The sequence below is a fragment of the Grammomys surdaster genome, unplaced genomic scaffold (assembly GCF_004785775.1).
Source record: "Grammomys surdaster isolate TR1022 unplaced genomic scaffold, NIH_TR_1.0 255, whole genome shotgun sequence".
Classification (NCBI taxonomy): domain Eukaryota; kingdom Metazoa; phylum Chordata; class Mammalia; order Rodentia; family Muridae; genus Grammomys; species Grammomys surdaster.
In genome coordinates, this window is record NW_021604696.1 from 8,824,137 (window position 1) to 8,892,026 (window position 67,890).

Consider the following 67,890-nt stretch of genomic DNA (forward strand, 5'->3'; position numbering starts at 1 on the left):
GGGAAGTACTTGGGTTATCTCACTGACGGTAAAACAGAAACCTACTGCTGCCATCTGGAGAAGAACAGTATGTTCAACACCAAGATTGAGTGAGAATTTCCAAAGAAGAAGAAGGATGAGGAGGAGGAGGAGAAGGAGGAGGAGGAGGAGGAAGGGGAGGAAGAGGAAGAAGAGGAGGAAGAGGAGGAAGAGGAGGAAGAAGAGGAGGAAGAAGAGGAGGAAGAAGAAGAGGAAGAGGAGGAAAAGGAAGAGGAGGAGGAGAAATGGTTGGCTTAGAAAAGTGTGTGTGCAAAAGAAAAAAAAGAGAAAAAAAGAAAAGTGTGTGTGTGTGTGCATGTAAGTTAATATATCAGGCAATATATTAATTATATAATGCATCATGAATATAATGCATGTTGCATGTATTTTATATAAGAAATAGTATACAATATACACTGTGGGCTATATTTCTTCAATGTCATTTTTCTTATTTATTTGTTCTGTGATGATCATCTGCTGGCATTTGGAGATGTCCTAAGAGCTCCTGGTAGTACAAGGTCCATCCCCACTTCCTGTACAGCAGTGATTCTCAACCTTCCACACACTGTGACCCTTTTATATGGTTCCTCGTGCTGTGGTGACCTCCCCAACCAAAAAAGTATTTTTGTTGCTACTTCATAACTGTAATTTTGCTACTGTTATGAATTGTAGTGTAATATTTTTGTAGATAGAGGTGATAGAGGTTGACCAAAAGGGTTGCAACCCACAGATTGAGAACAGATATTGAGCCGTGGTTTATCCTGGAAGAAGATTCCACTCAGAACGTGTTTTAGAACGTTTCACTTGTAAATGCTGGGCAACAAGGCTCCACCAAACATGTCTGAGATGGGCACAGGCTTAGTCATCCACCTGTACCTGGGTACCCAAAGTCATGTGTGTGCACCTAACTGGACTCCTTCAATTCAGGGAAGGCTGGACCAAGGTTCAGTCTTGTTTCAGAGGCTTCCTCATGAGGTACTGTTGTATAGTGGTTTCCTCAGAATTGAAATATTTCCTTCAGGAGGGAACAGGGAGGTTCCAGAGGCAAAGGGTAACAGGTCTGGGGAAACAAAACTTGGAAGTCTCAGGAGGCCACACCTGGGCTGTATAAAAAGACATAAACAAGTGGTGGCGAGATTCTGACCATGAGTTGAAGGGCAGAGCGTTTCTCTGACTGTCTAGCTGTCTGAGTGGTGCAGAGCTCCAGGCTTCCAGTTCTCATGAATGGCCACCATGTTGGGATCACTTCTCAGTCAGCTCAGCTCCTTGTAGTCAGCCCTCCCCCACACTCCTGATAATGACCTCAGTTAAAAAAAAAAAAGAAAAAGAAAAAAAGAAAAAAAACCCATTGGCTCACCAAGTTGGACACTGATGCTATTACTCCTTTGGTCTCTTGTGGGCTCCCTTTCTGGGCGAAGAGATGTGTGTGTGCCCCAGGAAGAGATGGGCAGGCTGCAGGTGTCCAGATGAAAAAGTGACAACCTATCAAAGGCAGCGTGTGCTACAAAATAAAGCTAGCGCTGTGCTCATCACCACCGAGGACGTGCTGTGAGAAAGGAAGAATAAGAAGATTGCCAAAAGTTCAGAGTAGATGACCTTGAAGGGACATGGTTTGCTGTGATAGAGCTGCCAACCTCATTAGTTCTGCCTAAGACCAGCTGGGTGCCCCATACTGTGTCATCAAGGGTGGCCATGTAGGGAGGTTCCACATCAGAGGCTTGGGACTCGGATCTCAGATATTTGCAAACACCACAAATTCCCACCAACTCTTCCTCAGTGAACTGATGGGAAAATTAAATGTCATCCCGGGTGGAAGGTGCCCGGGACAACTGTCCAAGGTCAGAGTCTGCCCTTCCTAGGACATGTGTACTGGCCAGACTTGTTCTTTCCATCTGAGCCAGCACCACTCCTTTCAATTTGCATCTTGGCGCTGCTGCCTTAGGCTCCACGACAGAAGGCTCCGATGGTGGTTGTGATCTGGCAGAGCCCACAGGAGGTAGCAGTCAACACCCACAACCAATCTTCTTAACCTTGGGCAAGTCCAGCTGTGCTGTGGGTAGAGGTTGCTCTAAGAGGTCTGCTCCAAGAAGCCCCAGGACTAGAAATGCCTAGTTTCTCCAGGAAGATAGTCTTAGACCAAGACCTCAAAGTAACAGAGGGCTGGAAGCTGGGGTGGGACGAGGGCTGCCCAACCACAGGCGTCTGGAGTCTAGAGACTGGTGACAGGCTCCTGCCGTAGAAACATAGATGCTGTGGTTTCCTGGGCTCAAAGAGGCACCTATATCGCACTCAAATTCACAGCAACCCCAGAAGGAATGGGTCATTTCTTCTCTCAAGTGACAGAGAGGCAAAGAATACACCCCAACATGGCTTCCAAGTGTGGCCACTAAGCCCGGCTTCAACTCACCTCCAGAGACTATAAATCTCAGACTTGAGGGAGGGTGCTTGGTCAGTAGACAAGAGAATCCAGATATCTTAAGAGGTCTATATCTGCTTAGCCTAGAAGAACTAAAGGACCCCTTCCTTTAAAGCATTGTACTACACTAAGACCTGGGAGCTGGCGTGATGTTAACCCAGGGCAAGGTTGCCTGAGGTAGGGTAAAAGGCCAGGCTCCTCTATCCCCAGCGTATGAGTGTAGATAAGGCTGTCTAACTCTCCCACACTCCTCACTGTCCTTCTTCCTCTGTGAAGTATAACAATAACTATGGAAATCTCACAGGTTTCAGAACAGGCCACACACGCCAGCTGCTGTGGCTTGTCCTGGCTGTCACCATTATTACTGCCCCTCTGATAATGGCTTAATCAATGGCGGCCATGGTCATCCGATATCCACTCCCATCTTCTTTATCTGGATCTGTCTTGGCATCTACATCAGGCCTATGGCTCTCATTCTTCTGTTTTTAGCAGTTCCTAAGAAAGCCTGCACTTTGAAGGTGGAAGGCAGAGAAGAGCCACATTCATTTCCTGTGGACCAATGGGAATTATGCCTGGGTAACCCATTGCTATCCCATGGCTAGGTACTGGTGGAGAGCAGAGAGGATGGGAGAGGGGGTTGGGCAAGGCAGCGCTGGGGATACTAAAGATCAGAGGGCCTCTGTAAGGAGGGTGACCCTGGCAGGACCCTGGTGGACTCCCTTCCTTGTGTCTCAGCCTCTGAAACACATTGTGTCAGCACTAGCTGGCTGGTCTCTATCCCTGACCTCGTGATTAAGTTGTGAGAGGGGCCCAGGGTTCGTACAAGTGAATTCCCAAATGATGCCATGCTGCCAGTGTGGGGAACAGGCTTTGAAAGACAATGCTTTAGTGCCAAACCCAATAATTCATCAAACAAAATCACTGGCAGCTAAAAAACGAAGCCAATGACCATGAGAGGTAGGGTGGGAGTGGCTCTGGTGGACACCCCCAAGTCACAATTCCAAACCAAATGGAAACTCTCCTTTGGCTTTAGACCAAGCACCAAAGAACAATAGTTCCAGACTTCATGGGATTGTATCCTCAAAGAATAGATTAGAACCATAGAGCATTTAAGACCATGCTTCAGTGAGCCCCTGGGGCTCCCAGATTGTGAAGATGTTGGCCTTTCTGACTCTCACTGGGCTTTAGTTACTCAGAAGCTCCACTCCTGTGCCCACAGCTCACCTAAGTATCGTATGCATCAACTCCAAACCCAGGTGTCCATTACAATCTCTAATACATAAATAAGACAAGCAAGGACCTGGGATTCCGGGCAGCTCATCCAAGCTTGCTCAGTTTGAAGGATGGTTCTTTGACACCATCCCCAGCAGACTGAGCCAGAAACTGATTCACCGCCCAGGACTCCCTACTCCCTGGCTTTGACCTTGATTTATTGGATAGACATTTCCTTCCAGAGAGAGGCTCAGTAGCTTTCCAGGAGCTGTGAGCCAATGTGGAAGGTACAAGAATTTTAGTCATTAGAACAGATGGCAATAACCAGAGTAACATTTCAGAGGCTGCCTCCTGGTTCAAAGGCCACCATGTTGAGACCCTCCCCTTCCAACAGCAGAGGTGGACTTGTCCACAGAAGCTCAGCTTTGCAGGAAAGGGAAGGTCTCATCTCTTCCATAGCCAGTTAGTTGGTTCCCAATCTGAACCAGTCCAGACAGGCATCTTAACTGAAGTTCCTTCTTTCCTGAGAGTACAGTGACCCCATGTGGCTGTGGCCAGGCACAGCAACTTACAGGGTGTGACAGCTATTTCTTCCCCACCTAGCTGTGTTGAGCCTGTAGTACAGTATCTCTCTGGCATGCAAGTGTGACCCCACAGTGAGGTCTGAGCACATCCCTTCAGGCCCCGCTGGAGCGGGTATGAACGCCATGTTCGGAGTGGGTGACCTTCAAGTTTTTTTCTGTTCTGTAGGCTCTCACCCTCACCTCTTCACACCCCCTCCCTGCATCTTAGAGACAGATGAGATGGAGGGAACTGTTATGTGACCTGTAGATTCAGGAGGTGGAGATGGAAGACCTTTACGCAGAATTGGAGGGTCTACATGGATTATTTAAAGCTATACCACCCCCCATTTATACATACAAGTGGGCCAGAAGCACTAAGGAAGCCTCTCCCAATGCCACCCAGATGATGTGCACGGTAACAGGGAGGAATTGCATGTGGCTGCTACGGACACTGCTGAGCTTGGCACAGCTTAGAAAGAGTCTTTTTTTCTCTCCCCCTACACATAAGTCCCCTGAACATAGGTAGGTGATTGAGTGGGATCCGTTCACACCTTCTGTTTTCTGTCCCTTACTTCCCTTTCTCTGGCTATAAACAAAACCTGCCCCAGACAAGGGGCGGTGAACTCTGAACCACTTCTTGTGTCTGTTGGACTCAGTTCTGAAATGGCAAATACCATCAGCCAAGTTCCGGCCAGACGAGACTGCTGTGATGTGTCCTGTGAGAGTCTTATGTGTGGGTTCTTAACGGTACGTTAAAACTGGCCTCTAGCATTTCTGAAATGTTCCTTTTGAAGAGGATGGTGCAGTCACCGCCTTACATGAGAGTGGCAGGACATAAAAGAGCGAGGGCTATTTTCCCACCCAAACCTTTCTTTTCTTTGCTCAACTGCTGCTCTTCTCATCTCAAGGAGAAGCTCTCCTGTGGCAGATTTGTGACTATGAATGTGGACAGTGTTGATTGATACCGAGCAGTCTGCCATCTTCTTTCCTGTTTGTGGGTACATCTGTGTCCAATTTTTTTAAAAAAAAATCACTTGAGGCGATTGAATATGTATATTATATATACATATATGATAGAATTGGTGAATTGATAGAAGATATGATTTAAGGTGTGTATATCATTGGCTTCCCAAGAGGACTCAGCCAAGAGCTCTTAAAACTTGAACTCTCCTCAACCCCCAGCCTTAACTGACTGACAAAGAGATTATAGGACAGAGAATTCACAGCTAGACCTCGACATACCATTCATTGAAAAGTAACCAGAGATTATGGCATGTCTCAATGTAGTAAACTTATGTCGTAATGTAGGAAGACGGATGTCTTTATGGCCAGATCTCTCAATCGGCCTCTTCCATCAGCAGGGTAATTCTGCCCAGGTCTTCCAAGGTCTTGGGAAGGTCTGGGAGAGCACCAGAGCCTTTTGTTGTGGAATCTTAGCTCAAACTTGTCATCTACGTTGATAGATACAAATCTTGCCTGCAGCTAGTACCCTGGTTTCTGTCCTTGCAGTACCTGGGAACTTCCAGTAGATGGCACAAGCCACACCTCTCTACTCATCCCAGCTCTCCACTAGAACTTAATTGAAAAGATGTTCACTTCCTCCTTCCCATCTCCCTTCTCCTCACCCGTCTCCCATCTTTCTCTTTGACCAAAAAGAGAAAAACAAACTAACTAACTAACTAAAACTAACTAACTAACTAACATTCAGATTTTCTGTTGGCCTTGCTGTGAGGATGAACTCAAAGGAAGCCACATGCAAAGTGAAGAGGAAATGCTACTTTTTTTTTTTTTTTTTTTTTTTTTTTTTTTTTTGGTTTTTCGAGACAGGGTTTCTCTGTGTAGCCCTGGCTGTCCTGGAACTCACTCTGTAGACCAGGCTGGCCTCGAACTCAGAAATCCGCCTGCCTCTGCCTCCCAAGTGCTGGGATTAAAGGCGTGCGCCACCACCGCCAGGCAAAATGCTACCTTTAAAGATCATAGGACAGGCGAGAAATGGCACAGTGAGCCCTCTGGGTGGCCACTGGCTCTTGTCAGCCACACCTGGCAGCTGCCTTCACTTTTCAAAATTCACCTTGTACCAGGGACACCTAGATGCTGAGTCTCCTTTGTTTGTGACTATAGCAGACGACCTCCAATCCCTAATTCCACTTGGGAAACAGCAGTCAAAACCAACCGGACTGTTTCCCTTAGACACCCCTCAGACAGTCTAGAAAAGAAGCTGTTTGGCCTTTTTCTCCTTGAGGTTCCTGTATGAATCTCCAGCAGAGCTTTGTATGTAAAAAATGGGAAACCATGGGGACTCCAGACTTTGACAAACAGTAGAGGGAGGATATATTGGTTTGCTTTTCTGTTGCTGTATTTAAATACTGACCAAAACTCACCTGGGGAGGAAAGGGCTAATTTTAGCTTACAAGTTCATCCTCAAAGAAACCCTAGGCAGGAGTGCAAAGGCAGGAATCTGGAGACAGGAACTGCAGAGACAATCCAGGAACACTGGTCACTGGCTTGCCTCCCCCGACTTGCTCAATTACCTTTCTTTTACACCCCAGACCCACCTGCCTAGAGGTTACACTGCCCACAGTGGATGGGGCTCTCTTCCACCAATTAGCAGTTAAGGACACATCCCACAGACATGCCCACAAGCAAATCTGATTGACGTAATTCCTTGATTGAGATTCCTTCTTCCCAGGAGTGTCGAGTTGACATCTCAAGCTAATGGCAGCAGGGAGGTCAAGGTTCCCAGGGATAGCCTTGGCTACACAGATCAGCGGCTCTCAAAGTTCCCTTATGGTATTGGCTGGCTAGACCTTGGGGGACTCTGGGCGTGCACAAGTGCTGTAATGCTGTGATGCTTAGCTATCAAGTCAGAGAAGAGTGCCTGAGGTTTGCACATGGTTTGAGGGCAGTCTCCTGCCCCAGGGTCAATGCTCTGAAAGTTTGGCCCTTAGTGCACCGATATGAGAGAACATGGGACTTTTTGGAGGTGTGATTAGATTGTTGGGCACAGAATGGGTTAATGCTGGCCTTGTAGAGTTGGTTGTCAAGAGTGGGTTGTTACGAGAGAGTAAGCCTGGCCTTCCCTTGGTCTCTAGCATCTCCTCTTGCTGTATGGCCTGTTCTACCCACATGTAAGTGATTCCCTTTCCGTTTCTCTGCCACGACATCACTCTCGCCAAAGGCAGAGCCAATGGAGCTGTACAACTTTGGTCTTGCAGCTTCCAAATCTGAGAAGTAAATAAACTTCTTTTCTTTGTAAGAAGAGATTTGAGTATCTTCGTTATGGCAATAGAAAATACACTACGGTTATTTCTAGAACTCAACTTTTCCATCCTTCTTCCTTCCTTACTCTCTCCTTCATTCCTGTGTCTTGTTCCATCCAGTTCTGGAGACACAGATGCCTCGGGCCAGTCCCTGTACTGACTGTATCCCAGGTTGGTGAGAATTACTTCATGATGACCTGTCCTACAGGGCCATCAACACCTGTGCAATTTGAACATGGGTTTGATGGTACCCCCGTGTCTGGGCAAGGACTCGGGCCACAGAAGAAGACCTGATCTTTGAGGTCTAAGATGCTAGCTGTGGCTAGGAACACACCATGGTTATTTATTGCCCAGACTACCAAGCGTCTCAGGATCCCTTGAAATACTATGTCCTTCCCTCTTCCTGGGGATGAAGCGGTGTGACATGTTGTACCTCTTCTTTCCTGACTGAACTGTGATAGTCCCTAACTCCTCTCCCCCAAATGATGCAATAATATACATGGTGCTAGGCAGGCAGAGCCCTACCTCTGGACCTGATGGCAGGAAGGAGCTCTATGGCACAGATTAAAATAGGTCCCATCTACAACCTCCTCAAACCCTGCCATGATCTGGAAACCAAGCATTCAAAACAGGAGCCCATGGAGACAGTTCATATTCAAACCATGAATGAGGGAGGGGTGTGGTCAGTGGTCCTGGAAGCTTCTAGAGAAACAGCTCTCCGTTTCCCCCATCACCGCTGTAACAAATGAGCATCAACAATGAGCCTGAGAAGAACACACAGAAGGTCAGAAGGCTAATAGGCATCTAACTGGGCTAAAGCCAAGGTGTCATACTGGCTGAGTTTCTTCTGAAGGGCATGGATCCATTTTCTTACCATTTCACCTCCAGGGAGCATATACCTCCACGTGCACAGTCCCTTCCTCCATCTCTGAAGCCAGCAACCACACCACACAGGCCATTTCTGCCCTCTCATTTCTCCTCTACTAGTCTCTGACACTAATATAACGTATCCAGGTTCATCCCATCATTGGGATCCTTAAAGACTAGTGTCTTTCATAAGGCATAGAAGACTGCTTAGGGTTCTATAGGAAAATACCATAAATTGGGTGGCTTAAACAAGAGACGCTCCTTTTTAACAGTTCTGGGACAAGCTGGAAGTGCACAGCCATGGCTGGCTGTTCCTGAGGTTCCTCCTTGGCTGGCAGATGGCTGCTTACATGGCCTTTCCTCTGACTGTGTATCCCTGGTGGCTCTCTTCTTGTAAGGACCCAAGTGGTTGGGGATTAGAGCCTTAACCCCACTTAACCTCAATTATCTCAGGCACATTTAAAGTCCCCTCTCTCTACAGTTATACTCTACATCACTGGGAGGTAGGCTGTCGACATGTCGATCTGGGGGACCCTATTCAGTCATAAGAGGTTCGTGCACATAGATCCTAGGACCTGGGCAGTTTGTGAGAGGGCATGACTTCACCTACTTGTTCAATAGGCTCATCTAATTGCTGACCAAGCTCAGATCGCCTTATCTCAAGTCACAAGAAAGACAAAAGCAAGGGGAGGCTTCTCTGTCAGTCTCAGCCAGTCCCCTGGGTGCAGAGGCCATAACGTTGACTAAGGGAAGTCCATACAGCATTTGGTTGTGTCCCTGGTTGGTCTTTAGTTGCCAATACCCTTCTATTTCTGATGCTGCCAGTAGACATTCCTTCGATGATACTAGCTTTTGTTCTCTCTGCACATCCCACAGCTGGGAAAGATGTTACAGCTGGAACACACCAGACGGACTCTGGTGGACAGAGTGGTTATTAAAGCAAGCCCCTGGAACTGACATTGATGGAAGGGAAAGGGAGGCGGTGTGAGTCAACAGAGCAGTCAAGTCACAATGGCAGACCATCAATAAGCTCAGTCGCCAGAATGATCCCTCCGTGATGGCCCGTGTCAGGCAGAGCCCAGCCTTTATGGACTCATATAGATTAGGCACAGATGTGAGCTGTTCAGAAAGCAAAATGACCACAGGCGAGGCAGCTCTCTGCTCCTCAGCCAGCTCTAAAAGGAGCAGAGAGCAGGCAGCAGGGAGCCAGGAAGGTGTGTCTCTGTGTTAGCTAATCCACCCTAAGGCCCCCTGGTTTGCTTCCAAGGGTGAATTCTGGAAGCATCTCTTGCAAGATCCGTGTTGACTTATCTTCTCAGGGAAAACGTAAGGAGGATGGGGAGGGGGTCCATGGCTCAGCGGCATGATAGTTACCCAGTCATGCGGGAGTTTCTGTATCTGATTTCTGGGATCTTAGAAAAAGAAAATGGTAGAAAGGAAGCTGGATGCCAACATCTTTGGCTGTGTTGCTGTGTAGAGCGAGGGCTATCACTTGTGTCTCACAGTTTGCATCTATATTGGCCAGTCTTCTCATCCACAACTATGCCTCAGATATTCCCAGTGGTTCTACTGAGAGGTGTGATCCCTCATCCTCCAGCTAGGGTAGCTACATTTAGCCATGACCATCCACACCAAACAAGAGATCTCTCAGGGGTCACCTCTGTTCCATACCTCTTCTCTTCCCCGTTGTGCTTCGTGAAGGCAGCTGGCACCCCTTTCTCTTACTGGCTAGACACCACCTCTCACACCAGGAGGACAACTGTTCCTGGTCATCCTTAAGTGCCCATGTTAAAACGGCAATGTGTGATTCAACTAGTCTCTTATCATGCTTTTGGACAGAAGTCTCCCTTGAGAGCCAAGTGCTTTGATCTTGAAAGCATGCTCTGAGGGTGATGGGAAGGATAAATGTTCCAAGAGGTTCCTGGGAGTTTGAGGCACCGCTCCTTGGTTCTCCTGTATGGGGACAGAGTTCTGTGTAAAGCTGACCAACTCTAAGTGTCTCCTGATTGGAGAGTAGCTTTCTGTCCTTGCATCTCTGAGTTGGCCCTGTGCCCTTAACAGGCCACATTGACTGTGAGCCAGGATGGTTCATGAGATGTTGTCCCCTGGTTACAGACAGTTCTCATACCTTTATTCTGTAACGACGATTTCCGGGCCTTTGACAATGACTCAGATACCCAATGCTAAATACACAAACACACTGGGAGCATCCTAGTGACATTTCTGAAGAGCTCTGTGGTCAGAACAGCCAAGGGTATCTACTTCTATTAGAATGAGTTATTGATCTTTCTAGGGTGAAAGGGATCCAGTGCTGTCAGTTTCTTCCAAGCTCAGACTTGTCTCTGTTATGACAGACTGGAGATTTGTAGAGCAGTGCATGTCAGCTTTGGCAAATGAGTGTCTGTGTCATCGGACTCATTCACAGCCTCCACCTCTCCCACTATTGGGCTGGCACTGGGACAATGGCATAGCTGGCTGAGTCATCCTGTCTATTAGGTCATGAGGCACATCTTCTGTGGCAGACGGCTTCTAGGAAACCTAGCATGAAATATGACAGCCATTATTCTCTGTCTACTGCCTTCAGATATCCTGACATGCTTCTCCATCAGATCAAACCTTCGAAGCCTTGACTTTCCAAGCTCCTAACACCAGACAAGCGGTTTGGTGTTGCCTGTGGATCCATCTGCATTCTGATTTGGCTTGCTTTCCTTCCTCTACAAAGTGGACAAGCAGGTGCACTGCTCTCAATTCTGCTGACTATGATGTTTGCCCTGCACAATTTTTTCAAGATGCTACTTAATCAAGGCTGTATGGTACTGCCATCATTTAGACCACATACCCACACCTACTGAATAAGAACTAAGCTTGGTCATTTTCCTCTTGTTGTCTGGTCTTATGTAATCCCTAGTATAGCATGGGTGTGAAGTTGTACTGGCCCAAGAAGGTCTGCATCACCTGTTCCTGTGGAGGCTGGGCTAGCTGGTCCTGTCTGTATACAACTGTGGACGTTCCTCCTTCATCTTCAGATGGATTCTTGCTATCCCATGCTATGTATGACTTGGTGGGTCTGTCAGGACCTGGCTCATCCTGAAAGGCTGTGGCTCCATGAATAGTTCATGCAGTGACGGTGTGATATTTGGTGTGAATTCCATACAGCATCTTAGTCCATGGTACCAGCTTTCTAGGTACCACCTTTGCCTTAAGAAGGCATGTGTGTTGGAGGGTCCAGACCACCACAGATAGTAAAGTCTCTGTCCTGGCTACTGGGAGTTCTTGTTTGCAAATGGCTTTAGCTGTCATGGACCCTTTATAGGGTGACCTCACCTAAGGTACTGCATTTCTTAGAAAGCTCGAATTTGGTGATTGATCTCAGTGACAGCATAAAGATCTAACCACTTCAGATGCATATAGGATGCTGTGGAGGGCCCAGTTAGTGCCAAGCCATGTGAGCTCATGATGTCTTCACGGAAGTCCATTGAGAACACAGCCAGCAGAAGGCTGTATGCTAATGAACAGGAGATTGAGGTCTTCACCTAAGAGCCAACAATCATGAGGGGCAGCTAGAAGATGCAAGAGAACGTCTCCCTGAGGTTCACAGGAAGCCTGGCTGTGCCATCCCCTGGACCTTCAACTTCCAACTTCTAGGATTGTGGAGTGATATTTTTTAGTGTTTTCAGCCTGAAGTCTGTGGCGATTCATTAGAACCATACATGCACACACACAAAGCTAATTTAACATCTTTCTTACACGTTGACTTGACACATAACTAGTCATTTACCTTGTTATCTGGGAGCGTTTATTTATTTGAAAACATTTACAACACTGTACGTTTTATATAATCCAAATATCACATATTAGATACACAATTTCAATGAGCAGAAATGGACAGGGAAAGAATACAATGAAGTAAACATTTGCAACATTTAAAAACCAGTCTCCTGTAAGAAACAACAAATGCCAAATGTTGCTACTTGCATCTTTGCGGACATCTTAAGTAGGAAAGGGAATCGAAGCTGGGTGATATTCCATATCACTACTGGCCTCTAAAGAGGCAAGAAACATAATGTTATTTGATAGAGACTTAACTTGTTCAAACCTGTTCTAAATAAAGAAAAAATATTCACAATGCTCAACTGGTAACAATCATTTCACAGGTACTAAATCAGTTGCTAACATCAAGTAGTAAGTATCCTAAGTGAATAAGGCAGGAATATGCAGCTTTGCAACCTACCTATTAGCCACTTTTCCCAAAGCTCAGTGGACAATAGTGTGTCCTGGTATAAGCCATACAGAAGGAGAGCTGGTCAAGGAAAAAGCTTTACAGGGTGGAAGCTCTATTGCTATAACAGTGTTGTCCGCAATGGAGATCCCAGCAGAAGCAGACGAAAGCAAAGACTCAAGATACCGACCTGCAATGTGAATTCTGACACTCTCTAACCTGACAACACCTGAGTGTGGATGACAGAAATGAAAAAGATTCCAAGAATATCATTTCGCCAAAATCATTTCGTCCAAGGGGAGGGCCACAAGGACTGGGGAAATCACCAAATGCCTTTTAAACTTTTCCCTTGAACTGGCTAATCCATTACACAGCTTGTAGACAAAGGAGGAGTGAGCCGGTTTCAGACCACAGACTCACTCAAGCACAGGGAGCATTCTGAAGTGAATCAAGGCTATTTCTTGCGGAGACTGAAAGGGTATCAATCAAGCTCTTTACTTGTAAATGACCTTGGTCCTGAATCAGTAGCCGAGTTAGAAACAGAAGGCTGGGCTTGGTGGTAGTTCCTCCAGAGGACTCAAGCTGACATTTTCTCAGCTACAGTGACAGAGTCAGTCCTAAGCCAGACCATGCTGGCCTCAAACTCACGGAGACCCGACTGCCTCTGCCTTCCAAGTGCTGGGATTAAAGACAAGTGCCACTGCCCAGCTTTCCTGTTCTTATTTAAACCAAAGGTGACAAGTAAACCACAGGTGAAGGTGCAGAGACTGAGGGATTCTCTGCCTCTGCATGGGTGTCTGCCTTTGCTGCAGGTTCTCTGCCTCTGCATGGGTGTCTGCCTTTGCTGCAGGCACACGAAGACACCTTCCCCCTTTATGTCACCTGGCCCATCATCCTCTTTTCTTTGCACCAGAATGTTTTCTCCCTACATGCAGCCCACATGAAAAAATGATCAACATTAATCTCTCTGAGATTTTCAAGCACAAGCTTCAGTACTTGAGTAAACAGGAGGAAAATATATGAGGCTGCGTCTCAGTTTCCTATTACCTTGATCAAACACCACGACCAAAAGCAAGGTGGGGCGGAAAGGCTTTATTTGGCCTACACTGTTTATCATCAAAGGAAGTCAGGACAGGAACTCAAGCAGAGCAGGAAGCTGGAAGCAGGAGCTGTTATAGACGCTAGGGCAGGGTGCTGCTACTTTCTTATAGAACCCAGGACCACCAGCCCAGGAATGGCCCCACCCACAATGGGCTGGGCCCTCCCACATCAATCACTAATTAAGGCTGCACCTCCTAAAGGCTCCATAATATCCAAATAGCCAAATAGTGGCACAAAGTACAGACTAAGTGTTCAAATACTAGAATCTGGGGTGGGGGAGGGGGAATGTGTTTCTCATTTAAACATCCACAAAGAGAAAAATCATTGCCCTTTGCCTTTACTTGGAAAAGCCACCAGCAGACCTGGACCAAGGTACAGAGGTCTGTTCCAGCTGTGTCTTGTCTTCTCAGGCTCTGCCATGTGGTCAGGCTGCTCTGTGATTCCAGTGTGCAGCTGCTCTGTTGCTATGCTCTGCCCCTGAAGAAGAGTCTGAAAATGACTCAGTTTACCACTGAGTGATTTAAAGAACACCAATAGGTTCTGATGGAAAAGCATCAGTGTTGGAAAAAAACAAAACAAAACAACCACCAACGAGGGGCAGTGTGATGGTGGAAGGAATTCCTGTCTTACCCGAGAGAATTAAAAACTATTTGAGTTTTCTCTGGCCTATAACAAAAGGTAAGTGTCCTTTTGGATTTCATGGGCTATGAGAGGTTCAAGTCCTTTAACATCCCTGCTCTTGCAGGAACTCACTATGAACCTTGGCCTTGACAGCAGGGTTGAGCAGCTTTGGGCCAGATGAAGCTGACCTTGTAACCAACCCCAGCTATTCTACTTCCAAATTACACTGGGCATAACCATCAGGAAACAGGAGACTTTAGGCAGTAAGTGAGTAGAGAGCAGAGGACCACTGTGCACTGTGCACTTGCCCTTGATAGGTAGTTAAGGGATGTCCTCATTAGAGCAGCCACAGAGGTTACTACCAAACTGGTATGGGCCTCTTCTGCATCAGATTTAGGAAATGGGCTTTCCTTGTATGCTCTACAGTCTGTGGAAAACCTGTCTACTGCATTCCAGGCAAACACAGCATCTTTGGAAATCCTTTGTCTCCTTTTAAACTACCAAAATGTACTAAATCCTGCTACTCATAATCACTGTTGGGAAAGGTCGGGGTGTGACCACTTGGGGTCTGCTGACCTGGTCTGCTGACTTACAGAGTTTCTTTCTTCCTGGAGTATGTACCTCTTGTTCAGAAGGAGCTGCTGCAACCTAGTGGGAGGCACGGAGAGAGGAACTCTAAATCCGTAGTTGGCTCAGGCCAAAGAGCTTGCTCCAGTTTGCTACAGGGATGACAATGAACCGGGAGGCTTTTTACACAGCTCCTCAGCTAGCACAGGAGCGTTGGAAGTGTCTGTAACTCTGGAAACAGGGTTCCACACATCTAGTATGATCCCCATCAAGAAAGGGCTTGGTGGGTAGTCAGGTCTCTTCTGCTGCCTGATGCTATTACAATCTATCTTTGTTAAAACTGAAGCCTGTACAACAGAACTTGAGAATCACTTCCACACCTAGCCTGACTGGACTGCTTCTCACAGACCCTATAGCAATGAGCCTTTTGTTTGTCCGGAACAGTAAACTTCTCTCTCAAAGACATTCATTGTTCACTGTAGTTTATAAATTGACACACAGGTCAGTTCAGACAGAATGACCCCACCTTGGTTGGAGGCAATGGTGGCACTTTGACTTTTGTGCTACTGAAATTGTCCAATAACCAGACTCCCCTAAAAGCACAAGTGAGTTCTGGTCTGCTACTGTACAGTGCAATGTATAACAGAGCATGTGACAATCATGCCACATTCTCTTTGGCACTGAATCCCCAAAACTTCTGTTGTTCTCCTTTGCATCAATGTCATGGGGACTTTCACATAAGAACATTGAAGATGAGAGGAATAAAGAGGTGCCCAGATCCAGGAAGAACAGCATAATAGTTCTGAACTCGGTAAGTTATAAGAGCTAACACGTCAGCAGGTAGAAGCAAAACCTTCCCAACACTAACTCAGCACAGACACTTAACTCCTGGAAGAGTCCTGAGAAGCTACGGTCACACTGGATAGACACTCCCAAACAGAAACTGTGACAATACCAATTCCTACTTTTTTTTCCCCAAAAAGAAAAAATAAATCAAAACTCGTTCATTGTCATGAGCAAATCCTAGTAAAGGATTTCTGCCCCAAGAGTTATAGTTTTAAGTGGTCAGACAATGTCATAAATGCCAAATAGAGCTGAACTCTTAATGTGTGGAATGGCTTGCTCAAAAGAGCTCTTAGCCCCTCTTAAGGGTGACATCTAAGATTCACAGTAAATGAGATGGGTGTTTTATTCTAAGTCCCATGGCGAAGCTGAGTTTCAGTTACTGAAAAGAACAATAAAATCAACATCACTGTGATCATACGGCTTTCTCATAAAATGCCTGATGGGTTGATAAGTCATCAAGATTTTGTACCATACAATATACATTTAAATTAAACCCACACACCTTGAATGGAGAAAGCAGAGCATACTGCTGAGATTTGCTCAGCAGGGTCTTGTCAGTCTGGATGCTCATCTCACACACTAAGCAGCGGGCTGTCTGCACCAGCTGCTCAGGTGGCGGGAATGTCTGGGTTATTCCCAGTGATATACATTCCCAACATGCACTGGAGGTCGGGAGTTACACCTATCACTATCTGATAGTAAATTCCCAGGTGAATGAAGATAGATAGAACTTTGTTTAGAATGTGTTTGGCTGTATGTCTGACATCCCAATGGACACGCAGCTCTAACTCATTTCTGACTACCCTTCTGGAGTGTCTATGAATATATACTCTCAAAATACTGGCAATCCTCAGACTTTTCTATACGTAAGATACATCTTCTTGTAGTTTTACATTCATTTAATTACAACATGCAATTTACAACACCTGGGGTTACAGCAGGACACGAAACACAACCAGGGCTCTGCCCGGCAATTACTACGTCTCAGTAAGGACTGGATATCGATTCAGTTCATTAATTTTGCAAACAAGTTCACAACAACATACAGAACCCAAGTCGAGTTTTGGCTTGCTTACATCCTAATAGGTCTGTTCCCACTCACTGTCTAGCCACTGGCACGCACATTTTCCACCTATCATGTCAAGACACTGGCTAGGAGGGTAATCGCCTTTGACACTGGAGTCACATGCCATGTGACCATGCTGTGTAGTGTGTATGTCCCATGCTGGTAGTGGTGAGCGGTAGTCTTGAAGCATCTGCTTTGAAGAGATTCTCAAGGACTTCTCACCTGTACCTTCCACTTGAACTTCAGGCGAATCTTGCACAGTGTCCAAGTCCAACAGGTAGAGTTCTTATGTGTGAGAAAATCAGTATTTGGCAAATGTCCCACTTACCACCACAATGACAAGATTTTACAAAGCACGCCAAAGAGGACGAGTATTTGTCAGTGTCTGGAACTCAAAAACACAGGGGCTTCTGGCAACCTTAATCTAGAGGAAAATCAATTATCTCTCTGTGTGTTGTTAGCCATCTCTTGGCGACTATTCAGCTTACGTGTGATGATGACTAATATACGTCGAATGGCAAGAAGACGCTCTTTCAAAGAGGCCATGCCAAGAATGGCCAGCTGAGCTTTTCGTTCCAAGGGCAACACGGCCAGAATCCACCAAGACCAGGCAGGGCCACTAGAATTGCTCTGTGAAAGACACAAGGGGAGAAATAAATTAATATCTATAACACAGGCCATTCTCTAATTCAGTCTTTTGCTTAACCAACAAATACGGGCAAGAATCCCACCTTCTGTTGTAGGGCTAGGTCATGATTCATTATGCCCTCAAAATGCAGAGTTCTTGTTGAATGAGAGTCACACATTTTAAGGTGCAAGGCAAGGACACAAAGGAAGAACTTGTCAAGAGAATCTCTTTCCTCAGGGTAACTCCATGAATTAGCTGCCTCTGCTCTCCCAAGCCTCCAGGTAACCATGTATATATCCACCAGAAAGAAAGATGATACATTTTACTGCCAGGTAACAATGTATGCTATTGCATTTTAAGCTCTAAGTGAGTTAGCTAAAGTGTAATGTTATCAAGGTCAAAAATGAGTTTGAGTGCCACAAGGAAGTTGATCCTACAGCCAATGTGGCAAAGTGTGTATAACACACATATGCACACAGTACAGTATATGATAACTATTGTGAATTCACACATGTACAGACAATGTATGTAAGTATTGTTTGGGTGCAATGTGGATACATGTTTGCCTTTATTTCACATAATCAAACAAGCATTCTGGATTGAGCTGTAAGCAAACAGTGATTCTCAACCTGTTTCTGTTCTTCCTCATTCTGGAACGAAGATAACTAAGCCTGCCTGCTTACAAAGTTTGGATTCTCCTCTAGTCCTTTTAATGACGTGCCAACCAGGAGCTAGGAAGAATGGATTTTGTGGCTTTTACAAGTTGTATAATTTCTCTGGAGGTCAGAAACAACTCATTAGCCAAAGCTCAAAGGGGCATCTCAAGTCACTGCCAAGAAGATCCTGGGGTGTCCTTCAGAGGTTACCTGTAACCCAGACACTGAAGAAATATGACAGAACTGAAACTCCTCTTCCCTTATCCCACAGGATAGGGAGAACAGCATGCTTAGTTGTACCTCACTAATTAGAATCCTTCTAATTGGCAGAATAACAGTCTCCAAGGATCTCAGGGTCTAATTCCTTAGTCCTGTGACTATGCTGCTGTATGTAGTAATGGAGGACTTTGAAGATGAGAACATGTTATTACAACAGGGAGATTATCCTAGTGGACCAATGTAGCCACATGGTCCTGGGGCTGTGGCCAGAGGGAGATGTGTGACACAGAAGAAAGGCTAGAACTGGAACACTGTGGGATAAACAATGCCTCTGAGCATCCTCAGAGGTGGACAATGCCAGGAGCTGAGTCTCTCCTATAACCAGCAGAGGGCGATGTCATTGCTATGTCACTTGAGACACCTGCCTGCCAGGCTTCTAACAGTACCACTGTAAGATAATATACCAGTATTGCCAAAGCCACCATGTTAGTGGCAATGTGTTGCAGCAGTGACAGGAAGCAGTTCACCCTCCAATTAGAGATTAATTTAATTGATTTGTCTTATTATCATCCTTTTGAATCTGAGGGACAGCACAGTGGCAAAAGGGAGTGGTAAAGAGGGAGAGGACTTGGGCATGATTTTAGAGTCTAAAGCAGGGCTCCTAAACAGCTTACATTCATGATATTTTTAAACTAAGAATTTTACAACTCTGAGCACAGAGGTACCTTGCATCTACCTATACAGATTAAACATTTACTGATAATAAGTCATGAGTACATGGATTCTTAAACCAGTCATATATATATATATATATATATATATATATATATATATATATATATTTGTATCATTTACTAAAGATTAAAGTAAATATGACACTAGATAGATGTGATTGTTTATTTTTTACATAAGAGAATAAATCTTGAGTATATGACACTGCAGGACACAGAACATCTTCAATGTTTTTCAGAACCAAATGATATTCTGAATTTATATAACTATCAATGTCGAGAATGCCACTTTCATATAAATATAGGGCGTTGAGGGCCATTTCAGAAAATGCTGGAAATCCTGTCCTGATCCAAAGCCAACATTTATTTACTGATTGTTTTTAAAGTAAAATGCAAGGTAGCAACTGTCCTGGCTAGCTCCAGCTGTCACAATGACAGAGCCTACTCTCATCTGTAGAAGTCTTAGTTGAGGGATTACCTGATTCAGATTGGCCATGTCTACAAATGACTGCCTTGATTGTTAACTGATGCAATTGGACCCAGCCCACTGCAGGGAGCAGGATCCCTGTTTTGATCTTTATACATGGCTAGAAAACATCTATTTATTGTGCTGCATAAGACACAGGCTGCCGTCCTAGGTCTCCTTTGAGCAGGGATTACATGAATCAGCTCATCCTCGTGATGGAGTACAGCACTGCTGAATTTTCTGACACGTGACTGCAGGAAGTAGCCGCACCATGAGAGAAGGAAGACAAGCCTACCTGTGGCTCTGGTTCCCTTTCTGGCATTGACCCAAAATGGCTTAGAATTTGTTTCTTCATGTGATCCTGGAGTGAGGCAAACCAGGAAACAGACTGCTGGTAAACAGACTCGTGGAGGGCGGTAAGTTCTTCAAACTCTGCACCTTCCACCTGGCCAGAGAAAAGAGATGGACATTTTAGTAAATCATCCGCATGTTGGTGACCTCTGACAGCTAAGTGGACTTGTGACACTTATTCCTTCACTAATCCACTACTGTTGCACAAAATGACACGATTCATATAGAAAGTGTGTGCTTTTTAATATACCTGAGATCTACTGATAGCATTCTGATTTTTCTCTTAAGACTAACATAAGCACATATCCAATGTTACAATTTTCAACTGGTGAAAAATGTGTATTTGATATATCATAAATGATTTAGTCATATACATAAGATGTATTTTAATATCCTGACATTTTATTTTTAAAATGTCAGTAATATAAATATGTATGCAAAGGAACCAGCAAGATGGCTCAGTAAAAATGTGAAACAGTAAGACTGATGACCTCAGAACACACATGGTGAAAGGAAAGCCCAGACTCTTGCAAGTTGTGCTTTGACCTCCACATGCATACTGTGGTGTGTGGTATGTGGTATGTGTGTGCACATCCACACATGAAATAACAAATAAATAAATATAGACAAGAAGTATTTTGTCAGGTATCGTTTTCTCCGGATAGTTTCCCAGGAGCAGAACAAGAAGCCAGACTCTGGCATTTTACTAACTGTTTTCCTATCACCATATCACACTCCAGAAGACTTGCTAGAGCAAAACTGCAGCCCCCCACATCAGCTATCACCCTGCCACGCTGCTATGTGCACGCCTGGCTTCTGGTTCTCCTCACTGTCCACCTAATCATTTAGCTCTCCCTCGGTCTGCTTAGGACAGCCTGGAAGAGCAGGAGGAACACGAGACTGGAGGTTGGTCCTGTCTTGGCTTCTTCATTGCTGGCTCTCATGTGTGCATGTCAGCCAGGATCACAGTCATGTAAAGGGGAATAAACCATCCAGGTCTTTTCTGGGTAGAACATTCTAGTAGCTACAAAACCCACAGGAATTGTAACAAACTGAAAGAACTGTCATTGGTGTGCCTTATGCAGAGCAATATTCATATGCAATAGGAATTTCTTTTAAAAATTACTTCACGAGCAGCTTTTAAAGCCTGTTTTGAAGTAAATCCATACACCATTAAAAATAAGGCATCATCCATAATAATATGAATAATACTTTATTGGATCTGTCTGTAAAATGAGTACAAGAACTTCCACATCTTTGCAGCCAGGCCCATGGTCCAGAAGCCCTGGAGTTGGGGTCCCTGAGGTCCCCTTGGTATTTAAGGCTCTCAGGGCCACAGGCACCAGAAGCAGCAGCTGGAGTGCCAGAGCCTCCATTCTGGGTGTGATTCCACTTAAATGAACACATGTCCACATCTCCAGTGTGGCATCCAGTGTGATGCGAGAGGGTACATACTTTTACATCTATATTTCAGATGTCTACCAAAAATATAAAAGAGGGATACAATAATTCAATGAATTTTCTCCTACTAATTATTTTTAACTACATAAGTTATATACAAAAAGTCCCCCACACAGATCTTGTCAGACTCAAAGAATTCTGTCCACTGTACAAGGCAGGGTAACCATTATGCCATCACATTAAACCAGATAGAGAAGACTCCTTAAACACTGTAGTGTTTGAATATGCTTAGCCCAGGGAGTGCCACTGTTAGGAGGTGTGGCCTTGTTGGAAGAAGTATGTCATTGTGGGTATGGGCTTTAAGACCCTCCTCCTAGCTGCCTGGGAGCTAGTCTTCTCCTATCTGCCTGCGGATGAAGATGTAGAACTCTCAGCTCCTCCTACACCATACTTACCTGGATGCTGCCATGCTCCCACCTTGATGATAATGGATTGAACCTCTGAACCTATAAGCCAGCCCCAATTAAATGTCCTTATAAGAGATGCCTTGGTCATGGTGTCTGTTCACAGCAGTAAAACCCTCACTAAGACACTGTCCCAGTCAGATACAAAGCCCATGATATATAGTCTATCACCATGCTTTTTCCTGTTTCTGGAAGTATAGAAGAGATGACACTTGGCCTGCTGTCTGTGTACAGTAAACATTCAGTCTGCCTGCTCATGTGCCTAACTCTCTCTCAGCATGTCTGTGAGATTCACAATGTTAGAACACCAGTTCGTTATGTTTTGTTGTAAGTCTCCACTGTATGAGGAGCTGGTCTAGCTTATCCATCTACCTGAGGGATGTCTAGACCATTTCCGCTTTCGGGTACTGCTGAGGCAGTGTGTACATCTCTGTACATCTTTATGAAGATCTGTTCAAAATACCTTATTTGTCAAAAGATGTGTGCCGACGATTCTATTATATAAAAATAATTCTCAAGAGGTAGGAGGTTTTTATACTAGCTTTGGGAGGCACTTTTAAGCACTACTATTTTATGATATGCCTCACTCTGAGCCACACAGAGAATCACTGCTTCGAACTCAAATGCTGGCCATGTTTTTAAGTATTTTTCCCAATTCTTTATTTTATGTGTATGGGTGTTTTGTTTACAGGCATGTGTGTTCACTACATGCATGTAGTGCATTTCTGGGGAGTCCAGAAGAGGTATCTGATTTCTTCGAACCTGAGATACAGGACAATATGAGCAACCATGTGGAAGAGAAACCAGTGCTCTTAACCACAGAACCATCTCTCTAGCAACTTCCACCATGTTTTTATAAATAACTTTGTATTGAAAACCAGTCTAGCAGACCCATTTCTGTATCGTCTACTGCTGCCCTTTAATCTTAAGAACAGAGACTAGTAGTTATAGGAGAAATCATGTGACCTTCAGGGTCTAAAGCACCATCATTCCTTGGTATCTATGGAGATGATCCCATAGATAGCCAACTGCATATACAATGATTTACTATTTGCATATAGTGAACACATACCCATGCCTCTTATACCTCGAATAATCTATAGATTACTTGACCTAATAGAAAGTTGCTACGATCTACTGTTTTGCTTTAGAGATACTATCAAGATAAGTTGCCCAAGCCGGCCTCAAATGTGGGCTCAATCATCCCTTCTTCTGCAATCTAGAGAACCCAGGGCTACAGATGTATGCTACTCACAGCTAAGCCATGTTGTTTAGGGAAGAGTGAAAACGCAAACATGCCTACACGTTTTCTCTAGAGGCATAATTTATTTTGCAGTGCTTTTAGTGCACCATCAATTGACTCTATGGATGAAGAAACCAGAGACAGAATGCCAGCTGGGAAGTATCCAGCCTTTATAGACCAGTCCTCAGGTCAGAGAACAAGCCTATGTTCCCTAAAGGAAGTAAAAGAGCATTGTATTTTAGGAGACTTCTCTCCTGACTCTAACTCAGGTAAGAATGCACAGAGTAACAGGTCATGCGCTGGGTAAGGAGGATACAGCCCTGTGAGCAGAAGCCCAGTGATGGGTTCCACAATGGAGAGGAATGCGGGGTGAGAGATGCTGACCATCCTCACCTTCTCGTCCTCCAGGTACTCAATGTCCGCTGTGTTGTAACCGTCTCGGTGGCGGTGGCTTAGGACTCTGAAGCGGCTAATCCCAACTGCATCCACGACAGAGCTTCCGTCAGGGAAAGTCCTGACATCCTTTATCTCCAACATGCAGCCATACTCTGAAATCCTGAAAGAGAGTTTGGGAAGAGACAATGGTTTTTAAAATTTAGATGCCTCCGTTTTCCCCTAAAGTCTGTCTTTTAAGAAGAGTGTAAAGTCGGTGTGAACAAACGGAGTTCTCTGCACCAGAGCAGCAAGATTATTCTCCCAAGAGATAACATGTCCTTCTGTTGAGTACGCTGAAGATGGTGGCTTGGTGGGCTAGAATTCCAGATGAACCAGAGAAATGAGATGAGACCTAATCTTAAATGTGGTACTGCACCAGCTTGGCCAGGCCCTGTTAGCAGAGTATCTGAGTGGCATCTGTAAGCACAGGACTGTTTCCTGCCTCCAGAGGATCCCCCACATTCACCTGCATTGTCTCATGCCAAGTCCTGAGACAGGCAGTTTATAGTGGCTGCCTGGGTCTCTCTGCCTCCCCTTTCTACCCCACCATCCCACACATGATCCCACCAGAGGCCACAGATAGGTCCCAGGTGGCCATTTTCAGTGAGCACACCCTGCCACTGACCTAACATCTTCTGCTCTTCTCATATGCTGGGCTAGGCAGGATGACATCCTTAGCTGCATCTATGCTCACTGTGACGCCTTCTCTGGAACGCTTATCCATGCTTGTTACTAAAACGCCTATCAGTGTGTCAGTGATAGTACACATACCATCCTGATGTACGTTGCACAGCATGTCATGGTGGTACACACAGCAGTATAGTGTATGAACTTGTTCAAGCTCACAGAACATGGAGGCTTAAGATTACAGTAAGATTTAAAAGCAAGATTTGAACCCTAAGATGCCTGCTTCCTACATTCTTAGCATGAGCAACTATACTATGTATCTCCAAACTAAAGATGAATCTGGATTCTCAAGTCACAAAGCAATTTTATGGTTTTTTGTTTTGTTTTGTTTCATTTTTTGAGACAGGGTTTCTCTGTGTAGCTCTGGCTGTCCTAGAACTCACTCTGTAGAGACCAGGCTAGCCTCGAACTCAGAAATCTGCCTGCCTCTGCCTCCCAAGTGCTGGGATTAAAGGCATGTGCCACCACTGCCCGGCCACAAAACAATTTTAAATCTAATAAAACCGTTCTCTTTCTGGTTACCCCATAGAACTACCTCACTCCTACCTGCAGTGGACCTGGAAGCACCCTGAAGAGGTCTTGTGTTTTCCTAGCTATCCACAAACAACCTCCGAATGTCAGTTCTCCCTGTCTGCCTCAGCTGCAGAGCCCATCCCATCCAGGAGCATCCTATCCTGTCTGCGGGCAAGAACCCATGAGTGGCACAAACTTCTCTTGCCTGCAGCTCCTAGCATATGTGGTTCCACACTGATCCACAAAGGGCCATCAATGTGCCTTTAAAAACTAGCAGAATTCAAACACACTCTTATCTCCCTGGCTCCCTTCTCACCCTTTCCTAGAGGGGCCTGAGTGCCCTCGGCTCTCTGACTGTGTTTGAGGACCACAGCTCATCATGAATCCGGGGGTTTCTTCTTGCTCCCAGTGTTCACTCTCTCAATGAATCTGATAGAGCTTTTGTCACCCTGCTTTTACTGACTTCTGATGAGAGGAATGGTAACACATGCTGATTTACTAATCCCTTGCACGCTACTGTGCACACTCAGTATCTTATATAAACAAAATCTTCGCCTGCTCCTAATTCTGAAAATAATCTCTTACACTTTCTCTTAATTTTTAAAAAACATTTTCTGATGTTTTTGGTTTCATAACAATAATCTATTTAAAACATACATACTAAAAAGTAGGAAAGAGACATTGGTTGTCCTGTGTAGACTACTCCTGACTCCTAATAAGCTCTGTTACAGATAGTCTCTCTCTTCCATGCAATTATACATACATTTGGAGTTCATATTGGAGCAGATAAATTCTGACCTCCATGTTCTTTCACAAGTCTGCTGACTATTGCTTATGATTCTGATATTGTAGGAGGGTCCTTCCTTCTGGTCATTTGATTTATTCAAAACTGTCTGGTCCTTTTCCCTGCCACACTGATCCTGAAATGGGCAAACAAACTCCTCTTGGGATGTCACCACGATGAATTAGTTGGATTGAAATGACCTTTCTGTGGGACCATGTCTTAATCTCCATTAACATGACCTTTCAGACACAGCTTCATGGATGCCAATCAGTAGTCTTAGGATTTTCTTCATACATGTATATTCTCTTAAAAATTATTTGTCTCTGGGTATTCATGGTAGAAATTATTGAGTAGACTTTATAATATATTCTCTTCTTCTTCCTGGGCACATGAACAGGCTACACTTCCCAGCTTCCCTTGCAGCAGGTGTCAGCATAAAGGAGGTAGCTTTTTTCCCCTCCAGAGTCCTCTAGAAGCATATGCACTGCCAGCTGGCCCTTGCATATATTAACCCATCATGGCCTTGCCTATGTAGCATTGATAAGGCCTCTTTTAGGACAGGAAGGGATTCAAGTCTCCAAGGCAGGCCCCAGCCACCTGCTGCCTGGAAGCATCCTCTCCAGGCAACTGAAGTGGAGCAACAAGAGGTGACATCACATGGCACAGTTTGCATAAGATTGACAATGCTACCGCTGTGGAGATTGAGCAAAGTTTCACTGATGGTGTAAGCGGTTTTTCTTCTAGACCAGAGCTCTGTGCATAGATGGGCATGCAGAGAACTGCAAGCAGAGGGTGGTGGGGGTGGTGACACAGAGGGGCACTCATGAATGTGATAAATGGGTGAATGGAAAGGCAGAGATGAAACTAGAAAAGTCGGGGTGGCATTTTGGCTAGCCTTGAAATTATACTGTGTGAAAGTAATTGGTGGAAAGAAAGCGGGGGGGGGGGGCGGTTTCCAAGCACAGTTGTTCTTCAAGAAAAAGAGAACTTTATTAGGACCCTTGAGAAGCTGTTCCTTACCCTGCATTCTCGGCAGATAAACACATGCCAAATCGCTTGGTGCCAGTCTCCATGCATCTCCTTATCATGAGCCGGTAGCGGGGCTCGAACACATGGAGAGGGCAGGGAACCGTAGGGAAGGCCATAGCACACACAAAGATGGGCACGTCTCTGGTCAGACTGCAGAGTGAGAGAAAATGTTGACTTAGAAGTGTAAGCTGTTCGGAGCAGAAGTGAGAAGTTGCTACAACACCCAAAGCTGCCAACCAAACAAAATGTGAGCCTGACTCAGGGCTGAGCGAGCAAGGACTGCCAAGGAGCCTGGCATGAGCAAGGTCTCCACTCAGCCAGGTTTTAGCCAAGTCTGCCATATTTAATTTGATGAGAGATAGCATCCTGAGTTATGTTACTGTACTTGTAAAGGTTATAGCTGAATCACCCTTAAAAATACTTCACAAAGAAAAAACCACATGGTAGACAAAGGCAAGAATGAAGGATCGGCCAGGTTTGTACGGAAACACCAAACTTTAACTGGGTGGAGAGAGGAAATCATGAGTCAGAATCCTGCTTGCTATCCAGACTTTTGTCTTTCCATTCAGCAAGTTATTTAGATACAGAAAACAGATTTATAACTTTCCAAAAATATATTTTGAATATTTCTTATAATTACTTATAATTAAATTTCCACAGATATTTTGCAACTAAAATTTTTTTCATTCAAAGACCAAGAATTCTGTTATGAAAAAAATAAAAACAAAATCTAAGGCTTGGCTCATATCAACAAAGATTTCCCTGAATATTCTGCACCAAGGGCCAAGTTCATGTGATGTAGCACTTACTTGGACAGTTCTGACATCTCTTCATCATAGACCCTCTTTCTGTCAGATAACTCATCAGATAAGTATCGGAATATCAGTTCTTCAGTCAGAACAGTTACATTAAAATTTCTGGTTGCCAACAACTATAACAGAAAAGATATGTTAAATGATGGTAAATGTTAGTTCTTCCTGAAAGACAAAGCTTAGCCCTGTGTGTGGCCTGCAGGATTTATGCTGTACATGAGAGAAAGGGTGTCTGGCATTTTCTGTTTGGGTCACTAGGGCTCTTGGCAATCCAATAAAAACTGGAGTCTGGACGTCTTTGTCCTTAAGGGGCTTATAGTTAGCAGACCTCCAGGATGTTTCTTTTTTCTCTTTGAAAAACTTTACTATACCTAGTAGTAATGGTGAATGCCAGAATCTGGGAGGCAGACGCAGGTGGATTTCTGAGTGTGAGGTCAGCCTGGTCTACAGAGTGAATCCTATGACAGTCAGGACTACATAGAGAAACCTGTTTCAACAACAACAATGATGACAACGACAACAACAACAACAACCAACAAGAAAAGAAAGGAAAAGATAAGAAGAGAAAAGAAAGTCTTGATAGATATTTTGGTTAGCACACAGAGCCATGGGTATTATTGTGATATTTTCATCCACATTCACCATGCATGTGCCAGGCTTTCTTCTTCACAGATACCACATAAGATAAAAGAAAAAGTAGTAAAATGCCTGTGTTATGAATGGTCTTGGGGCAAGCCTTTTGTTTCATAGGCAGGCATAAGGGAGCCATCTCTAGGCCCCCAGACCCTGGGAACAGGAATGTATAAGGGAGCAGGACAGATGTGCCTCTCAGCAAGGGATGATAATAGCTTGGGGAAGACCATAGAGACACTTCCTAATGAACCACTGCACATGCTCAGAACTTGTCTACGGTCATCGCACGTGTGCATAACACAATACTGATAACCATCCTGTGACCTCTGGAAAGTTCAGAAAGGGGCAATGTGTATGTGATTTAAGAATGAATGTGTCTTGCAACTTAGTAACACAAGCAATACACTACCATGCAACTTAATAACACAAGCATGTATGCTGCAACTTAGTAACATAAGCATGTATGCTGCAACTTAGTAACACAGCATGTATGATACAACTTAGTAACACAAGCATGTGTGCTACAACTTAGTAACACAAGCAAGTATACTACCATGCAACTTAATAACATAAGCATGTGTGCTGCAACTTAGTAACACAAGCATGTATGATACAACTTAGTAGCACAAGCATGTGTGCTACAACTTAGTAACACAAGCATGTATGTGCTACAACTTAGTAACACAAGCATGCATGATACAACTTAGTAACACAAGTATGTATGATACAACTTAGTAACACAAGCATGTATGCTACAACTTAGTAACACAAGCATGTGTGCTACAACTTAGTAACACAAGCATGTATGTTACAACTTAGTAACACAAGCATGTGTGCTGTAACTCAGTAACACAAGCATGTACTCATTATAAACAGGTCTCCATGGTGATGACTTATTTGAACATGTTTTAGCAATGAATTAAAAAGTTACAATTATTTTAAGCTTTCCCTCATTTTAACACCCTCTCTTGCCATGTCAGATTTTTTTTAAAAGTTAATTTAGGCTTAGGAGTATCTTGGTGTGTGTGTTTAGTGTGTGCAAGAGGGAGAGAAAGGAAAGGAGAAAACCACATTACTCCAGAGATTGTAGGTTGCATATTTCTGGAATATAATTAAAACAAAGATTATCAGTCTCAACTTGAGGATATGAGGGAAGTCCTTACCCCTCCAAGAGGCTAAAGAATTTGTCTCGTGGAAAGTGACTGAGAACAAAGGAACCAGGACACAGCACAGAGCACACAGCTCTGCAATGCTATCCACTATCCATTTCCTCTATCTTATCTGCATAATCAATGCAAATGTTTACATTTGAGATAAAGAGCAACAAATAGCTTCCCTATATACCCTACATTTTACTGGATTTGGTTTCAAACCAAAGACAGTAGCAACTAACTGGAAAGGGCATAAAGGAGACTTGGTAGTAGTAAGGAACACAACCTAGACATAAACTAAATGTCCTGTAATGTATCAAACCATCTGAAGTGAATGTATACTCCACATATATATTCTCCTGTTTTGAATCTAACTCAATGATTTATACCCAGAAATTGCTTTAATACTTAGCTACTTCTGCATCTAATGCTTCTTTATGTGTTTTGATTTATGAAAGAAGTGGGAAATGGCCCATCTTCGATCAAATAAATCTGATTTTAGTAGTAGGTGGTGGAAGGAAAGCATGACATCCCTGACAAAGCACAAGAAGAGGCTTCATATTGTGAACCACTCACCTCTGAAAGCTTGTCTTTGCACAGTGGGCAGTGAGGGGCATGGTCCAGGCAGCGCTCAAGGCATTTGAGACAAAATGTATGTCCGCAGGGTGTAGTGACAGGTTCAAAGAGCAGCCTGGAAAGAAGAACATGAGGTTTCAGAAAGATATGTCCAGAAGAGACTTTCAAGAAAGCTACTCATTTCAAAAGGATGCCTTATGTAGTTTCCATACAAGCCCAGGAGTCATTCATATCCACTTCTTCTTAACATCCTCATTGGATTTTTAGAAAATAAATCAATAATTGCTGATACATATTGTGCTAATATTATGTTAAATGTGACACAACTAGATTCATTTGAGAGAAGGAAACACCAAATGAGAAGATGCCCCCATTAAGATTGTAGGCAAGGCTGGAGAGTATTTTCTTAATTAGTGATTTATGTGGCAGGGGCCAGCCCATTGTGGGTGGTACCACCCTTGGGTTCTATAAAAAGCAAACTGAGTAAGCCATGGAGAGCAAGCTAGTAAGCAGCACCCCTCCATGGCCTCTGCATCAGCTCCTACCTCCAGGTTCCTTCCCTTTGTGAGTTCCTGATGCAACTTCCTCCAGTGACAGACTATGATCTGGTAGTGTATGCTGAATAAACCCTTTCTTCCCCAACTTGATTTCTGTCATCATGTTTTATCACAGCATAGTAACTCAAATTAAGAAACACACACACACACACACACACACAAACACACACACATTTTAGGAAATGTGTGTGTGTTTGTGTGTGTGTGTTCACCAGTGGTACCTTTCACATAGTCATAGAATTCAGAATGCCTTACTATTTTTAAGGAGCTACACATGTTCTATACCAGCCTACCTCATGCACAGCGCACACTCAAAGTCAGTTGCATCAATTGTGAACTCTGGCTCTTCTTCTAGAGAGTTCGAATTCCTCTGAGGTGAGGAATCTGCATCTGAAAAAGTTTCAAACATTATAACTAACATCTGAACTTCTGAGAGACACCATACAATGAATTTATTTCTTCAGGATAAAATATGTCAACAACAGTGTTAGCACACACACACATACACACATATATATGTATACACATACATATATATATACATATATGTGTGTGTGTATGCATGTACTATGTATGTATGTATGTTTGTTTGTATATTGTCCAGCAAATATAAAAAAAGAATTGATCAATCTGGTACATATTCAGGACAATTGAAATTTCATCTAAGTGCTCATCAATATAAAGTCCTTGCACAATTAGCTCTAGAAAATGAGCTGGTATACTCATTTCCTTATAAATTTTACTTGTGTGAAGATGCTTTTAAAATCTAATACTCTATCCCTTTGTTTTCAGAACACAGTGGCAAGAAGCGGCTTGCTAACCTTTCTTGGGAATCTTCTCAGGGGTATTCACACCAAGCTCGTCGTCTTCTGCATCACTGGGAAGCTGCCTCTTCAAGGTGCTGCTTGGTGCCACTGGGATGATGCCTTCCAGTGCCTTTTTATCCTCTTCACAGTGGAGGCCCAGAATAAAATATAAAACCGAAGAATTGGCATCTGCGGGTATATCCAACTTCTCAGATGGTGTCTGTTTAAGTATAAAAAGAGAGCCCTCAATATTCAAGAACCACGCATGGGACACAAGGAAACAAAATCAAATCAAATCAAATCAAATCAAATCAATCCAAACCAAACCAAACCAAACCAAACCAAACCAAACCAAACCAAACCAAACCAAACCAAACCACATACTAGCCTTCTTAGAAATCTTAGGAAAGACACTGTAGAGATGGCTCAGCAGCAGGTAAAGTGCTTACTGGGCACCCAGTGTTTACCTCTAGTCTCTACAATGCACAAAATAGATCTCTGAGGAAGAAAAGGGGGCCTGAGCTCTTCACATGATTGGCTTTTTCCATTGGCTAATCAGAAATGCTTTACACCTTTCATGGTAAAGCACAGGATAACTTCTTTCTGAGAGGAGCAATCTTCACACCTGTAGCATATGCATCAATGTATAAATTATATATCATACATTCAGACCAATCTCTGCTTTCTTTGCTCTGAGATGAAATAATATCAGGTCTCCTGATGTTCTGGAGATGTTGCAAAAAGTGTGGAGACGTTTGGAAGGGCTCCAGAATTTCTATCACTGTCCCATTAGTCCCAATGACTTCACTTAAAAGTTTTAACTAGTTACATGTAGCTCACGTGATGTCATGATGCACAAGGAACCACCAACATAGTAGGTAACCCAGAAGCAGATACACACACTCCACACCTTAGGACTGTCTGCATTAGCTTGACCGCCTGCTTCTTCCAGAGGATACTGGGAATTCATCTGGCCATCACAAAGGGCCTTTGGTCCGGTTTCGGTGGAAGATGTTGAGGTTTGATCCTCATTTTCTGAAGCTGAGAAGAACACCTCACATATTACCTATAAAAATTTCAAAAATAGAAAATACATGGTGAAATACCCTGGAGGAAAAAGTGTCTAACATATTTTAATGGTTCAGAGTCAACAGAAGCCAAACAGACATGGCCCTTCCCCACAAACTGAAAAAGAATAATTGCCATGTTCAACCTGCCAATCTTTTAAAATCTAAACATTTTGAAACCATAGACAGTGTATTACTAATTATGTGTTCCAATCCCTTTCCACCTGTCCTATCAATGATAAAATACGGGCATTATGTCTGTCTTCTGTCTGGTTCCTATGAGCTACATCAAACCCTAAAGTGTCACAGTTGAAGGCTACAGAGTCTACAGGGATCTCAGATTAAATCCAAGATGTCATCGCCCAGAGGACTGAGAATTTTCTAGAGAGCTGCTCTGTTTATGGGCCAGGGAGCATCTGGTAACAGGCCAGAATTCTGGCTCAAGATTTACACACCATAACTGGGGAAGTGATGCCAGTTAGGCATTCTGGCTGCCAAGACTTGGAGACCCAGTGGAACCCAAGGGATTAATGTAAAAATGAAGAGAAGAGCTTGACACTGGCAAAAACATAGACAAGCTTTGTTTTTTAAACTTCTCTCTCTCTCTCTCTCTCTCTCCCCCCTTTATGCTGCATTTTGAGCATAGTGGTAAATAGTCTTTGTAATTGCAGGAAATGCAGCCTCATCGAGGATGTCAGAGTCACCATGTGGCTCTGCTATGGCTTCATCAGAGCTGTGGGGGGCAGGACTGCATTTCAGGCATATCAGTGGACTAATGTTAATTCTGTCATAATACATGTCCATCAGCCAGAGGATGCTGGCAGGGAGAAACATCACATCTTTTTTGGGGGGTGGGGAATCAATATAAACATTTATTTATTTATTTATTTATTTAGGATTATACATTCTTTTTTTTTCCCAATTTGCTTTTATACCATTTTAGTTATATGCAAGTATTTAGGTCAGTTCTAGGAACTAGCAATACAATAGATGCAAATAGTCAAGGAACAAGCAAGACAGTAAACACAAATAGTCAAAGAACAAGCAAGGCAATAAATAAAGTCCCATGATCACTCCTGTGATCACTGTTTCTAAGGGCTTATCAGGATGACCAAAATATCTGAGCCTACTTCCCTGTCCTAGCCCAAAGTCATTTTCATGTCTGAAGCCTACTTCCTTGCTCTAGCCTAAAATTTATAATCCTATCTGAAATTACTTCTTTGTTCTAGCCTAATATTTAGATTCCTGCCTAAAATTATTTCTTTGTTCTAGCCTAACGTCAGATTCCTGCCAAGAAGCCCCAAAAGCTCTCCACATCTCCCCCTTTTTTATTTCAAAAACAAGACTGAGCCTGTCCTATGTCATTCTGACAAGAGTGCCTTCCTTACTCGTCATGGAATATGCATTATCAAGAGCAATGTACTTCTGTCTTCAGTTGGTAAGGCTCTGTGCAGAATCTTACCCATCCTTGACTTGCCAGCCTGTTAAGTTAATAACTCTCTCTGGGGGCAGGCATTTTCAGTTTCAAGACATGTACTTTGGCTGCCGACATGTTGATGCTGTTAAAGACAAGCTTTAACACGATGGGCAGGAATAAAAGTATTCCCAGGACAAAAAGGGCTAGCATGATCAAGCTATATATGCCATTCTTGAAGCTTGACCTAAATGGAAATACTGACCTCAGGCTATGGATAATTTTATCGGCATTATCTGCAGCATCAAAGCTCAGCAGAGGAGCATTCTTTAAATTCATAAGCTCACTATGCAAAGTTAAAACAACCAGAGAGGTGTTAGAATTATGCCAAATACCCTGTGAGTGTCTTTAAACTTTTTTCCTAATTATAATGACTATTATTGTAAATTTTAGAAGTAATACAAATCCATTGGTATTTGGCATGATACTTGAGATAGCTCCTTACTCTTAAACTCTGAACCTTCTTCTAATAATTTGAATAGGATAAAGAGCATCAATCTGTTATTCTAAACACCTACCTAATCCTCTTGTATACTCAACACATTAGTAACATTATTTTGCTAAATGATTAACAAAAGTAGCTGTCTTACCATCTTGTGTCAAAGCAATTGGAGAAGCAGTGATGCTAGCAATTAATGTAATTAAAGCTGTTATACCAGCAATAATCAAGCCCACTACCCTCTAGCTTCTGCTTAAAGCCTGACTCACTTCTTGCAGTACTTGCAAGCTTTTTTCAGAATACCAAGGTCCTGTAATACTCAGAGCAATAAAACAAAAGCTGGTTGATAGACCCCCATAACAGACATGCCAGTTTTCAACACACTAACAGAATTAGAAAGTATACAATCAATATACCAGGCAGGCAAGAATCTACAAAACCCTGGGACCTGAGCACCCATGTTTCATTTGAGCTTGCTCTGACTTTTACAACAGTGAGGTGAGGGTCAGCTGAGAGGAGACACACATTCAGAGGAGGAGCTCTGTGGGTATGGCCAGTATGATGGAGGAACTCAGCCATGACTCGATATTACTAACACAAGTTGCCCCAGAGGCCAGAAACCTGACTGCAGGGCCGAGCAGTAGGCAGCAGATGAGTAGTGAGCAGCAGATGCCAACCAACAGCACAAGAAGGAAAGGTGTCTTCTCAGGAAGTTCTGCTTTAGACAAATCATGCCTATTTGTTTCATCTAACTACATTTCTAACAGGATTAGATGGTGTGATCTTATGGGTAAGATGCAAGCAAATTTCCCAACGTGAACATGGGATGGAAAACTTCATTGTGTGTAGATGATGAAGCTGCAGGGTAAACAAGATACCTCACAGGGAGGAGAGCACAGAAACCCTCTTCTGTGAGAAAACATTCCAAAGAAAGAAAGCTTTTCTTAAGACTCTAAAGTGGCTTCTCACAAATGTAGAGGGGAAAACTGACTTGCGTTCTAAAGTGCCACAAAATAAAATGTACTAGTCAGTAGAAATTATAACGTAGACGTATTGGTAGCTGCTTAAGTAAAACCATTAACACAGGAAACACTGAGAAAGGTAAACAAAAGCCCCCTAGTCACGGGAAAGTCTATGTAAAGGCCATGAGTACTGTCCAGGCACTTGGCAAGAGTGGAGTCCTACATTAAGCACGATGCAATGGTACATGTGTGCACCACGATGATAAAGCTTTGCTGCTCGTCACAGGTGAGTCTGTGGAGTGAACTGTACATGTGTCACAGTGCCTCTTACCGGGTCCTTCACAATTCCTAGCTCTGTCTCTACAGCCTTGTGTTTCAAGGTGACCTTACACCCCAGTCTCTTATCACAACTGGGGTGTGTGTGCACTGTCTCATCAGACACTGTGCTGCACACTCAATTAGAAATTATCAAATGCAGTGTGTATTATCACTGTGCTGTTCATTACACTGTCATGGGCATTTGAAATCACATTTGCTGCTCTTATGGGCAAAGGCTCCCAGCATGACACAAAGCCACATATCACATGTGTTACCCAAAGGAGGAAGTTGCTTATCAGAACGCATACCTTCTGTGTTTCTTTCCTCGCCGAGTTGCACTCAGGATTTAAAGCAAGGCAGTAGATAAATTCCTTTAACACTTCTTTACTTCTTCCCAATCCAGAAAGAATCTGGGCTTTTATATGGTGCCCCTGGATTTACCCAAAGACAAAGAATAGATTTTAAAACACTGCAAGGTTATATGCATCTGGTTACAACAGCCCTGGAAAATGTGTTACAGCAACTTGATTAGGTAGATGTGTATATCCTGTATCTTCCTGTCTTGATAACTGGCAAGCTTCACTATTTAATAAATACATCTGAAACCAGAATGCAGGGATGCCTGTAACTGATATTTGTGCACAAAGATGTTCTAAAGGATATGCTAAGAAGGAAAAAAGGAATCTGTCAACTTAATCTTATTGTTTATGATATTTATGGAATTCACATAATTTATAAAAACTCTTGAATAGCTAAAGTAATCTTGAACAAGGTATCAGTTTATATTTATGTCAAATATAAACTATAATAAGTAAAACAGTTATGATTTATATATCCTAACGTTTACCAATTTTTAGATGTGTATATGTGTGTGTGCTACAGATGTAGGTGCTCAGAGGCCAGAAGGTGGTGGGCCTAAGAGTGGTACATCTTTCTGGCATTTATTTGATATTCTTGTATCTTTTTCAGTAAAATACCTGTTCAAATCCCTTAATCATTTAACCAGTTGTGTGAATTATTACTGAATTGGTAGGATCAGCTCTTATAAGCTGAGCAGAATTCCTCTTTATCCTACAGTATTATATGTCCCTAATGTGTGTTTACCCTTTCTTCTCTATGTCAATATCTTTTGAAGATAAGGAGTTTCAAAAGTTTGACAAAGACTAACTCACCAAATCCTTGTTTTTATAAATGTGTGTTTTCTGGTTCTATTTATTGACTGTCAATCTTGCATTTATTTCCTTTCTTTTGTTCATCTTGGTTTAATAAGATTTATTTCTGTTTATGTGTCTGCATGTGACTATGTTCATATGCCATATGTGTGCAGGTTTCTGAAGATACTGGAGAAGGATGTTGGATGCCCTGGAGCTAGAATTGAAGGTAGTTGTGAACCATCCATTGTGGTCAAATTCAAGACTCCTGGAAGAGCAGCATGCATTCTTACCCATCAAGACACTCCAAACCCATACCTTCCTTCGTTTTAATTTGCTCTTTTTAATATAGTTTCATAAGAGACTAGATTTGTGACCTTTCTCCTTCAACAGAAGATGATAATAACATAAATTTTCCTCTAAGAATGGCTTTAACTACATCTAAAAAGCTAAGTGTATAATGTATTTTATCATTAATTTAATTAATTATCATTAATTTAAATGTTGGATAGTTCTCTTTTGATTTCTTCTCTTTACAAAGGATTGTTTAAGAAACACAAAGATTTCCTAGTTTTTGTTGCTCCTGTTAACTTCTAATTTTAGCTGTTTGAAGAGAACCATCATTGAAGAATTCAATATTTTGAATCTTGATATGTTCTGTGCACACTGGATCCAACAGGCATTAAAGGATATGTATGCTATATAGCTAAATGCATTTTTTCTACAAGTGTCAATTAGGTTGAGATGAAGTTTCCCAGTGTGTCTCAAATATTCCTTTAGTGTCTTCTGATAAGCTATGAGATCATATGGCCATTTAATTTTTGCATACTTTGTGTTTTCAAATTACATTCATACAGCCATTTAAATCTTCCCATGTCTTCACATTTAGTGTGAATTTCTAGTAGATTCCATTTCACTGGTGTTGCTTTGCAGGCACACTAATATATTCCCTTCCCACTTTGAATACGCCGTTCCCGTGTTGATTAGCTTCCATGATTCCTCATGAGATGTCAACCATCCGTCTTGCTGTTTCCCCATAGGCCATGCTTCTTGCTACATTCAAGACTCTTAACAATTCTGGCTTAAACAGCAGACTAACTGTGATTTGAGTTTATTTTGAGTGGTTTCTTGTTCATCTTGTGAAACTGAAATGAATGTTTCTCACTAAATTTGAAAGCCAATATATTTCCAATTTTCCCTTTCTCTATTTCTCCCTTCTCCTGCCAGGGTTCCAACTGAACATTCATTATACCACTTTATAATCCCACAGAACTGATTCATTTTTCTTTCTTTTCTGTTACTTAGATTGGGTTCTCACTTTCTCTGTAACTATCCTGTATTTCACCTTCTGTGTACAATGCGCTGTTCTCTTCTTCACCAACTCATAACTTTCAACTGTCATTTTGAGGTCAGTTTCCCTGTTGGGTTTGCTGTTATTCAAAAGGTATCATATTTTTTTTCAGTTCTTTGGATTTAATTTCATGTAACTTTTGAACTGATTTATACAGGATAGACATTTCTAACCCCAAACTGTGAAACTGGAAATGTCCCCAAACGCAAGGCGTCTTCAGCACTGGCTTGATGTCACCAGCAGAAAGTCCCAAGACATAAAGCTTTGTTTCATGCACAAAAATTTAAAAATACTGTATGAAGCTGTATGAAGGTTTTAATTACTTTTGCAAGCTGTATATAAAGCATAAAGTACATGCTTATAATTGTCTTCTCCTTGAGTTACATCATTATATATGAAACTATCCTCAAAATATGAAAGTATTCAAAATTCCCAAATTCATCTGCTCTCAGGCATTTTGAACAAAGATTTTGAGACTGTACTGACTGCATACCATTGAGCTAAATAGTATATAGAGTAAAGCACATCAGCAAAAAATAGCAAGAGTTAAAGCACATTGCTATTTAAGCATTATCTGAATCCAGGAATAAACTTGGTCCAGTAAATTAGATTTAGTATGAAATAATTGCTAAATTCAGACTACTATAAACTAGAGAAGATATGCACTATCTTCAGGTGCTTCATCACAATCATGATAACTTATGAATAGAATACCATAACCTAGGGCTTGAGTTCTGATCCTACTATCCATGCAAAAACAGCTGGGATAGTGGCATCTTGGGAGGCGGGGAAAGGAAGACCCCAGGGGGTTGCTGACCAGCCAGTCTATCTAATGAGTGACCTTGAGGCTCTGTGAGAGACTCTGAATCAAAATACAAGATGGAGAAGCAATGAGGCAGACATCTCAATGTCTCTGGTCTCTATCTGTACCTATACAGGTGTACATACATATACTATGTATACACACACACAGACATACACTCATACTCACACATGCACATAGTACACACACACTCACACACAAACACACATGCATTCATACTTATTCAAACACACACACATGTACTCACATGTATGCATAGCCACACACACACACATACATGTATACTTACACATGCACACACACTCACCCACCCACAATCCCACATGTACACACATACTCACACACTCATTCACACACACGTGCACTCACATGAATGCACAAACACACACACACAAACACACACACATGCATACTCACACATGCACATACAGTGCATACACACTCACACACCCACAATCCCACATGTACACACATACTCACACATTCATTCACATACACATGCACTCGCATGCATGAACACACACACACACCCCACAACCTTAATCACCAGATCATTACCAAATCCAACTGACAGGCATCAATCACCTTGGTCAGGAGAGGTTCCCTCTGACAAACTGTATCAGCATCCTGCAGGGCTTGCTCATAGTTCTTCATGGTTAAATATAACTCAGCTCTCAGCAGCAATAATGAGCTGTCATCTGGGGCTGGTAGACAGGAGAAATACAAATGACTACATTTTAAAATACATTGTTTCCAGCGGTTAAAAACATTAAGTCAGAAAATAAGCACACAGACAAATCTAAAGCAACTCTTTCCAGTGTGCATATGTACAGTTCACTGTTAAATGGGTGGGTATAAGTTACAGAGTTTCTTTCAGGAAAACAAACAAATTTAATTAGACCTCAGAATGCATCAAGAAAAACTAACTAACATAGACTGTTCCTTTAAGCACCCTAGCACAATGTCCATTAATAAATCAAGTACTTCCTTAACCCTATAATCCAAATCTAAAAAGCTTTCGAAACTAAGCTTCAGGTTTGAGGGTATTTCAGACTTTGGATTTTTAAATTAGAGGTGGAAGATACTCAACTTACAAAGAGAAAGAGGGCTTTTAAAATGGAAACCACTTCTAGACTCAATTGTTTTGTACCAGAGAAAGCCATGCTGCATAATTAGATATTTTTAAAGGGACACCTTAAATACATTTCATGGAAAGCACACTAAGAATCCACACTTTAAAAATGAATAGAGGGGGCTGTGAGACAGCTCTGTCAGTGAGGTGGTTGCCATACAAGCATAAAGACCTCAGCTTGGATCCCAACACTGAAGTAAAAAGGACAAAGGCAGGTGCACTGGAACATGCCTGCAGCCACAGCACTTCGGAGGTAAATTGGAGCTTGTTGGTCCTCAGTCATGGACACCTCGATTCAGGAAGATATCTCGCCTCAAAATAAAGTGGCCAGCATGTGAGAAAAACAGCTGACACCAAGGTTTGGCCTCCAGGCTCACATCCATCTCCACTGCACGCCCACATGAACACATACCTAAGGAAGGGCTCCACCAGACCCGAACATGGTGACCATGGCTCTTCCCTCATTCCCTCTGCCTTGCTAAAATCTGTTAGGTTACATTCTAAAGCTACCCCCAAGATCCCTTCCCTCATTTGGCCACTTCCTCCTTCTGAGACTGACTACCAAGGTCTACTCATCAAAGTATTGAAGGCCAGCAATCAGAAGCCCCCTTTGGCTCTACTAATTAACATGCCCAATTAAAATTAAATACATGAGGTTTTCCCTTGTACCTTTGTGAACTGCCATTTGCCTATGGGACATGTCTGTCTGTCTCCTTCTCTATCCAAAGGCGGCCCTCTGTCCCCTCCTCCTCTCTCTTGCCCCTTTTTTTTCTTCTTCCTCTTCTAGCTTCTAGAAGTTCCTTTGTCCCTGTCCTCTGTCCCTCTGAAGCAGATAGATCTCTTTATGCTGGGAATTTGGTCTTAGGATGTCTTGTACAGACACTGGTCCTTTTGCATACACATGCCACACATCAAGAAAATTGGACATAAGAATAAAATTATCAGGACCTGTCTTTGAGTCATTTCTGTTCCTGTAAGTAACCCCTTGCCCATATTCCTGTAAGTAACCACAATAAAACTCACTGGTTCAACAATTTGGACTTTGTCAGTGTCTGTGTTTTGGTCTATCACGGGCTACCTATCTGGGATCTAGGGTGAGTAGAAGTAAGTGTGTGTAAGTGTGTGTGTGTGTGTGTGTGAGAGAGAGAGAGAGAAAGAGAGAGAGAGAGAGGCATCTCCCAGGAAAAGTCATCCCATATAACACTCACTTGCTCACTCTTGTCTCTGGTAATACAGTCTACTATGGAATTCTTTGGTATAGAGAGAATATTTCTCTTATGGTTCACGGCTCTCTCAACATCAAAATCAAGTGCAAACGTCTATGTTAGTTATGATCCACAATGAGACCTTATATGTTCCATCTTTGACAATGGACATACAGACTGAGAGGTGCTCACTGACAACACTCATAAGCAACTCATTTTTAAAATGTTTGTATATGCACATGGGTGATTTTCCTTCATGTAAATCACCGCATCAAATGCATGCCTGGTGCCTTCTGAGGCCAGAAGAGGGCATCAAATCTCCTGAAACTAGAGTTACAGATGGTTGTGAGCTGCCATGTGGGCTCTGGAAATCCAATCTAGGATATCTATAAGTGTATCCAGTGCTTTTAACCTCTGAGTCATCTCCCCAACCCCAAGAGTATTTTTTTTAAACAACATTTTCCTCTATTCTTGAGAATCTATACATATATACAGTAGACTATGAACATATCCACCAACATCTGCCCATTCCAGCTTCAGAAATATCCTTCCCGCCAGGCAGTGGTGGCACATGCCTTTAATCCCAGCACTTGGGAGGCAGAGGCAGGCAGATTTCTGAGTTCAAGAGTTGGAGGCTAGCCTGGTCTACAGAGTGAGTTCCAGGAGAGCCAGGGCTACACAGAGAAACCCTGTCTCAAAAAAAAAAAAAAAACAAAAAAAAAGAAAGAAAGAAAGAAAGAAAGAAAGAAAGAAAGAAAGAAAGAAAGAAAGAAAGAAAGGAAAGGAAAGAAAGATCCTTCCCAATTTCTTGACTCTACAGGTTGCAGTGACAGTTTTTTTCCCCACACCCTCTCACTCCCCCGAAGGATATCTTTTAGAAAACCTAGCCTCTACACCTGGCACCCAACCTGAAGGGCTCTACACTTGTTCACCTTTGCATTCAAAATTGGCCTCAAGACCCTTAGATAACTGATCCAAATGGCCACCTAATGGCACCTAGATCCCAATATTATTTGAGACTTTCACAAATGCTGCAGCCATAGGGGAAATGGAAGGAGATTCTCTAGGTCCAAGCTATCTCTTACCTCCACTCCAAACAATCTTTCTGTCCTTCCTATTCCCTGACAAAGCTCCTTCTGGCTATGAAGTCTGAACATGATACCTCAGATGGGAGTCACAGGAAAGCATTTGTCATAGTTGTCCATCAAGCCCAATCAAAACACAGAGGATACACCCCACTCTCTTAACTCCTGGGTGTAAACAGGATAAAAGACGTGCTTTAACACTCCTCAAAGATCCTTACTTCCCTAACATTATCCATCCTAGATGATACTCATCCATCCTCTCTGCCCCATGGTCATTCTATCTCTCATTTCAGACTTTAACCTCCACACACCAGCTACCTAACAATACGGTTCCTGGCTGCTTTGGAATACTGGTTGTGTGTCCCTCCCAGGTCAGACCATCTGTAGCCTCACCCTTTGGACTACTAGACTCTCTCTAACCCTGCCTTTTATGTCTGAATGTTCACAATGCCTTGATCTTTGCAGCACTCAAGTTTACAACTGCCTACCTGCTGGGTTGTCTTATGCTATGCTGTCCCTTTTTCAAAACCTAGGGGTGGTACCCAGTGAAGAACCCTTGCCAGTTCCTATCACAGGGCTTATAGCAGATTGGCAAGACAAATGAGTGGTTTAGGTCCTATCCTTTCTCACAGTCCTGGGTATGACCACCTGAGCAGTGGGTGGGACTAACTACATTTCTAGCTATTTACTATAGGTTTTCTTCTGAGGTCATCCAGTGAGTGACCCAGACCATCCTTACTCTCCGGAGCCAAACAGACTCACTGGCTGCCCTAGTGTTACAAAATCAGCAAGGATTAGATTTACTAACAGCAGAGAGAGGTCATCTTCATCTCTTCCTCAGGGAGGAACATTGCTTCTGTGTTACACAATCTGGTATAGTCAAAAACAAGATCGGACAACTCCAGGAAGATCTCCAAAATAAATGTAGGAAACAGCTTGATGCTTCTGGCCCATGAATCACTGACAGTCCAATATGAAACTGGATGCTAGCTGTCTTAGCTTGCCCCTCCCCTTTCCTTAATCCTATTAGCCACACTCTGCCTTATAAACTTCTAGTCTAGATTTCTTAAACAACAGACCTAGAGATTTCTAAGCAGAATTTTAATCAGTTGCTATGACAGGATTAGTAGCCCCCAGCTACAGAGCCAGAGGCCTGCACCTCCTAATCATATTCTGATGTTAAAGGTCAAGTTAGATCCAAGGACTTCGATGGCCCCAGTCAGCAGGAAAAAGGCTAATGATAATGCTTTCCCAACCTCTGGCTGTTGATTACTAATAAACAAAAAAGAGGGGCATATAGGGCAAGAGGTCTGAGCCCACATGTGGGATTGAAAACCTACCAAAACCCACCAATCCCTGAGCTCAAAAACCCACCAATCCCTAGCTCAAAAATCACACCAATCCTTGAGCTCAAAAAGCCAAAAAATGAACGAACAAACAAACAAACCTACCAATCCCTGAGCTCAAAACAAACAAACAAACAAACAAACAAACAAAAAACTCCACCAATCCCTGATCAGGTCATAATAACTCCACCAATCCTATGCCTCCCTGGGAAGCTCCTCACCAGCAGAAACCCTATATAAAGCCTGCCTCTGTTCAGCTGCCTGCTGCTTCTCAGAGGCAGCCACTCTATGGGCTCTCCCAGAAAATCTCTTGTGTGTGGTTTGTTGTGTGTGTCGTTTGACTCTGTGGTATTCCTTGGCCTCTGACTGCAAGGATGCTTTTCCTCTCAGAGCTGTAACAGTTACAATGTCTTCCATGTACATATGAGTAACATTAATTGAACTTAGTGGGTTATCAAAAAAAAAAAAGAAGAAGGAAAGAAGGAAGAAGAAGAAAGAAAGAAAATATTTTTAAATTGAGAATTTTCACTACCTGGAAGGCATACAATTATTAACTCATAGGACCTGCCTTTTTAAAAAGCACGTTGTTATACTGGAAATATAACTGTAGACTAATAATTTCTCACTGAAAGATTAGGTAAAAGTTCCTTAACTATACAATTACATGCATTTTGATACCTCTCCTTTGGGGGTTTTTAGAAATCTAAACAAAAGATGCTACGGGAAGTAGAAGCAGAGCTTCTGAAACAAATCCATGGGCCCCACACCTTGTGCCCACTACATTCATTCTCTCAGATCCTGACAGTCTGCCAGCTGGCTCTCTTGGGTTTTTCACACAGTCATATTATGTGCAGACAATTTACTTTTTTTTTAAACTGTAATATTTCCCACCCGTTCCCCTCAGTCTCATGTTGTAAAGTACTGAGAGTTGACCCTCACCCCTCCCTTAGTAGGAATTTAATCCAGAGCCTTGTCACCATCACATTCTCAAATTTAAAAGACTATGTATGTCTAGAGCTGGGGAGATGGCTCAGTAGTTAAGAACATTGGACGCTCTTCTAGATCTGGGCTCAATTCCCAGCACCCACATGGTGGTTCATAACCATCTGTAACTCCAGTTCCAGAAGAGGCCACACCCTCTTCTGGCACCTGATGGCACAGCATGCACATATGTGTGAAACAGCTAAGGTGATGCCATTTTTTCCTGACTTTATTTTCAGACGTTCCTCGGCCTTCCATCCCAGTAGCCACAGCCACCATGGCAGTGCTTTTGGTGGGACTGTCCATGCCCTGACCATGTCCAGATGTATTAACCAGAACAGCTGATGTCTGTGCCAGCTGAAACATAAACTGAAATAAGCAAGTGTAAGTGTAAATCAGAGATAATTGTCACATAGTGCCTGAGAAATACCATTAAGCTCTGTAAAAATACAGATGTTGTTCTGACCTTTAAAAAAAAACAAACTGATGTAATTGTGGGTTTTGTCTTGAAAAACGCTGTACCCTCGAGCTTCTGCACCAAGAGACTCTGAGAAATGAGCTGACTCTTGGTCACTGCTTAGAAAAAATGATTCATATGCTTCTAGTTGATTTAATTAGTGTGTCCTTCAGTAACTCCCTCACATGGGTCATTCCACATTCATGTAAAGTGTCCACACATATTAAAAATATAAAATTAAAGATTACATCCAATCACTGATAAAATTAGCCAGGCTACCTTCAATCCTAGCTTCCTAGCAGGGGGTGCCATGTTCCAGGAGGTTGTTGCAGGATCTGAGAGATGGAAGTACTGTGTCTTCCTCAACCTGCTTCAGTGGATTATGCTAAGTGACTTGTCTGATGTCGAGTTGTCCTCATATTTTTAAAGCAGGCTGGTAGACTCCGATACTACGGCATTCACTCGGGATTTCTCATTTATGCCCACGTATAAGATTGGTTTGCACATCTTATCTCATAAAAGGAGATGTAAATACTCCTGTGGATTTTCTATGGTGTGGGATACAAAGGAAACAAGCTCTGAAAGTCTCCGTGCCTTGCTGGAAGACAACAATCCCTTAGCAACATTACAGCTTCTTTCAGATTAGTCATTCACACCACTCTTGTACTTCTTCCTGGGCCAGTTAGTGACAAATTATACAGCCCTCAGATGCAAGACCTGGGTTTGAAACCCACCATCCCTCTGCTTACATTAGCTACATGCTAGCGTAGTCTTGAAGTTGACTGGGTTACGGATACCTTTCCGCTCTTTCAGGTCATTCTTTCCTAACAAAGCATTGACGTTTACTCTTCACATTCCAAAGGCTGCTTTTCCTGGAGTCCAAAATTAAAGAGATTCACTTCTCACACAGACATCAAATGAATTCAACCATTTTCTAATCGGGGAGACTTAAACTGATGAAACCAAGGGAAACTGCCCATAAGTCACTCAAAAATAAATGGAAGAGGAAAAGCAACATTTAATTCTTTTGTGTAGAGGAAACATATGTCAGAAATCCTACATGCACATCTGCCACCTGACCTACATTTCAGAAGGGTCATCAGTTAACTCCACTGTAAGAAGGTGTCAGGAGGCCTCCTGAGACACTGCTTGTGAGACAAGAAGAAGAATGTGTACTTTATATTTCGAGTTTATTGAAGACTATCCTCCAGCTTTTCAGAATGAGCCTGCACGGTGACAGACACAAGCAGAATGGAGTCACTGTTCTGCTGTAAAGGCTGTTGAGTGTGTGAGAGAGGTGGAGTTGAAAAACCACAGTATTTAAAAGAAGTTCAATTAACCAACATCTAAAGCCGGAGAACTTGTGCCGAGTCCCTGGGAACAGCAACAGTAAGCAGCACACTCTCGGGAGGTGCGTACACATCTTAAGATTTATCTATTTATTCTATGTATGTGAGTACACAATTGCTGTCTTCAGACACACCAGAAGAGGGCATCAGATCCCATTACAGATGGTTGTGTGCCACCATGTGGTTGCTGGGAATTGAACTCTGGACCTCTGGAAGAGCAGTCAGAACTCTTAACTACTGAACCATCTCTCTGGCCCCCGAGTCCACATCTTAAATGTGTATTTTGAAGTTTGACTCAAGGAACCCTGAGATCACCACCCAGGTCATTCTCAGGACAAGCTCCTCATGAGTGCTCTCACTTGGCAGATCCCCGGTAAGAGTGACCACCATTCTGACTCTGTCACTAGCAAATGATGTGAACACCTTCTGGTCATTTCAGACTTCTGAGGAATTTGTTGCTTACAGTTAATTTTTGTTTTCTATTTGATCTTTGTTACAGACATAATCATCAGTGATCTTCCTACACTTACCTTTTATATTCAACAATCTTGATAATTCTCTTGGAATTTCTGGTAGTTCCCCTGCTGCATGCTAAGGCACCTGCAGGTGAGTTTTAGCTTTTCCAATGCTAACATCTTTTTATTTTCCCCTCACAGCATTGGCTAGCACAGACATGACAGTGAGCACCTCTGTCCCTTTAGGAAGATTGTTTTTCATCATTAGGGAGACTTGGTTTTTACCTCAAGCCTGTCATGGCTCCACAGACTTTGTGGGTGTTTCTAAACAAATATTTTTTCTTTTTATTCCTCATTTTCTGTGATGTTTTAAAGATGCACCACAATATTTCTCTTTCCCTTTTTTTTTCTTGTAAGTGTGTATGTGTGTTGGTCTACAAGACTTAACCTCTACGTGAGATGTGTTGACCTCCAGGGTTACCATTCAGTTCAGCGCAGGGAGATTCTGTTTTTAGTAGCTTTGGTTGATTAGAAGCACTGGATGATGTGGGATTGTTTTGTTCATTTGTTTTGGTCTTGCCGTTAACTTCTGCTGTTAACTTTGTCCCCCTTCTTCCCATATTCTTTGAATTCAATTTACTTTTCATTTTCTAGCATCGGAATAGGAGCCAGGACTTCACAGACTTTTAGCTGACCTTGGTATAACAGTGGTGTCCAGTTTTCGACGTTTATGTTTTTCTAACTAATGAATCAGTGAATGCAGATATGCACATGTCACAATGCACATGTGGACATCGTTAAACAACTCTTGAGAACTCGTTCTCTCCTGAAACCCCGTGAGAACTGAGGATCCACGTTAGATTGCCAGGTCTCTGCACAAATGATTGATTGATCCACTGACACATCTCACCAGCCCAGTATAATCCCATTAACCATTCGGGTCAAAGGTTTCCTCATTTTAATTTCGATTTCTTATCTGACCCACTTGTAACAGTGTGGTTGGAAGTTCCCATGCTTATGTTGATATTCTGCAGCATTGTTAAGGAGTGTTAAGAGGTGGGGCCCGATGAAGAGATCAAGCCAAGAAGCTTTGCTCTGATAAACAGGCTAATGAGGCCATCACAGAGCAGGTTAGTCACTACCATCTAAGCAAGCTCCGTGTTCCCCGCTGCATCTCCTTATGCAACACCCTCTGCTTCAGAGCAAGCACCTCTGCAGATGCTACTGTGGATTTCTCAGCCTTCACAACGATGTGAAATCAATGCCTTTCTTTTATAAATCGGCCAGTTTGTGGTATTCTGTCATGGCATCAGAGAACAAGAGTAAGAGAAGTGATGTTAAAAACACATAGCCTCATTTCCAAATGTTTGAAGATAGTGTGCACATCTGTCGCTTAAGTTCCTTTAAGTTTACTTACTGTTCAGATAATTCAACCTGTTTGATTTCGATGTATAGTATCTGTTGCATTTATCTTACAGGAGTTGGCCTACAGAGCAACAGGCCCATGGCCCTGTGAGTTGGAACAGGTGACATATTCTGCAGGTACTCTATGTAAAAACACCTTTGAAACAGAAACACCAAGGTGTCTCATTCCAACATACACTGTTACCTTCTTTCCTTTCTCTGTCTCACCAATTCTCTCCCTTTACTTCTGTTGCCTGGTGTGTGTGTCAGGTGCACACTCAGAACACTGCTTTGTCACACAGGTATCAGGAGCACACCCAGAACACTGCCTTTTCCCCGTTGAACCAGATGTCAGATCCTAAACACCTCCAGCCCTCTTAACACACTTTGGTGTAATTTACCTGATGCTGACTTTGTCACAACGCAGCTCTTTCTGTCCGTCTTTATATGCATTCATTATCAGTCTGACCATTCTTGTAGCAAAAGTTTTCTGGTAAATGAGCACTATCTAGCCAGGCTGCATCTAGTCTAGTCCGACAACATTTTAATGGAATATTCGGATCACTTACAGAGTAAAGGAAACCCTCACTTTTCCAGGGGTCATTCCCCCCCCCACTACTGTGTCCTTTAAAAGAATCATTGTATGTATGACTGGGGAGGGGGTTGTCTTGCTGTGCAGCTCACCAACTATCTGCAGACCATTCCCTTTATAAGCATGTGGCATCTGCTGACAGAACTCAGATTCCCCAGGCTGGTGTCTTCACCCACTGAACCATCTCAGTGGCCTCTTGATTTTCCTACCTTTTGGATAGATGGGATATTTTTGTTTCAGCTAAAGCTTTTATGTTTCAACATTTTATCCTTTTGCCGCTTGCTCAATTGAATACAATATACAAAGTGACCAGCAGACGTCTAGCATTGTTACCACAGCGAGGCAGCACATTTACCACACAGTATGCATTGCTCATTCTGGCTCTGCACCCCCTCCATGTTTTGCCTTGATGGGAGTTATAAATGACACAAAATATTTTTTTTATTCATAGGGTTACATTTCTCATCTTCATCCCCTCCTTAGTCCTTTCCCTTGGGTCTCTTTTCTTCAGTGAAGCCTTTTCCTCAGGATCCTACAGAGCACAATTCTGACACTGATCATGTCCTTCAGCGTTGCTTGTAGCTTTGGCCTACAGCATCCCTACTCCCTTTCCAGTTGTGAAAGGCATTTCTGGTTGGAAGATGACTTCCAGATAGGCTTTTAAATTCTTTTTTATTTGCCTATTCTTTCAGTAATCTAAAGATGTCCCACTGTCTCCCAGCTCCATTAGCATTGTGTGGAAGTCTGCTGCGGATCTTCTCTAACTGCTTTCAAACTTTTCCTTATGTTGGTTCAGTGTATCAGTTTTCATCAACTACAAGAATATCTTGGCTTTTCTTTTTCCTTAAGTATTCTCTCTTCACTCTTCATCCAGGGTCCCAGCTTCATAGATCTCGGAACCTTTGTCTGTGTCCTGCACACTTTTGCTCTATTGGATCTTGGTCTCACTGTGATCCAGTATGGACACATTCAGTTAATTTGTGTCTTGGTTTCCTTTCTGTTGCTATGATAAAGACCATGACCGAAAGCAACTTGTGGAAGAAAGGGTTTATTTGGCTTATATGTCCCAGGTCACAGTCTACTGATGGAAGTCAATGTAGGAACTCAAGGCAGAGCTGAGTCATGGAGGGATATTGGTTACTGGCTTGCTCCTCTCAGGCTCACACATTTTCCTAGGGCTAGCACTGCCCACAGTAAGCTTGTCCCTTCCACAACAATCATCCATTAAGAATATGTTCCACAGGCTTGTCTACAGACCAGTTAAACAGGGTCATTTTCTTAAATGATATCCCCTCTTCTCAGACAACTCTAGCCTCCATTAAGTTGACAAAAACCCTAACCAATACAACCTGTTTTGGGGATTTTTCTTCTGATGTGTGCAGTCTGATTTGTTTGGTTTTTAACCCATCTAATTAACTTCTAATGTCAGACACAATCCTAGATTATCCAGTCTTTGTGCGTGTGTGTATGTATGTGTGTGTGTGTATATGTGTATGTATGTATGTATGTATATATGTGTATGAGTGTGTATATATGTGTATGAGTGTGTATGTATGTGTAAGTTATGTGTGTATGTGTGTATATATGTGTGCATGTATGTATGAATGTGTATGTATGTGTGTGCATGTATATGTGTATGTATATGTCTGTGTATGTATGTATGTGTGTATATGTCTGTATGTGTATGTATGTATATGTGTGTATGTATATGTGTGAGTATGTGTAAGTGTGTATGTGTGTATGCATGTATATATATAGGTGTATATGTATATGCATATGTCTGTGAACATATGTATGTGTGTGTATGTGTGTGTGTGCATAGCCAATTGTCTGCTGAACTCATTATCTTTTCATCTATCCTCTTTAACATATGTATATGTGAATTATATTCACAACTTTTTGGTAAAGATTACTCAAAAAGCCTCTATGTAACTTGGGGGAATCTTACCTTGTCTGTGGAAGGAATCAAGAAAGAAGTATTTGGGACAAGTGATAATGTTTGCTACAAACACAAACTCTCTAACTCTAAACATCTGTGGTCTTTCTCATTGTACCTAAACTTCTAATTTGAGCAAAACCATCATAAAATCTAATTGTGTGTGTGGTGTTTCTTTGTGTAGCACTGGGGAATTGAACTCATGGCCTCATAAATAATAAGCATTCACACTACCATTGAGCTACATCCTCAGTCTCCTTTTTCATTTATGTACGTTGAAACCAGGAGACCTGATTTTCTTTTCTACTCTTTGAATAAAACATTAACAAAGGATATATTCAATATTAAGTTGTCCTATGAATGGATTGAAATTGTCAAGGTTTTAGACTTGTAAACTGAGTTCTGAAATACACATATATACATACATGCATGCATACATACATAAAAAGCTTAAGACATAGTTATATAGCCTATAAAACTATCAGAAAGTTAACACACATGTAATCTCCATGACTAACTGCATCACTGCCCACAGATCCCACATGCTTCCTCATATTCAATAGTTTCCTTACCCAAAATAACCACCACTCTTACCTCTTACACCCTGTAGTGGCTTGCCTGCTCACCCTCAAACAACTGGAATCACAGTAAAAATGCTTTTGTGTCTGGTGGTTGTTTCTTCTCTTCTTTTTCAGATTTTATTTTTTTGGAGAGGGAGTATGGTACAGAATATTGAATCTGACACACGATAAGCAGCCATCCTAGCCACTGAGTTATAGCCCCTGTTATGGTTTGTATATGCTTGGCCCAGGGAATGACACTATTAGAAGGTATGGCACTTTTGGGGTGGGTGTGGCCTTACTGGAGTAGGTGTGTCACTGTGGGCATAGGCTCTAAGATTCTTAACCTAGCTGCCTGGAAGCAAGTCTTCCACTACCAGACTTCAGATGAATATGTAGAACGCTCAGCTCCCTGCACCATGTCTGCCTGGATGCTGCCATGTTCCCACATTGATGTTAATGGACTGAACCTCTGTAAATTAAATGTCCTTATAAGAGTTGCCCTGGTCATGGTGCCTATTTACAGCAGTAAAACCCTAACTAAGAAGTTGGTATCAGGGACTGGGGTATTGCTGTGATAGGCCTGACCATATTTTTGTTTGGAAGAATGTGGATTTTGGGACTTTGGATTTGGAAAGTTGTGGAATGCCTTAAATGGGGCTTAATGGGCTATCCTAGCAGGAATACAGGACTTTGTTACTGAGAGTGATTTGAATTGTGCAGACCTGTTCCAAGAGGTTTCAGTGGAGAATTTCAATATGTGACCTACAGACTGTTTTTGTAGTATTTTGGTGAAGAACATGGTGGCTTTTTGCCTTTGTCTGAAGAGTCTGCCTGAGGCTAAAATGAGGAGACTCAGATTAATTGCATTGACAAAGGAAGTCCCAGAAACACACAGCAGAGACTTTGTTTTCTGGTTAAGTCTCATGAAGACTGTCTTGAACAAACACAGCAAGCTTAGAAAGGAAAAATATATAGTTCAAGTATTAAAGGGGCACCAGGAAGTGAAATGGAGCTGAATCCTGTGTTCTAGAAGATGCCAGATTAAGGGAGTGGCACTTTGGGGCGAGATCCTACCCAGCTAAATTTAGATCCAGGCTTGGAGGTATACACTTTTAATCCCAGGAGATAAAGCCAAGCGGATCTCTGAGTTCAAGGCCAGTTCAGTATAGAGCAGGCTCTACGTGAAGAAGAATTTAAATCCAGGCTTGGTGGACTACACCTTTAATCCAGTGTTTAGGAGACAGGCCTATAGATCTCTGAAGTTCAAGGTCAATCTACAGAGTAAGTTTCAGGAAAGCCAAGCATAGGCAGAGCAGGAGTCAGAAAACAGAAAGCTGTAATAGACTAAGGGCGCGGGGGTGGGGGGGGACATGCTCTAGTCTCAGAAAGCATCAGAACACGGCAGCTTCAGCCATGTGGCTCTGGCTTTAGAGTGAAAAATAGAAGGGACTACTGGGACAACTGATGCTGGTTAGCTGGAGCTAAGAAATTAGCAGTGATTAAGAAGAGACCAGCATCACTGAAATACCTCCTGGGAAGTGTTTTTCTGAGAGCACAGAAAAGCTGTGTTCCAGAGATAGCCAAGGTTATACCTCGTGCTGCAGCTGTACTTGGTAATAAGAGTCACCCAGATGGTACTGGTTGTAAAGGCTTGAAGGGATCATGGAGATCAGCTAAGGCTTGGTACTGTGAGATGCCAGGGAAGGTCATTGGTGAAGGTGCAGCCTCAGTTGCAGTTGACTGCCCAGGACTGAAGGGGTCATGCAAAGGAGTTGAGGCTTGGCACCATGAAGAGAGCCTATGATAGGCTATTGATGAAACCTAGTTGCAGCAGAAGACTCCAGCGACCTGGAGATGTCAGTACCATGAGCTGATCACCAAGAACAGCAGCAGCAGTGGAATGGATCAACCTGAGCTTAGAGTCCTTCAGAGGGCAGAGCTGGAGAAATGACAACAGCCCTTTGGAGGAGCCCAGAAGATCATGTGTGGATCCCAGACATTGAAACAAGAAGCTGTAACATTGAAGTTGCCTTGGAGACCCCAAGATATTCAAGATGCCAGAGCTGTGGACTATCTGCTGAGGCAAGTTGTTAACAGGGATTGGAACCAGAGCAGCCAACAGTTTGTTGCAGGCAACAAAGATGAAAAAGAAGTTGTAGAAATGAAGACCACTTTGACATCAGACATGGACATGTAGGATCTGGACTCTGTCCAGCTGGTTTCCTGTCTTGCTTTGGGGATTACAGTTAAGGGATTAGATGAATCTCAGAAGAGACCTTGAGGTTTTGATTTTTAATACTGTTGAGACTCCTGTAGATTATGGGGGCTTTGGAAGTTGGACTAAATGTATTTTTATTATGCTATGTTTTTGACATGGCCCCCATAGACTCATATTTTTGAACAAGCCTATAGGGGCCACCAGGAAATGGAATGGTATTGTTTGTATATGCTCAGCCCAAGGAGTGGCACTATTGGAAGGTGTGGCCCTATTGGAGTAGGTGTGGCCTTGTTAGAGTAGGGGTGTCACCGTGGGTGTGGGCTTTAAGTCCCTTATCCTAGCTGCCTGGAAGTGAGTCTTCCACTACCAGCCTTCAGATGACGATGTATAATTCTCAGCTCCTCCTGCACTATGCCTGCCTGGATGCTGCCATGTTCCTGCCTTGATGATAATAGACTGAACCTCTGAACCTGTAAGCTAGCCCCAATTAAATATTCTTATAAGAATTGCCTTGGTCATGGTGTCTGTTCACAGCAGTAAAACCCTAAGACAGCCCCCACCTATTTTTTTCATTGTTAAGACAGGGCTTTGAACCACACTATAGCCCAGGCAGGTAAACTTACCATTCTCCTACCTCAAGCTCCAAGTAGCTGGGATTGCAGACAGACCTGTTCTGACGGGCCTGGCAGCCCAGATGCTCTCTCCCTGCAGTGTGTTTGTGGGGTTCTCATAATGGAGTGTACTGCAGCTGCTTCGTTCCCTTTCTCCTCACGAAGGCTATACTCACCCATTCTGCTCTTGTTTTCCATTTTAGTTTTTAATTTATGTGTGAATACTTTGCCTACAGGTATCTATGTGCACTTTGAACCTGGCTAGTTTCCAAGGTGGTCAGAAGAGGGCGACAGATCCCCTGGAACTTTGTAATTTCCTCACATGAACGCGCTGAGAACCAAGAGCAAAAAGTGGTCTTAACCAGTGAGCCATCTCTCCAGCCCTAGAAGTAACTTTAGTGATGGTGTGTACACATTCTGTACAATCGTTTGGTGCAGACGTAAATATACCTCTTTGAACTGTTAGAAACAAGTCATTTAATAAATAGACACTACCAAACAATTTTCCAGGAAGATACTTTGCACGTGACCGCTCTCATCTTCTCCAACATCTAAACACAGGTGGAGGTCTTCAAGTGAAAAAGTCCTGTCTGACCTAGGGAGTGCAGTGAATGTAAAAAACACAACGGACCAAAACAAACAAACAAACAAACAAACAGACTGATCTTTTAAATACTGAAGACACATAAATAATATTCCAGATACAGAATAGAAACCGCTGTTAAAATATCACTTGCTTCTGGTCACCCTACTTAACATATCTACCAGAAGATTTATTACACTCCGCGGCTTACACTACAGCTCTTTGGCTAACACTGCTTTACGGCACGCACTGCAGCCATGGGAGAGCCACAGTGCGATGTACCTGGGGTATGACACTGGCCACCCTTCAGGGTGAGGCTGTGCACCTTACTACCGCTGAAATTAAAATGCGACCGGCCACCGCCCAGCCCTGTGGTCACCCTCGAGGCTGACTCACCCATGTCCAGGGCCTGCTGGCACCTGAGCAGCGCGGCCTCGGGCTGCTGCTGGCGCTGCAGCCCCCGCGCCTGGCACGCCAGCCTACGCAGGCGACACTCGGCGGGGAAGCACCTCTCCAGCAGCCCGCTCAGCACCACGTTCACGCGCCGGGCCTGCGCCCGCGCCGGCACCTGCTCCACGCAACGCTTGCACACTGTGAGGCCGCTGGACAGCGTCACCGGCTTGTAGAGCAGCCGCCCGCAGCGGGGACAGCCCAGCAGGTCGCGCGGCGCCACGGGCCCCGGGGCCCCGGATGCGCAGCCGCTGGGCCTCACCACCGCAGGCGGCCTTTTTTCGCGCAGGCCCAGGGCGCGCGCCAGGCCGCTCGCCAGCTCGGATAGCTCTCCGGGCTGCAGCGGGCCGAGCAGCGCAGCGCCACGGAACGCGCCGATGGCCTCGGGCAGGCGGCCTGCGCGGGCCAGCGCTTCTCCCAGCTGCAAGCATAGGCCGCGCTCCGGCTGGGCCAGGCCAGCCAGCAGCGAGCGGAAGAGCTCGGCCGCCACCTCATAGTCGCCCGCGAGGAAGGCCGCGGAGCCCTGTCCCTGGGGCTCCGCCGAGGGCTCCTCGAGGCTGCGGCGCACGCCCTGCGGCTCCGGAGGCGCCGGCTCGGGGCTCATCGCGCGGAGACCGGGATGCTCGGCAGCCGGAGCGCAGCCTCTGCCCTCTTCGCCGTCAGTCACGCGCGTCAGCGGACCGGGTGCTGCGAGCCACGGAGACCACGCACGACGGGCCCGGAGGAGAAGCGCAGCGCAGCGCGCACGCGGCCCAGCCCTGGCTCAAGCGAGACGCCGTGCGCGTCCCAGTGCGCGCCCCAGTGGCTCACGTCAGCCAAGTGGCCGTGGGAGAGTGGCGACCCCCCTCACAGCGCTGGCGTCCTGACTGAATCTTTTTTTCTGCTCCCCGCAGGCGGCCCCGCGCGTGTGCGTGCGCATGCTCTCCCCGCCGCTGCGGAGTCGTTGCGCAGGCTGGAGCTGAGCATCCGAGTGTCCTCGTGATCCTGCTCTCCTGCATCTTCGTACCTGCGGGTTCCGCAACGCCATGCTGCACAGAAAACCCTGAGCTTCTAGAAGGCAAAGAAGGGAAAGTTTCCAAACCCTTCAGTAATCCCTAAGAGAATAAGATCCTGCACATGAGACCCAGCGCTCTCCAGAAACACAAGAATCCAGACAATGAAGATTATTTACATATGTACATATAAATTTCCAGTTTACATGAAACGTTTTGAAACAAAACTACAGTAATAAGCAGATTGAAGGAGAAAGGATATGCATACAATGTTATATAAGGGAGTCCTTAGGGGTGATATGTCTTCATTGTGGTAATGATCATAATACCAGGCAGGTGAGCAATCAGACAAGGTAACCAAGGAAACCGCAGCCATGACTCCTGATGGTTGAGAAGTCCTTTGTAGTTAAATCCTCGGGAAGCCAAGCCGCAAATAGTTTGTCTCCACTTAACAAAAACCAAAGCATAGGGACATTTTCCGTGCACACAAGTGAGTGCACAAACGGATAAGAAAGCGGTTAAGTTAAAACTTCGAAAAATGAAAGTGATGTTGTCATGATGAGGTCCACTAGGGTAGCAAGAGCTGATTCATTGTCTCTGTGGATTTAGAAAAATCAAAGGGCAGGGAAAGCGAGAGATCTCAGGCCCAGCTAGGTTCACTTGAAAGCAAAAGCAGGTGCATACTTCAAAGCCCAGAAAGAAACGGACTCCTAGTGGGTGGGATCCAAACTCTAGGATCTAAGTTTGTCTGGCAAAGCCAAAAAAACATTCACGTCTGTGGATAGGACTGGGTCTTGGGGATTCGATAATCCCAACAAAGAAAGGAAAGTGGGTACTATAAAAAAAAATGGCTCTGAGCCGAGTTTCCTTCTTCCCTCACCCGGTCACCTTCCTTGCCTGTTGTGAAGCCTGACGGGACCCTACCACAATGCTAGAGCAGAGAGGACATGGATAATGAAGCCTCATTGGTCCACCTGCAGCTTCGCAACTTGTGGCTCCTCCTACTCCTCTGCCTCCCTGAACTTTTCAACAGGTAGACTGTGTATTATTCATCTAATAATGACTTGGGGTATGTCTCCCAAAGGGTGAGGAATTCCTTTTAAAAACTGCCATGCTTCCATTAATCAAACAGAGTCGCTTGATATCATCGAAGACCTAGTTAGTTCATAAGTCTAGAATTGTCATTTCACTAAGAACAAGCATGAAATCTGCTACTCAAGTACAGCCTATAAAGTAACACTTGGAAAAATATTATATATACAAACACACAGACATAAAGACACACACAAACACACACATAGACACACATGCACACACAGACACACATGCACACACACAAACACAGATACACACAGACGTACACACACACACACATAGACACACAAACACACAGACACACACACATAGAAACACAAAAACACATACACATAGACACACAGAGACACTCACAGACATACACACACAGAGACGCAGAGGTATTCATACACACACAAAGAGGCAGACCACAGATTCATACACACAGACACACACATAGAGACTCACACACAGACACACATACAGACTCACACTTACATACTCTCCCACACAGACCCACACTCATATACTTTCATACAAACACAGATACACAGACACAGAAACATACACACATATATAAACATACATATACATGTACATAGACACTCAAGAGATGCACACACATACACTGTAGTTAGTGGAAGAAAACAATATCAAAGATGCTTATTGGATAAGATGAGTGAGTCAGGAAAAAGCCAATCTGATGGAGACATTTTCTGAACTGAGGTTTCCTCTTCCCAAATGACCTCAGCTTGTCTTGAGTGACAAAAAAATCCAACCAGACAGCTGAAGATTGATTTTGAAAGTACAATACGCTAAGTACTGCTTGCTTTATTGGGGGAAACAGTTTCAAATCAGTGACCCCAAACTCACTGAAACTCTTTTGAAATTTCCTTCTAGACTCTAATGGACTGTGCTTCAGGTGTTTCTAGAATGAGTCTTTCTCTGTCCTCAAGCTTCCGTCTGAGTCTATCCTTAAATTCTTTTGTTATCAGAACTAAGAACCTCAAGAGTAGAACCCTATTTCCTGAGTATCATGATGGCTCAGTTGGGAATCCTGGAGATTTCCAATAACACTTCTTTCCTGTCTCTTCTTTAATTGCCATAAAAATAAAACATGTTTTCCTGCAGCGTTAGACAGCAGCAGAAGCATTTGGCCCAGTCTTGGTTGTGCCTGTCACTGGGTGCGTAGAGACACTGATGGAAGAGCAGTAGCAACACTCTATCAGATCTCCAGGATCAAAAGAAACAGGAAAGCACAAGATGCTCTCTAAAGTATAAAGGGCTAGATGAAGGGGCATCATTCTTAGGGTAGCCAAGATGTTACCATGTTTAGGTATCATCAGACTCGGGGTGGAGGGTAAGCAGCATGCCAGATTGTACCTCATGAACATGGCAGGGACCACCAGAGTGGCAGCTCCGTGTATATCAGTGGGGTAGAGATGTAGGGGGAGGTGCTGATAGTAAAGTCTGGCTCCTTAATTGGTTCTTGATTTTGTCAATAAAGAAGGCGGGAGCCAATTGCTGGGCGAAGGGTAAAGGTGGGACTTCCAGGTCCCAGGTGGAAAAAGTGAATCGAGGAAAGAGAAGATCCCTTTTTAGCCAGGCTTTGCAACAAGAAGAAAGCAGCAGTCATGTAAGATTTGGGGGTAGCTACAGTGGGTGGGCTCGGCCACTGGTGGAGGCTGGCTGATAAGGTTAGGGCAGAAGATTCTGTACTCAGCAATTGTGCTATCTGGAAAGTTCTAAAATAATAAAGCTGTCTAAATGTTTTTTATTCTTGGAACAAAGATGGGGGGAGGAGAAAAAGAGAGAGAGAGAGAGAGAGAGAGAGAGAGAGAGAGAGAAACAGGGCAATAAATGGTAGCTTGGTGAAGCTAGCCAGGAGGAACAAGAGGAAGCTGGACCAGAGTGCAGGCAGCAGCTCCAGAGTCACAGCTACCAGACAAGTCAGGAGTGGAGCCAGTGGCAGGCAGCAGATCTCAGAGCTAAGCCAGGAGCAAGAGCTAAAGTCCTGGGCAAAGGAGGTAGCATGTTTTAAATTTACACACAACAGGGTAGAGTTGTAGGTCAGCATCTGGAATTGAGTTTGCAGGAGCCCTCATCTTGTCACGATGGGACCCCTAAAGCCACTTCAATATATTCTACTGTCACCCCTGGGCCATGTTGAAGGTCATATGTGGTGGGTTAACTACTTCAGGTGTCCACAGAACTGGGAGGTGCCATATGTAGACTCAGCCCCTCCTGGAGCAGCCTAGGCTGGCCTGGTTTCAGATCCTCCCTTTTGTCTTCCCCTCTTTGCTGTTTGAGAAGACCCATTCACTGACTGCCCACTCGGGCAGCTGGCTTTCTTTTCCTGTACCTTGGCAAGTAGGAATCCATTGTAATTAACTTCTGCCTAATTATCAACCCAATTAGGAACTTCTTTCCAGGCTCCTTTTGTACCTGTCATGGTTAATTTATGTCTTAGTTCATTCTCTACTGCTATAATTAAATGCCTAAAAATGAGTAATTTATAAATAGAAAACAAAACAGAGGTTTATTTCACTTACAGTTCTGGAGGTTGAGGAGTCCAGGATCACAGCTCTGGCAGAAGGATAAGTCTGCATTTGTGTGACAGAGAGCAAAGGAAGGAAGGACATTCACCTCCATGATATGGATCTTGATCTATCCCTGAGAATGAAGCCCTAATATCCTGGTTGCCTTTAAAAGCCCCAGTTTTTAATACTGTTACAACAATATTAAGTGAAGCACCAGCATAAGTTCAGAAGGAAACATCCCAGACTGGGACATCAGAACTGTGGTTTTAGATTAGTTTCTGTTTGTGTTTGGTTGTTGTTGTTTTTAGGATTTTATTTTAGTGACATGTATACATGTGTGTATATATATATATGTATCCTCAGAGCCCCTACGTTGGATCCCCTTGAACTGGAGTTACAACCTGTTGAAAGCTACCCACTGTGGGTACTGGGATCTAAACTCAGGTCCTAAAAAAAAATACAGTCTCCACTGAGCCATCTCTCTAGCCCAGGACTGTGGTGTTGTCTTCATCATATTGGTTATCTTTAAGGCAGCTCCTTCTTGGTCACCTGGGTTCATTTAGCAGAGCCTGTGGTATAAGGTACAGTAGGTACAGAAAGGACAATACCTTATATTTCGATGCTCAAAGGGGATCGAGCAACTAGCAGCACAGGTGTTTGCTAGTGCTGCTTAGAGAAGCATTATCTCGTGTCTCCGGTCGTTTAACTATTGAATGGGAATATGCATTTGGACCTAAGCCACAGGCAGCTTGCATTTTCATGGGGTGCTACGCCATTCCCATAGCCCACTGAACCTTATTAGTAAACACTAAGGATATACTCAGTGGTATAATTTCTGTGTTCTGGATAATTATTATTACAAATAACAACATTCATCTAAACATACTGAAACCAGGCCAAAGTGGACAAATCAGAAGGGACCCTAAGGATTTATGTCAAAACCAAAATCGAGAAACAAAGCTGACATACACTCTGGGGTCAAAGCAGGTTAAAGAAAAAGGTGCTTATGTACTTCACGGTAAAGTGTTTGCAAGACTGCAGAAGATAGACGAGAGCAGAAGATGTGGTCCAGAGAGAGCCAGAGATAAAGAATTAGAAGTCCCAAGTTTGAATCCTGGTTCTGCCTTAACACATGACAATTTCAAAGCTTTAAACTTGGTATAGTCTTTGATAAAACAAAGCTCATAAAATGTATCTCAAGGGAGCCTTCTGAGAATTAGCCAGGATTGCAATACAACTTCCTCTTCCAGACAGAAGTCCTTATGGGGCCTTTGAGTGGTGCCCTGATGCATGGGTCCAAGGCTGAGAACCCATCTCAACTCTTGTACTGGCTAAAAAGATGTATGGTAAAAGTGAAAATCACCTTATTATCAATTTTGAAAGGCATGGTACTGCCCAAAAATCTCTCCACTGTGTTTCTATGCTTCGTGCACATTTGTTCAATCTATAGACCCTTCTTTCATTTAACCAAGCTAAGCCTAGATACCTTCCTTACAGTTTATATTAGAGTGGATCTGCCTATTTGGAAGGTATGGGGGATGGGATTGTGGTTCAGCAAGAGCACTTGCCTAGCATGTGCAAAGTCCTTGGTTCAACCCTTACCACTGTGTACACACACAGAAGTCAGGGTATCCTGATACCCCAATGCACACAGCACATTGCAGGTCGTACCAGAAATACAAAGAAGAAAGGAAAACAACATCAGGCATATGAAAAGGGTAATTTCTAATTCCACTGTGAGGATCAGATTGGCAGGGAGGAAGGAAGAGAAAAATTGAGAGCAATTTGTATTGAAGGGAAAAAAAAAGTCTTTCAGGTATCAGATTTTATACACCTACTGGTTGAGCCAAATGGCTATTCAGCCCAGCAGCACAGAACCCAGCGTGCGAGCCAGGGAGGAACAGGACTTGTGTGAATGAGGCCATGAAAAACAAGAAGACCTTCTCATGCTGGATTGTGATCTGTACTGGACAATGAAGATCTGCAAAGAGACAGTGGCTAAGCAAGTGGGTAGGAAAAGCTATCCAAGCCCTGTAGCCACACAGAAAACTGAGAAAAGGTTTCAGGACAAGCCTTGGAAACAAGTATGCTTATCTATGTACACAAGTTGGCTGGCATGTTTGTTCTCCTTTATAATGTTATTTTGAACTATCTTAAAAAGACTTGTACTTATTTATAGTTATGCATATGTGTGTATGAATCTACCTGAATAAGCCACGGGTAAATGAGTATCTGCAGAAGCCGGAAGAGGGTATCAGGTCCCCTGGAACTGGAGTTACAGGTAGTGCTGCCTGATCTGGGTGCTGAGAACTGAACTCATGTCCTCTGGAAGCAACACAGCAACTGTTCTCAACCACAGGGTCATCTCTTCACCTATATTTTAAAATTATTTTTCTCTTCTAAACTCATCACTTTACAAAATGGCAAGGGAGATGTTTTCAGGAGAGAAAGAAACAAGCATTGAGAAGCCAAGTAAAGGATTGTTCATGGAGGAAGGAGGAGGAGGGGGAGGACAGAATGGGAGAAAAGGAAGAGGAAAGGGAGGCAGAGGAGGGGAGGAGGGAGAAGAGAATGGAATCTGAAACAGACAAGCAGTATTCTCTTTCGTTTCAGATTAAAGGAAAGGTGATCGTAGACATCATGAACCAGAGTCACGATGAGAAGCAGCATTGTGATGTGTTTTATTTATTGCCATGTGAGTTATTTATTGTCATGGCTAACAACAGGAATAGACTGTGTTTTAGAAAGAGTACAAGCTCAGAGTCTATAGAAGCTTCTAGAAGCTACTGCCATGTCCCTTGTGTTCATGGGAGTCTGTTGGGCTCAGTGGGAAATGATGCAGAGAGGTCACTGCAGTATCTCAGCTTGTCCATGAGTTATGTCACGTCTCACTGCTGTAAAATGATGCCGAGAAGCAACTGGGGTATCTCAGCTCAATGCGAGCTAAGTCACTGCGCTGTGAAATGTTGGCTCTTCCTCTGGTTTCTTTGAAAACGTTTCTCAAATATAAGATAGACAATGAGATCTGAAGGCTGAGTCCTCTTTCAAGGGGCTAGAGGAGTCACTGTGCTGCGACAGGTTGCCATGGTAACCCCTGCCTTCCATGGCAAGGAGTGCTCACAGAATGAGAAACAGCTAAACCTCTCTTTTCCAAAACAATCACGTTTAGTCACCAGAGAAGTCAACTCAAATAGAAACAGCACCTACAAAGACAGGAATGAGGACTAGAGAGAATATGTCTATATATATGCATACATATATTAGATACATAGATGCATATGATGTACACATACATACATGTACAATACATATAAATATATAATATTTAATATCTTGTTCATTAATATATAATATTTATTAATTACACATATATCCTGCTCATTCATATATATATATATGCCCTGTTCATTCATATATATGTATATATATACATACACACATATTTATCTCCTACTCACTTATATTTACTATATATACATCCTACACACACACACACACATGTATATATCTCATGGGAAGCTGCAAAGGCTTCTGGAAAGACTGATGTCATGGGCAACAGTAAAGCTGATGCTGATGATGCAAGTTTTGGCAGAAAGTATCTGGGAGAGGAAGACACGTTTACTGCGTACTCAGGTCAGCTGTGGATCAGATCTTTTCACAGAGGCACACAACAGAATGAGACAGAACTCACTTCAAAAATTAGTTTGAGAGACAATTAGGCTGAAAGAAATGAATTTCCAAAGGATCCTAAAATTGACTGGAACAGTCCATGAAGCAATCTATGTGCTAGGCATTGATGAATCCAATAGAGAAACCAACTGGCCATTAGTGAAGTGTAACAGCTGGGTGTAGGAAATAAAAGGAAGAGCTCTCTGCCCAAAGTCGCCATTATCCTACAATGATCATGAACAAGCCAAGCCTGGCCTCTGTAGAATAGACCTCACAAAAGTAATTCAACCAGTCACTAAATAAATAACAATTTAAAAAGAACCCCACAGAGAAGGGAGGGATAGCAGCAGTAACTATAGCATGGAATGAGCAATTTCTAACACACACACACACGTACACACACACACACACACACACACACACATACACACATACACATACACACATGCACACACACACACAGAGAAAACAACAACAGATGACAAATTCAAGGAAACTGGAACACAGACAGAAAAATTGGCCATGATTGTGATTTTACATCGGATTTTCCATGAAAAGATTTTCAAATAGTCATTTAAAAATGTGTTCAAGTCCTAATGAGAGCTGTGGCTACAGATCTGAAAGAAGACATGATGACGATGTTCCATTACAAGGTCCCTGGGTTTTCAGAGGGACACTGAGGCGAGTCTTTTGGTGGGGATTTATTACGAGAGTTAATGCCATGGAAGGACAGCCTGGCATGGGCTCCTAGGAGAGTTCAGGCCTCTGGGTCTAAGCAGGGGTTCCCTACTATGACCTTCAGAGAGCAGGGCTGGCCCCATGCCCTGTAGTTGCCGAGTATCCCATAGTGCTCTCTGCGTCATTGTAATGGGTGTCTGTGATACAGATGTGCCCCTGTAGGCATAGTGCTCTCTCTGTGTAATTGTAATGGGTGTCCGTGATATAGATATACCCCTGTAGCCATAGTGCTCTCTGTGTAATTGTAATGGGTGTCCGTGATACAGATGTGCCCCTGTAGCCATAGTGCTCTTTCTGTGTCCTTTGTACAGGGTGTCCTTGATACAGATGTGTCCTTGTAGGCATAGTGCTCTCTCTGTGTAATTGTAATGGGTATCTGTGATACAGATGTGCCCCCTGTAGGCACTGAGAGCTTAAAGTGCTTGGCAAACATCTGTTCTGGGTACTTTTTTGTTGCTGTGATAAAATACCAGGACAAAAATACCTTAAGGGAGAAAAGGTTTATTCTGGACTGTAATTTCAAAGGGAGACAGTCCAGGATAGCCTAGAAGGCATGTTGATGGGAACGTGAGGCTGGCCAGTCACACTGCACTAGAAACAGAGAGAGGACAGGGAGTGGTGCCAAGCTATAAACCTTCAAGGCCCACACTCAGTGACATTTCCTCCATCCAGGCTCAATTTCATAACAGTTTTATAACATCCCCAAATAGTATCCCCTGCGGGGGACTAAGGGTCCAAACACAGGAGTCTGTGGGGAAGCTTTCGCATTTTCACTGGAAGAACTTCCTTTGAAGAGGTGAGAATTACAGAGTCTCAGACAACCGAGGTAGAGGGCTCTCACCGTTTCTTTTACAACAGCTATGAGAGGAGAGAATGGCTTCTATAGGTGAGTCGTCAGCCCATACTCAACATATATGAAGTATAGAGTTCAATAAAAAGACCCCCCCCAACACACACACACACACACACACACACACACACACACTCACACACTCATACACAGTGGAAAGCAGAACAAAGGAAACCCCCTGCAAGGAGTCTCAACGGTAGATTTGAATTGATGGAAAAGAGAATTTGAAGAATGGAGGAAAAGCCAATGAAGAAAAGGAAAGAAACCTCGGAACATAGGCCTCCATGGATCGTCCTAATGGACATACGTCAGGGAAGCAGAAGGGCAGAGAACAGACAGAGCATCATGTGAATAGAAAGAGAGAGAATGAGACCTGTCCACACTGATGAAAATCTTCAGTGTAGGGATCCAGGCTGCTCCAAGGGCTGTAAGTGGGCTTTGCACATAATGACACCTACAAGTACACACATCAGAGTCAACCTGCTGGAAGGCCAGGCAGGAAGAAGATCCTGAAGGCAGCCAAACAGAAAGGACTCATTTCTTGCAGGGAAGTCACAGCAAAATCGACAACTGGCATTTCAGCAAATGACAGAAGCCAAAGAAGAAGATAGGATAATGTACTTAAAAGGCTCAAAGGAAAACAAGACGAGTTGCCAAACCCAAATCCTATATCCAGCAAAGCTATCGTTCAAAACCGCAGGGGAGGCAAAGACATTTTTAGATAAACAATGCCCAAGAGTATTTACTGTGGTCAGAATGCATTTACCAAAAACTGCAAAAAAGTTCTACAGACTGAAACAGGTGGTCGCAGACAAGATGAAGCAGGGACTGACCGTCGGGAAAGGTAATCATGCTAATATAAACTGCTGTATAAATACACAACTCTCCTCCTATACTTTCTTAGCTATTTAACAAATAGCTGTAGAAGTCACTGAATGTGGGATGTTCTGTTGAGTCCTATGCAGCACGTAGGAATATTCATAAATAACACAAAGTCACTGAGCTAATGACAAGCAAATAGCAATAAGGTTGCAGTTGGGAGCTTATGGATAACAGAGTTACTGCTACACAAAATAGGGTTGGGTTTGGAGGAAAAACTAATGTCAGGTAGTGAATCAAATGCAGAGAAACATTTGAGAAGCACAAATGGAAAATAAAGATATTGAGACAATAGGTGCTCATTCCTTTCTCTTCTTTCTTTCCTTAGTATCTATGTCACTCTCATGGTAACCCAAGGAAGAATCACAAACTAAATGATGTAAGTCAGAACTCTCTCTATTCTGGGAGTTTGAGTCTGAAAGCCAGGAAGGTTGTCTCAGAATAACAGAGTGCTCCATGCTTCTCTCTTAGCTTGTGGGACTTTGGAACCATTGACATGATTTTTGATTACACATTAATTTCAATTATTTGCATTTGAAAACTTAGATAATTATAGGACTATAAAAGTGTCCCCAAATTGTTTTAAAGTGATGTAGAAAACATGTACAGGCTGATAACCATGGGAAAAGTAAAGAAGCATCCCAAAAGCTTAGTCTTTGCTAACGTTTTCAGGCCTTTTTGATAGTTATAGGGTTTGCTTACCAAAGTTTCTGGAAGTCAAATAACTCCGTGAACTTCCAGGACACAGGAAAGAAGAGAAGCAATGATGGTGGACCTAGGCAACTCACCATGAGCCCATGTAACCTATGCTGAGATGAGGACAGCACAACCTGTAACCTTTCTCATGTTCACCGGCTGCTGAAGCTCTCTATCAGGATACTGCACAGGCCTGTTATTTTCTGTTTGTTCTACCTAAGTTCCCCATGTTGTCGAGCATGGCATGTCCATCTCATTGTGCTTTCACCTCAGTGCCTGATGCTTCTAGATCCTGTGCAGATTCATCAGTGTTTGGGAGTCCCTCTTGTGGCTTAGCTATTGTTCCCCTCTGTGGTACCCTTTCCTCTAGGATGAAAGGACTTCCTCCCAAGTCAGTGGTGAAGTGGCTCATCTCCTTGGACTGATGCTCCTTGTTCCTGCTCAGGGTCACTGTGACATCTGCAGACCATGGGCACCCCAGGTATCACTCCAAACTAAGAGCAAGGTTATTTGATTTGTCTGCTTGGCAAGAGCTGGGCAAAGGGCCAACTGGACAGGACAGGGTACTCTGTAGTTTTCCTGATGTATTGCCTACATCCCTGTTGCTCCTTCTGTCTGATGCTCTTGAGTCTGGAGCATCCTCCACAAGAGTGAGCACCCTCTGCTACACTTCCTGGTGTGCTTGGGTGACTATGGTCTCCTTTCTCGGGCTCATTTTGTCTGTTTTCAGTGGTTTCTCAGAATCTATGTCCATCTGATAGTCATCTTCCTCTAACAGCCTTGTTACCAGGCTGCTCTGTTAAGATAATTTTCTGTTATTTATTGCTAGGGAATTATCTTCCGGCACCATTGTGTTTGTTGCCTTTATATCATCACGAGGTTTGATGTGCCCTTTTTACACTCATTGTGTTGATGGGATAATGGGAGGAATTACTGCATCAGAGGGCGAGAAGGAAAGAGATGTGAAAGAAGTAATGAGGACAGAAGGAGGGAGATGGGACGAGGTTGTCTGTCCTCAGCTTTCTCTCTTTATCCGATAGTTACATCATCTAATTTCAGCTCCTTTCACTGCACCACAGACCCTCCGGTACAGTGACCTCCTGGTCATGCATTACATGTCCCACTACGCAACTTGTGAACTACCGTTATGAATTAGTAAGGTAGGTTCTATGCTATTACTTAAACAGTAAAAAAGTAGCATTGTTACTGTTTGATATCACAGCCCCCTCTTTCCTCTTCCTGTTCTGTGGAGCACCCAGTGCTCTTCACCTCGTCAGTGAAATAGGTCCTATGCTAATACTTAAGTAATAACATACATGTAACATGGTTACCATTTGATATCCCAGCCCTCTCTTTCCTCTTTCTGTTCTGTGGAGCATCCAATGCTCTTGACTTCTTCTCCTCCTTCTCCTCCTTCTTCTTCTTCTCCTTCTCCTTCCTCTTCCCCTTCTTCCCCTTCCCCTTTTTCCCTTCCCCTTCCCCCTTTTCCCTTCCCCTTCCCCCTTTTCCCTTCCCCTTCCCCCTTTTCCCTTCCCCTTCCCCCTTTTCCCTTCCCCTTCCCCCTTTTCCCTTCCCCTTCCCCCTTTTCCCTTCCCCTTCCCC

General features: G+C 43.4%; 1 protein-coding gene across 1 annotated transcript; it reads right to left on the reverse strand.

The window, feature by feature from the left end:
- Positions 1-17,191: 17,191 nt before the first annotated feature.
- Lonrf2 (LON peptidase N-terminal domain and ring finger 2) lies at positions 17,192-55,454 on the reverse strand. The gene is made up of 12 exons (XM_028775518.1): positions 54,797-55,454; positions 39,069-39,187; positions 35,467-35,589; positions 31,809-31,964; positions 30,914-31,118; positions 30,386-30,482; positions 29,536-29,650; positions 27,173-27,294; positions 26,355-26,513; positions 23,309-23,471; positions 19,752-19,901; positions 17,192-17,386 (listed from the first exon to the last, which is right to left on the reverse strand). Exons 1-12 carry the CDS (start codon positions 55,452-55,454, stop codon positions 17,192-17,194), a joined length of 2,262 nt encoding a protein of 753 aa, XP_028631351.1.
- Positions 55,455-67,890: the final 12,436 nt, after the last annotated feature.

What these genes read in the sequence shown, in the direction of transcription:
- Lonrf2 (XM_028775518.1), bottom strand. Translation starts at nt 55,454, where the DNA reads ATGAGCCCCGAGCCGGCGCCTCCGGAGCCGCAGGGCGTGCGCCGCAGC. An exon ending in GAGTGTGCGCTGTGCATGAG is followed by an intron (nt 29,651 to 30,385) that starts GTAGGCTGGTAT and finishes TCTTCTTTCCAG; the next exon opens with GCTGCTCTTTGAACCTGTCA. An exon ending in TTATCTGCCGAGAATGCAGG is followed by an intron (nt 23,472 to 26,354) that starts GTAAGGAACAGC and finishes ACTCTCTTTCAG; the next exon opens with GATTTCAGAGTATGGCTGCA.